Genomic DNA, 71,894 nt, shown 5'->3' with positions numbered 1-71,894 from the left:
ATGTCATTTCCACGTCAGCAAAGTCAATGGGTCAACATTTGAGGCCCATAGTGGCATTTTTGTAATTCTGCGGCTTATAATGGCAGTTTTGTAATTCTGAGTGGCATGGGTGATATGACCACGAATTAGGTCTGCATGAGAAGAAGGCAGCCGCTCATTCATCTTCAACCTCTCTTCAAAACCTCCATTTTCGTTCTCCAAGCTTCCATGGACGTCCCCCTTGCGGTTTTTCACGTTTTAGGCTCATTTTTACCGTTTTTATGCATATTTGACAGCACCCATTGAGGGTTTTACGTTTGGAATTCGTTTTGTTGGTTGGGTAGTTCGGTTTGTGGATTTTATTGACTTGGAACAATACCCATTCGTGGGGTTTTCGCATTTATATATGATAACACTGTTTTGCATTCCATTTAAGCTTTGAAATCTCAATTTTTGCTCTTAAATTGCGTTTTCAGATTTGAAAGGTTCTTGGTTCTTGGTTCTTGGTTCTGATTTTTGTGATTTCAGTTTTGAAGTGTTTAATTACTCATTTCCATGTCTAGCTAAATTCGTGTATTGACTCCTTGATGAAAAATGCAATGAAGCTTTGAGGTTGTGCTTGTTCTGTGAAATCTGCTATGTTTTTGTTCTGAATTCGTGGAATGCATGTGGTGAATCTGTCAATGCTTAATTTACAGAGTAATTGCATGTGTTTTGTTTAAGATACGTTCATGCTTAATGTATGTAGCTTGGCTGTCACGAATTTAAGGATGTGTGCATTGCTTAATTGCATAATGAAGCTAGATTGTAATTTTCGCTTAGTGAATTATTATCTAGTGGATTGAGACAAGGCAGGGTTGGTGTTAATTTGGTGGCCTATGATAAGTGAAATTGCGTTTGAATCAGGGATGTCAATACGGTTTTAGTCACTGTAGCATTTAAATTAATCTGTTGATTAGCATTCTGAATCTGTCTGCCAACCCCCCTCCCCCTGTGTTTTATTGTTGTGTTCATCTGGAAAATTGGCTTTGAATGAAAATATTGGTCGTTGGGAGACGACTTGGTTCACTTTCATGTACTGCATTTAATATGTTTTAATTTGGTGGGGTACGGCCTCTATCAAATTTGGCGCCGTTGCCGGGGACCAATCGTTTCGTTCAAAGTAAAATTTTCAGTGTGTTTGTGTTCTGTGTTTTGGTGTGTGTGTAGTTCAAGTGTGGTTGAGTTGGTATATGTTCATTGTGATGTTAATGTTGTGTTAAGTTCAGTGTCTGTTTCCATTCCTGTGTGTTTCTGTTTAGTGTAGTGAATAGTGTCGCGGCGCGCATGAATAGTGTCATTTGTAGTAGTGAATAGTGTTTGAATAGTGTCCGAATCTGGCATTTAACTTCTGGATTTTTGTTTTGGTAGCTACGGAGCTTGTTTTAACTTGAAATTTTTTTTCCCCACTTCTAAGACGTTGAACTTGATAGGCAAAATAGCTAGAGCAATTGGTATGTTCTGAGTTAAGGGATTCAAAAAAAATTTGGACTGATTTTAAGTGAAACTTCAAAGGACCATAACTTTTGCTCTGGTTATCAGGTTTTTATCTTCTCCCACGCGCATGAACTAACCCCTAAACGTAATCTCTGCCGGCACACTTTAGAGCAAACCACAGCCATTGACGGCCAAAAAAAGGGCCTGGAAAATCAAATTGCCGCTTGCGAAGCCGCCGTCCCGAACCAGATCGCCGCCATCGCGAGCCACCTACGCGAACACAACCAGATCGGTGTTGCGAGCCACCTCCGCTGCGACGAAACCAGAGCCAGCAGATGTCTCGCAAAACCAGGCTGCCACGACGAACCACCACACGTTGACGAAGCCACGCGTTGCAGAACCACTGCGAATCAGATCGACGACGAGGGCACTTTCTGACGCGAAATCCCCATCACTGCGGCGCCGGCCACCACGCAGCCACCTACGACGAAAAAAGCTGCCTGGAGAAGACGCGAAACCAGACGCGAACACACCTACATTGCGAGAATCCTCCACCTCCGTTCCCAACTGAACCGCAGGCCACCGTGACAGAAATCGATGTCGATTGCGCCAATGCGACAGCCACCACGGTACCTCCAAAAAACTAGACCAGACAGACCCCCGCGAAGCAACTTATGAGTCATTATTTTATTCTATTCCACTAGCCTTTGTGCACCCATTAGACAGTTGATTAGTGCTTAATTGTTCATCATTAGAGTGTTTTTCATCTGTTGGGCTTTATTGGGCCACTGTTCCGAATTTGGACTAATTTCACATTATTTGGCCTAATTTTTGTTTTTAATTATTTTTAGGTATTTGGGTGAAGCAATTTTGGAGCTTGGACATTAATATTTAGTTGAAGAAACTTTCCACATCATTGCCACATCATTTCCATGTCATTTCTACGTCAGCAAAGTCAATGGGTCAACATTTGAGGCCCATAGTGGCATTTTTGTAATTCTGCGGCTTATAATGGCAGTTTTGTAATTCTGAGTGGCATGGGTGATATGACCACGAATTAGGTCTGCATGAGAAGAAGGCAGCCGCTCATTCATCTTCAACCTCTCTTCAAAACCTCCATTTTCGTTCTCCAAGCTTCCATGGACGTCCCCCTTGCGGTTTTTCACGTTTTAGGCTCATTTTTACCGTTTTTATGCATATTTGACAGCACCCATTGAGGGTTTTACGTTTGGAATTCGTTTTCTTGGTTGGGCAGTTCGGTTTGTGGATTTTATTGACTTGGAACAATACCTATTCATGGGGTTTTCGCATTTATATATGATAACACTGTTTTGCATTCCATTTAAGCTTTGAAATCTCAATTTTTGCTCTTAAATTGCGTTTTCAGATTTGAAAGGTTCTTGGTTCTTGGTTTTTGGTTCTGATTTTTGTGATTTCAGTTTTGAAGTGTTTAATTACTCATTTCCATGTCTAGCTAAATTCGTGTATTGACTCCTTGATGAAAAATGCAATGAAGCTTTGAGGTTGTGCTTGTTCTGTGAAATCTGCTATGTTTTTGTTCTGAATTCGTGGAATGCATGTGGTGAATCTGTCAATGCTTAATTTACAGAGTAATTGCATGTGTTTTGTTTAAGATACGTTCATGCTTAATGTATGTAGGTTGGCTGTCACGAATTTAAGGATGTGTGCATTGCTTAATTGCATAATGAAGCTAGATTGTAATTTTCGCTTAGTGAATTATTATCTAGTGGATTGAGACAAGGCAGGGTTGGTGTTAATTTGGTGGCCTATGATAAGTGAAATTGCGTTTGAATCAGGGAAGTCAATACGGTTTTAGTCACTGTAGCATTTAAATTAATCTGTTGATTAGCATTCTGAATCTGTCTGCCAACCCCCCTCCCCCTGTGTTTTATTGTTGTGTTCATCTGGAAAATTGGCTTTGAATGAAAATATTGGTCGTTGGGAGACGACTTGGTTCACTTTCATGTACTGCATTTAATATGTTTTAATTTGGTGGGGTACGGCCTCTATCAAATTTGGCGCCGTTGCCGGGGACCAATCGTTTCGTTCAAAGTAAAATTTTCAGTGTGTTTGTGTTCTGTGTTTTGGTGTGTGTGTAGTTCAAGTGTGGTTGAGTTGGTATATGTTCATTGTGATGTTAATGTTGTGTTAAGTTCAGTGTCTGTTTCCATTCCTGTGTGTTTCTGTTTAGTGTAGTGAATAGTGTCGCGGCGCGCATCAATAGTGTCATTTGTAGTAGTGAATAGTGTTTGAATAGTGTCCGAATCTGGCATTTAACTTCTGGATTTTTGTTTTGGTAGCTACGGAGCTTGTTTTAACTTGAAATTTTTTTTCCCCACTTCTAAGACGTTGAACTTGATAGGCAAAATAGCTAGAGCAATTGGTATGTTCTGAGTTAAGGGATTCAAAAAAAATTTGGACTGATTTTAAGTGAAACTTCAAAGGACCATAACTTTTGCTCTGGTTATCAGGTTTTTATCTTCTCCCACGCGCATGAACTAACCCCTAAACGTAATCTCTGCCGGCACACTTTAGAGCAAACCACAGCCATTGACGGCCAAAAAAAGGGCCTGGAAAATCAAATTGCCGCTTGCGAAGCCGCCGTCCCGAACCAGATCGCCGCCATCGCGAGCCACCTACGCGAACACAACCAGATCGGTGTTGCGAGCCACCTCCGCTGCGACGAAACCAGAGCCAGCAGATGTCTCGCAAAACCAGGCTGCCACGACGAACCACCACACGTTGACGAAGCCACGCGTTGCAGAACCACTGCGAATCAGATCGACGACGAGGGCACTTTCTGACGCGAAATCCCCATCACTGCGGCGCCGGCCACCACGCAGCCACCTACGACGAAAAAAGCTGCCTGGAGAAGACGCGAAACCAGACGCGAACACACCTACATTGCGAGAATCCTCCACCTTCGTTCCCAACTGAACCGCAGGCCACCGTGACAGAAATCGATGTCGATTGCGCCAATGCGACAGCCACCACGGTACCTCCAAAAAACTAGACCAGACAGACCCCCGCGAAGCAACTTATGAGTCATTATTTTATTCTATTCCACTAGCCTTTGTGCACCCATTAGACAGTTGATTAGTGCTTAATTGTTCATCATTAGAGTGTTTTTCATCTGTTGGGCTTTATTGGGCCACTGTTCCGAATTTGGACTAATTTCACATTATTTGGCCTAATTTTTGTTTTTAATTATTTTTAGGTATTTGGGTGAAGCAATTTTGGAGCTTGGACATTAATATTTAGTTGAAGAAACTTTCCACATCATTGCCACATCATTTCCATGTCATTTCTACGTCAGCAAAGTCAATGGGTCAACATTTGAGGCCCATAGTGGCATTTTTGTAATTCTGCGGCTTATAATGGCAGTTTTGTAATTCTGAGTGGCATGGGTGATATGACCACGAATTAGGTCTGCATGAGAAGAAGGCAGCCGCTCATTCATCTTCAACCTCTCTTCAAAACCTCCATTTTCGTTCTCCAAGCTTCCATGGATGTCCCCCTTGCGGTTTTTCACGTTTTAGGCTCATTTTTACCGTTTTTATGCATATTTGACAGCACCCATTGAGGGTTTTACGTTTGGAATTCGTTTTCTTGGTTGGGCAGTTCGGTTTGTGGATTTTATTGACTTGGAACAATACCTATTCATGGGGTTTTCGCATTTATATATGATAACACTGTTTTGCATTCCATTTAAGCTTTGAAATCTCAATTTTTGCTCTTAAATTGCGTTTTCAGATTTGAAAGGTTCTTGGTTCTTGGTTCTTGGTTCTGATTTTTGTGATTTCAGTTTTGAAGTGTTTAATTACTCATTTCCATGTCTAGCTAAATTCGTGTATTGACTCCTTGATGAAAAATGCAATGAAGCTTTGAGGTTGTGCTTGTTCTGTGAAATCTGCTATGTTTTTGTTCTGAATTCGTGGAATGCATGTGGTGAATCTGTCAATGCTTAATTTACAGAGTAATTGCATGTGTTTTGTTTAAGATACGTTCATGCTTAATGTATGTAGGTTGGCTGTCACGAATTTAAGGATGTGTGCATTGCTTAATTGCATAATGAAGCTAGATTGTAATTTTCGCTTAGTGAATTATTATCTAGTGGATTGAGACAAGGCAGGGTTGGTGTTAATTTGGTGGCCTATGATAAGTGAAATTGCGTTTGAATCAGGGAAGTCAATACGGTTTTAGTCACTGTAGCATTTAAATTAATCTGTTGATTAGCATTCTGAATCTGTCTGCCAACCCCCCTCCCCCTGTGTTTTATTGTTGTGTTCATCTGGAAAATTGGCTTTGAATGAAAATATTGGTCGTTGGGAGACGACTTGGTTCACTTTCATGTACTGCATTTAATATGTTTTAATTTGGTGGGGTACGGCCTCTATCAAATTTGGCGCCGTTGCCGGGGACCAATCGTTTCGTTCAAAGTAAAATTTTCAGTGTGTTTGTGTTCTGTGTTTTGGTGTGTGTGTAGTTCAAGTGTGGTTGAGTTGGTATATGTTCATTGTGATGTTAATGTTGTGTTAAGTTCAGTGTCTGTTTCCATTCCTGTGTGTTTCTGTTTAGTGTAGTGAATAGTGTCGCGGCGCGCATCAATAGTGTCATTTGTAGTAGTGAATAGTGTTTGAATAGTGTCCGAATCTGGCATTTAACTTCTGGATTTTTGTTTTGGTAGCTACGGAGCTTGTTTTAACTTGAAATTTTTTTTCCCCACTTCTAAGACGTTGAACTTGATAGGCAAAATAGCTAGAGCAATTGGTATGTTCTGAGTTAAGGGATTCAAAAAAAATTTGGACTGATTTTAAGTGAAACTTCAAAGGACCATAACTTTTGCTCTGGTTATCAGGTTTTTATCTTCTCCCACGCGCATGAACTAACCCCTAAACGTAATCTCTGCCGGCACACTTTAGAGCAAACCACAGCCATTGACGGCCAAAAAAAGGGCCTGGAAAATCAAATTGCCGCTTGCGAAGCCGCCGTCCCGAACCAGATCGCCGCCATCGCGAGCCACCTACGCGAACACAACCAGATCGGTGTTGCGAGCCACCTCCGCTGCGACGAAACCAGAGCCAGCAGATGTCTCGCAAAACCAGGCTGCCACGACGAACCACCACACGTTGACGAAGCCACGCGTTGCAGAACCACTGCGAATCAGATCGACGACGAGGGCACTTTCTGACGCGAAATCCCCATCACTGCGGCGCCGGCCACCACGCAGCCACCTACGACGAAAAAAGCTGCCTGGAGAAGACGCGAAACCAGACGCGAACACACCTACATTGCGAGAATCCTCCACCTCCGTTCCCAACTGAACCGCAGGCCACCGTGACAGAAATCGATGTCGATTGCGCCAATGCGACAGCCACCACGGTACCTCCAAAAAACTAGACCAGACAGACCCCCGCGAAGCAACTTATGAGTCATTATTTTCTTCTATTCCACTAGCCTTTGTGCACCCATTAGACAGTTGATTAGTGCTTAATTGTTCATCATTAGAGTGTTTTTCATCTGTTGGGCTTTATTGGGCCACTGTTCCGAATTTGGACTAATTTCACATTATTTGGCCTAATTTTTGTTTTTAATTATTTTTAGGTATTTGGGTGAAGCAATTTTGGAGCTTGGACATTAATATTTAGTTGAAGAAACTTTCCACATCATTGCCACATCATTTCCATGTCATTTCCACGTCAGCAAAGTCAATGGGTCAACATTTGAGGCCCATAGTGGCATTTTTGTAATTCTGCGGCTTATAATGGCAGTTTTGTAATTCTGAGTGGCATGGGTGATATGACCACGAATTAGGTCTGCATGAGAAGAAGGCAGCCGCTCATTCATCTTCAACCTCTCTTCAAAACCTCCATTTTCGTTCTCCAAGCTTCCATGGACGTCCCCCTTGCGATTTTTCACGTTTTAGGCTCATTTTTACCGTTTTTATGCATATTTGACAGCACCCATTGAGGGTTTTACGTTTGGAATTCGTTTTCTTGGTTGGGCAGTTCGGTTTGTGGATTTTATTGACTTGGAACAATACCCATTCATGGGGTTTTCGCATTTATATATGATAACACTGTTTTGCATTCCATTTAAGCTTTGAAATCTCAATTTTTGCTCTTAAATTGCGTTTTCAGATTTGAAAGGTTCTTGGTTCTTGGTTTTTGGTTCTGATTTTTGTGATTTCAGTTTTGAAGTGTTTAATTACTCATTTCCATGTCTAGCTAAATTCGTGTATTGACTCCTTGATGAAAAATGCAATGAAGCTTTGAGGTTGTGCTTGTTTTGTGAAATCTGCCATGTTTTTGTTCTGAATTCGTGGAATGCATGTGGTGAATCTGTCAATGCTTAATTTACAGAGTAATTGCATGTGTTTTGTTTAAGATACGTTCACTCTTAATGTATGTCGCTTGGCTGTCACGAATTTAAGGATGTGTGCATTTGCTTAATTGCATAATGAAGCTAGATTGTAATTTTCGCTTAGTGAATTATTATCTAGTGGATTGAGACAAGGCAGGGTTGGTGTTAATTTGGTGGCCTATGATAAGTGAAATTGCGTTTGAATCAGGGATGTCAATACGGTTTTAGTCACTGTAGCATTTAAATTAATCTATTGATTAGCATTCTAAATCTGTCTGCCAACCCCCCTCCCCCCTGTGTTTTATTGTTGTGTTCATCTGGAAAATTGGCTTTGAATGAAAATATTGGTCGTTGGGAGACGACTTGGTTCACTTTCATGTACTGCATTTAATATGTTTTAATTTGGAGGGGTACGGCCTCTATCAAATTTGGCGCCGTTGCCGGGGACCAATCGTTTCGTTCAAAGTAAAATTTTCAGTGTGTTTGTGTTCTGTGTTTTGGTGTGTGTGTAGTTCAAGTGTGGTTGAGTTGGTATATGTTCATTGTGATGTTAATGTTGTGTTAAGTTCAGTGTCTGTTTCCATTCCTGTGTGTTTCTGTTTAGTGTAGTGAATAGTGTCGCGGCGCGCATGAATAGTGTCATTTGTAGTAGTGAATAGTGTTTGAATAGTGTCCGAATATGGCATTTAACTTCTGGATTTTTGTTTTGGTAGCTACGGAGCTTGTTTTAACTTGAAATTTTTTTTCCCCACTTCTAAGACGTTGAACTTGATAGGAAAAATAGCTAGAGCAATTGGTATGGTCTGAGTTAAGAGATTCAAAAAAATTTTGGACTGATTTTAAGTGAAACTTCAAAGGACCATAACTTTTGCTCTGGTTATCAGGTTTTTATCTTCTCCCACGCGCATGAACTAACCCATAAACGGAATCTCTGCCGGCACACTTTAGAGCAAACCACAGCCATTGACGGCCAAAAAAAGGGCCTGGAAAATCAAATTGTCGCTTGTGAAGCCGCCGTCCCGAACCAGATCGCCGCCGTCGCGAGCCACCTACGTGAACACAACCAGATCCGTGTTGCGAGCCACCTCCGCTGCGACGAAACTAGAGCCAGCAGATGTCTCGCGAAACCAGGCTTCCACGACGAACCACCACACGTTGACGAAGCCACGCGTTGCAGAACCACTGCGAATCAGATCGACGACGAGGGCACTTTCTGACGCGAAATCCCCATCACTGCGGCGCCGGCCACCACGCAGCCACCTGCGACGAAAAAAGCTGCCTGGAGAAGACGCGAAACCAGACGCGAACACACCTACATTGCAAGAATCCTCCACCTCCGTTCCAAACAGAACCGCAGGCCACCGTGACAGAAATCGATGTCGATTGCGCCAATGCGACAGCCACCACGGTACCTGCAAAAAAGCAGACCAGACAGACCCCCGCGAAGCAACAGATGAGTCATTATTTTCTTCTATTCCACTAGCCTTTGTGCACCCATTAGACAGTTGATTAGTGCTTAATTGTTCATCATTAGAGTGTTTTTCATCTGTTGGGCTTTATTGGGCCACTCTTCCGAATTTGGACTAATTTCACATTATTTGGCCTAATTTTTGTTTTTAATTATTTTTAGTTATTTGGGTGAAGCAATTTTGGAGCTTGGACATTAATATTTAGTTGAAGAAACTTTCCACATCATTGCCACATCATTTCCATGTCATTTCCACGTCAGCAAAGTCAATGGGTCAACATTTGAGGCCCATAGTGGCATTTTTGTAATTCTGCGGCTTATAATGGCAGTTTTGTAATTCTGAGTGGCATGGGTGATATGACCACGAATTAGGTCTGCATGAGAAGAAGGCAGCCGCTCATTCATCTTCAACCTCTCTTCAAAACCTCCATTTTCGTTCTCCAAGCTTCCATGGACGTCCCCCTTGCGGTTTTTCACGTTTTTGGCTCATTTTTACCGTTTTTATGCATATTTGACAACACCCATTGAGGGTTTTATGTTTGGAATTCGTTTTCTTGGTTGGGCAGTTCGGTTTGTGGATTTTATTGACTTGGAACAATACCCATTCATGGGGTTTTCGCATTTATATATGATAACACTGTTTTGCATTCCATTTAAGCTTTGAAATCTCAATTTTTGCTCTTAAATTGCGTTTTCAGATTTGAAGGGTTCTTGGTTCTTGGTTCTTGGTTCTGATTTTTGTGATTTCAGTTTTGAAGTGTTTAATTACTCATTTCCATGTCTAGCTAAGTTCGTGTATTGACTCCTTGATGAAAAATGCAATGAAGCTTTGAGGTTGTGCTTGTTTTGTGAAATCTGCCATGTTTTTGTTCTGAATTCGCGGAATGCATGTGGTGAATCTGTCAATGCTTAATTTACAGAGTAATTGCATGTGTTTTGTTTAAGATACGTTCACCCTTAATGTATGTCGCTTGGCTGTCACGAATTTAAGGATGTGTGCATTGCTTAATTGCATAATGAAGCTAGATTGTAATTTTCGCTTAGTGAATTATTATCTAGTGGATTGAGACAAGGCAGGGTTGGTGTTAATTTGGTGGCCTATGATAAGTGAAATTGCGTTTGAATCAGGGATGTCAATATGATTTTAGTCATTGTAGCATTTAAATTAATCTATTGATTAGCATTCTGAATCTGTCTGCCAACCCCCCTCCCCCCTGTGTTTTATTGTTGTGTTCATCTGGAAAATTGGCTTTGAATGAAAATATTGGTCGTTGGGAGACGACTTGGTTCACTTTCATGTACTGCATTTAATATGTTTTAATTTGGAGGGGTACGGCCTCTATCAAATTTGGCGCCGTTGCCGGGGACCAATCGTTTCGTTCAAAGTAAAATTTTCAGTGTGTTTGTGTTCTGTGTTTTGGTGTGTGTAGTTCAAGTGTGGTTGAGTTGGTATATCTTCATTGTGATGTTAATGTTATGTTATGTTCAGTGTCAGTTTCCATTCCTGTGTGTTTCTGTTTAGTGTAGTGAATAGTGTCGCAGCGCGCATGAATAATGTCATTTGTAGTAGTGAATAGTGTTTGAATAGTGTCCGAATCTGGCATTTAACTTCTGGATTTTTGTTTTGGTAGCTACGGAGCTTGTTTTAACTTGAAATTTTTTTTCTCCACTTCTAAGACGTTGAACTTGATAGGAAAAATAGCTAGAGCAATTGGTATGGTCTGAGTTAAGAGATTCAAAAAAATTTTGGACTGATTTTAGGTGAAACTTCAAAGGACCATAACTTGTGCTCTGGTTATCAGGTTTTTATCTTCTCCCACGCGCATGAACTAACCCCTAAACGGAATCTCTGCCGGCACACTTTAGAGCAAACCACAGCCATTGACGGCCAAAAAAAGGGCCTGGAAAATCAAATTGCCGCTTGCGAAGCCGCCGTCCCGAACCAGATCTCCGCCGTCGCGAGCCACCTACGCGAACACAACCAGATCGGTGTTGCGAGCCACCTCCGCTGCGACGAAACCTGAGCCAGTAGATGTCTCACGAAACCAGGCTGCCACGACGAACAACCACACGTTGACGAAGCCACGCGTTGCAGAACCACTGCGAATCAGATCGACGACGAGGGCACTTTCTGACGCGAAATCCCCATCACTGCGGCGCCGGCCACCACGCAGCCACCTGCGACGAAAATAGCTGCCTGGAGAAGATGCGAAACCAGACGCGAACACACCTACATTGCGAGAATCCTCCACCTCCGTTCCAAACAGAACCGCAGGCCACCGTGACAGAAATCGATGTCGATTGCGCCAATGCGACAGCCACCACGGTACCTGCAAAAAACCAGACCAGACAGACCCCCGCGAAGCAACTGATGAGTCATTATTTTCTTCTATTCCACTAGCCTTTGTGCACCCATTAGACAGTTGATTAGTGCTTAATTGTTCATCATTAGAGTGTTTTTCATTTGTTGGGCTTTATTGGGCCACTGTTCCGAATTTGGACTAATTTCACATTATTTGGCCTAATTTTTGTTTTTAATTATTTTTAGGTATTTGGGTGAAGCAATTTTGGAGCTTGGACATTAATATTTAGTTGAAGAAACTTTCCACATCATTGCCACATCATTTCCATGTCATTTCCACGTCAGCAAAGTCAATGAGTCAACATTTGAGGCCCATAGTGGCATTTTTGTAATTCTGCGGCTTATAATGGCAGTTTTGTAATTCTGAGTGGCATGGGTGATATGACCACGAATTAGGTCTGCATGAGAAGAAGGCAGCCGCTCATTCATCTTCAACCTCTCTTCAAAACCTCCATTTTCGTTCTCCAAGCTTCCATGGACGTCCCCCTTGCGGTTTTTCACGTTTTTGGCTCATTTTTATCGTTTTTATGCATATTTGACAGCACCCATTGAGGGTTTTACGTTTGGAATTCGTTTTCTTGGTTGGGCAGTTCGGTTTGTGGATTTTATTGACTTGGAACAATACCCATTCATGGGGTTTTCGCATTTATATATGATAACACTGTTTTGCATTCCATTTAAGCTTTGAAATCTCAATTTTTGCTCTTAAATTGCGTTTTCAGATTTGAAGGCTTCTTGGTTCTTGGTTCTTGGTTCTGATTTTTGTGATTGCAGTTTTGAAGTGTTTAATTACTCATTTCCATGTCTAGCTAAATTCGTGTATTGACTCCTTGATGAAAAATGCAATGAAGCTTTGAGGTTGTGCTTGTTTTGTGAAATCTGCCATGTTTTTGTTCTGAATTCGTGGAATGCATGTGGTGAATCTGTCAATGCTTAATTTACAGAGTAATTGCATGTGTTTTGTTTAAGATACGTTCATGCTTAATGTATGTAGCTTGGCTGTCACGAATTTAAGGATGTGTGCATTGCTTAATTGCATAATGAAGCTAGATTATAATTTTCGCTTAGTGAATTATTATCTAGTGGATTGAGACAAGGCAGGGTTGGTGTTAATTTGGTGGCCTATGATAAGTGAAATTGCGTTTGAATCAGGGATGTCAATACGGTTTTAGTCACTGTAGCATTTAAATTAATCTATTGATTAGCATTCTGAATCTGTCTGCCAACCCCCCTCCCCCTGTGTTTTATTGTTGTGTTCATCTGGAAAATTGGCTTTGAATGAAAATATTGGTCGTTGGGAGACGACTTGGTTCACTTTCATGTACTGCATTTAATATGTTTTAATTTGGTGGGGTACGGCCTCTATCAAATTTGGCGCCGTTGCCGGGGACCAATCGTTTCGTTCAAAGTAAAATTTTCAGTGTGTTTGTGTTCTGTGTTTTGGTGTGTGTAGTTCAAGTGTGGTTGAGTTGGTATATCTTCATTGTGATGTTAATGTTATGTTATGTTCAGTGTCAGTTTCCATTCCTGTGTGTTTCTGTTTAGTGTAGTGAATAGTGTCGCAGCGCGCATGAATAATGTCATTTGTAGTAGTGAATAGTGTTTGAATAGTGTCCGAATCTGGCATTTAACTTCTGGATTTTTGTTTTGGTAGCTACGGAGCTTGTTTTAACTTGAAATTTTTTTTCTCCACTTCTAAGACGTTGAACTTGATAGGAAAAATAGCTAGAGCAATTGGTATGGTCTGAGTTAAGAGATTCAAAAAAATTTTGGACTGATTTTAGGTGAAACTTCAAAGGACCATAACTTGTGCTCTGGTTATCAGGTTTTTATCTTCTCCCACGCGCATGAACTAACCCCTAAACGGAATCTCTGCCGGCACACTTTAGAGCAAACCACAGCCATTGACGGCCAAAAAAAGGGCCTGGAAAATCAAATTGCCGCTTGCGAAGCCGCCGTCCCGAACCAGATCTCCGCCGTCGCGAGCCACCTACGCGAACACAACCAGATCGGTGTTGCGAGCCACCTCCGCTGCGACGAAACCTGAGCCAGTAGATGTCTCACGAAACCAGGCTGCCACGACGAACAACCACACGTTGACGAAGCCACGCGTTGCAGAACCACTGCGAATCAGATCGACGACGAGGGCACTTTCTGACGCGAAATCCCCATCACTGCGGCGCCGGCCACCACGCAGCCACCTGCGACGAAAATAGCTGCCTGGAGAAGATGCGAAACCAGACGCGAACACACCTACATTGCGAGAATCCTCCACCTCCGTTCCCAACAGAACCGCAGGCCACCGTGACAGAAATCGATGTCGATTGCGCCAATGCGACAGCCACCACGGTACCTGCAAAAAACCAGACCAGACAGACCCCCGCGAAGCAACTGATGAGTCATTATTTTCTTCTATTCCACTAGCCTTTGTGCACCCATTAGACAGTTGATTAGTGCTTAATTGTTCATCATTAGAGTGTTTTTCATTTGTTGGGCTTTATTGGGCCACTGTTCCGAATTTGGACTAATTTCACATTATTTGGCCTAATTTTTGTTTTTAATTATTTTTAGGTATTTGGGTGAAGCAATTTTGGAGCTTGGACATTAATATTTAGTTGAAGAAACTTTCCACATCATTGCCACATCATTTCCATGTCATTTCCACGTCAGCAAAGTCAATGAGTCAACATTTGAGGCCCATAGTGGCATTTTTGTAATTCTGCGGCTTATAATGGCAGTTTTGTAATTCTGAGTGGCATGGGTGATATGACCACGAATTAGGTCTGCATGAGAAGAAGGCAGCCGCTCATTCATCTTCAACCTCTCTTCAAAACCTCCATTTTCGTTCTCCAAGCTTCCATGGACGTCCCCCTTGCGGTTTTTCACGTTTTTGGCTCATTTTTATCGTTTTTATGCATATTTGACAGCACCCATTGAGGGTTTTACGTTTGGAATTCGTTTTCTTGGTTGGGCAGTTCGGTTTGTGGATTTTATTGACTTGGAACAATACCCATTCATGGGGTTTTCGCATTTATATATGATAACACTGTTTTGCATTCCATTTAAGCTTTGAAATCTCAATTTTTGCTCTTAAATTGCGTTTTCAGATTTGAAGGCTTCTTGGTTCTTGGTTCTTGGTTCTGATTTTTGTGATTGCAGTTTTGAAGTGTTTAATTACTCATTTCCATGTCTAGCTAAATTCGTGTATTGACTCCTTGATGAAAAATGCAATGAAGCTTTGAGGTTGTGCTTGTTTTGTGAAATCTGCCATGTTTTTGTTCTGAATTCGTGGAATGCATGTGGTGAATCTGTCAATGCTTAATTTACAGAGTAATTGCATGTGTTTTGTTTAAGATACGTTCATGCTTAATGTATGTAGCTTGGCTGTCACGAATTTAAGGATGTGTGCATTGCTTAATTGCATAATGAAGCTAGATTATAATTTTCGCTTAGTGAATTATTATCTAGTGGATTGAGACAAGGCAGGGTTGGTGTTAATTTGGTGGCCTATGATAAGTGAAATTGCGTTTGAATCAGGGATGTCAATACGGTTTTAGTCACTGTAGCATTTAAATTAATCTATTGATTAGCATTCTGAATCTGTCTGCCAACCCCCCTCCCCCTGTGTTTTATTGTTGTGTTCATCTGGAAAATTGGCTTTGAATGAAAATATTGGTCGTTGGGAGACGACTTGGTTCACTTTCATGTACTGCATTTAATATGTTTTAATTTGGTGGGGTACGGCCTCTATCAAATTTGGCGCCGTTGCCGGGGACCAATCGTTTCGTTCAAAGTAAAATTTTCAGTGTGTTTGTGTTCTGTGTTTTGGTGTGTGTGTAGTTCAAGTGTGGTTGAGTTGGTATATGTTCATTGTGATGTTAATGTTGTGTTAAGTTCAGTGTCTGTTTCCATTCCTGTGTGTTTCTGTTTAGTGTAGTGAATAGTGTCGCGGCGCGCATGAATAGTGTCATTTGTAGTAGTGAATAGTGTTTGAATAGTGTCCGAATCTGGCATTTAACTTCTGGATTTTTGTTTTGGTAGCTACGGAGCTTGTTTTAACTTGAAATTTTTTTCCCCACTTCTAAGACGTTGAACTTGATAGGCAAAATAGCTAGAGCAATTGGTATGTTCTGAGTTAAGGGATTCAAAAAAAATTTGGACTGATTTTAAGTGAAACTTCAAAGGACCATAACTTTTGCTCTGGTTATCAGGTTTTTATCTTCTCCCACGCGCATGAACTAACCCCTAAACGGAATCTCTGCCGGCACACTTTAGAGCAAACCACAGCCATTGACGGCCAAAAAAAGGGCCTGGAAAATCAAATTGCCGCTTGCGAAGCCGCCGTCCCGAACCAGATCGTCGCCGTCGCGAGCCACCTACGCGAACACAACCAGATCGGTGTTGCGAGCCACCTCCGCTGCGACGAAACCAGAGCCAGCAGATGTCTCGCGAAACCAGGCTGCCACGACGAACCACCACACGTTGACGAAGCCACGCGTTGCAGAACCACTGCGAATCAGATCGACGACGAGGGCACTTTCTGACGCGAAATCCCCATCACTGCGGCGCCGGCCACCACGCAGCCACCTGCGACGAAAAAAGCTGCCTGGAGAAGACGCGAAACCAGACGCGAACACACCTACATTGCGAGAATCCTCCACCTCCGTTCCAAACAGAACCGTAGGCCACCGTGACAGAAATCGATGTCGATTGCGCCAATGCGACACCCACCACGGTACCTGCAAAAGACCAGACCAGACAGACCCCCGCGAAGCAACTGATGAGTCATTATTTTCTTCTATTCCACTAGCCTTTGTGCACCCATTAGACAGTTGATTAGTGCTTAATTGTTCATCATTAGAGTGTTTTTCATCTGTTGGGCTTTATTGGGCCACTGTTCCGAATTTGGACTAATTTCACATTATTTGGCCTAATTTTTGTTTTTAATTATTTTTAGGTATTTGGGTGAAGGAATTTTGGAGCTTGGACATTAATATTTAGTTGAAGAAACTTTCCACATCATTGCCACATCATTTCCATGTCATTTCCACGTCAGCAAAGTCAATGGGTCAACATTTGAGGCCCATAGTGGCATTTTTGTAATTCTGCGGCTTATAATGGCAGTTTTGTAATTCTGAGTGGCATGGGTGATATGACCACGAATTAGGTCTGCATGAGAAGAAGGCAGCCGCTCATTCATCTTCAACCTCTCTTCAAAACCTCCATTTTCGTTCTCCAAGCTTCCATGGACGTCCCCCTTGCGGTTTTTCACGTTTTTGGCTCATTTTTACCGTTTTTATGCATATTTGACAGCACCCATTGAGGGTTTTACGTTTGGAATTCGTTTTCTTGGTTGGGCAGTTCGGTTTGTGGATTTTATTGACTTGGAACAATACCCATTCATGGGGTTTTCGCATTTATATATGATAACACTGTTTTGCATTCCATTTAAGCTTTGAAATCTCAATTTTTGCTCTGAAATTGCGTTTTCAAATTTGAAGGGTTCTTGGTTCTTGGTTCTGATTTTTGTGATTTCAGTTTTGAAGTGTTTAATTACTCATTTCCATGTCTAGCTAAATTCGTGTATTGACTCCTTGATGAAAAATGCAATGAAGCTTTGAGGTTGTGCTTGTTTTGTGAAATCTGCCATGTTTTTTTTCTGAATTCGTGGAATCCATGTGGTGAATCTGTCAATGCTTAATTTACAGAGTAATTGCATGTGTTTTGTTTAAGATACGTTCATGCTTAATGTATGTAGCTTGGCTGTCACGAATTTAAGGATGTGTGCATTGCTTAATTGCATAATGAAGCTAGATTGTAATTTTCGCTTAGTGAATTATTATCTAGTGGATTGAGACAAGGCAGGGTTGGTGTTAATTTGGTGGCCTATGATAAGTGAAATTGCGTTTGAATCAGGGATGTCAATACGGTTTTAGTCACTGTAGCATTTAAATTAATCTATTGATTAGCATTCTGAATCTGTCTGCCAACCCCCCTCCCCCCTGTGTTTTATTGTTGTGTTCATCTGGAAAATTGGCTTTGAATGAAAATATTGGTCGTTGGGAGACGACTTGGTTCACTTTCATGTACTGCATTTAATATGTTTTAATTTTGTGGGGTACGGCCTCTATCAAATTTGGCGCCGTTGCCGGGGACCAATCGTTTCGTTCAAAGTAAAATTTTCAGTGTGTTTGTGTTCTGTGTTTTGGTGTGTGTGTAGTTCAAGTGTGGTTGAGTTGGTATATGTTCATTGTGATGTTAATGTTGTGTTAAGTTCAGTGTCTGTTTCCATTCCTATGTGTTTCTGTTTAGTGTAGTGAATAGTGTCGCGGCGCGCATGAATAATGTCATTTGTAGTAGTGAATAGTGTTTGAATAGGGTCCGAATCTGGCATTTAACTTCTGGATTTTTGTTTTGGTTGCTACGGAGCTTGTTTTAACTTGAAATTTTTTTTCCCCACTTCTAAGACGTTGAACTTGATAGGAAAAATAGCTAGAGCAATTTGTATGGTCTGAGTTAAGAGATTCAAAAAAATTTTGAACTGATTTTAAGTGAAACTTCAAAGGACCATAACTTTTGCTCTGGTTATCAGGTTTTTATCTTCTCCCACGCGCATGAACTAACCCCTAAACGGAATCTCTGCCGGCACACTTTAGAGCAAACCACAGCCATTGACGGCCAAAAAAAGGGCCTGGAAAATCAAATTGCCGCTTGCGAAGCCGCCGTCCCGAACCAGATCGCCGCCGTCGCGAGCCACCTACGCGAACACAACCAGATCGGTGTTGCGAGCCACCTCCGCTGCGACGAAACCAGAGCCAGCAGATGTCTCGCGAAACCAGGCTGCCACGACGAACCACCGCACGTTGACGAAGCCACGCGTTGCAGAACTATTGCGAATCAGATCGACGACGAGGGCACTTTCTGACGCGAAATCCCCATCACTGCGGCGCCGGCCACCACGCAGCCACCTACGACGAAAAAAGCTGCCTGGAGAAGACGCGAAACCAGACGCGAACACACCTACATTGCGAGAATCCTCCACCTCCATTCCAAATAGAACCGTAGGCCACCGTGACAGAAATCGATGTCGATTGCGCCAATGCGACAGCCACCACGGTACCTACAAAAGAACAGACCAGACAGACCCCCGCGAAGCAACTGATGAGTCATTATTTTCTTCTATTCCACTAGCCTTTGTGCACCCATTAGACAGTTGATTAGTGCTTAATTGTTCATCATTAGAGTGTTTTTCATCTGTTGGGCTTTATTGGGCCACTGTTCCGAATTTGGACTAATTTCACATTATTTGGCCTAATTTTTGTTTTTAATTATTTTTAGGTATTTGGGTGAAGCAATTTTGGAGCTTGGACATTAATATTTAGTTGAAGAAACTTTCCACATCATTGCCACATCATTTCCATGTCATTTCCACGTCAGCAAAGTCAATGGGTCAACATTTGAGGCCCATAGTGGCATTTTTGTAATTCTGCGGCTTATAATGGCAGTTTTGTAATTCTGAGTGGCATGGGTGATATGACCACGAATTAGGTCTGCATGAGAAGAAGGCAGCCGCTCATTCATCTTCAACCTCTCTTCAAAACCTCCATTTTCGTTCTCCAAGCTTCCATGGACGTCCCCCTTGCAGTTTTTCACGTTTTTGGCTCATTTTTACCGTTTTTATGCATATTTGACAGCACCCATTGAGGGTTTTACGTTTGGAATTCGTTTTCTTGGTTGGGCAGTTCGGTTTGTGGATTTTATTGACTTGGAACAATACCCATTCATGGGGTTTTCGCATTTATATATGATAACACTGTTTTGCATTCCATTTAAGCTTTGAAATCTCAATTTTTGCTCTTAAATTGCGTTTTCAGATTTGAAGGGTTCTTGGTTCTTGGTTCTTGGTTCTGATTTTTGTGATTTCAGTTTTGAAGTGTTTAATTACTCATTTCCATGTCTAGCTAAATTCGTGTATTGACTCCTTGATGAAAAATGCAATGAAGCTTTGAGGTTGTGCTTGTTTTGTGAAATCTGCCATGTTTTTGTTCTGAATTCGTGGAATGCATGTGGTGAATCTGTCAATGCTTAATTTACAGAGTAATTGCATGTGTTTTGTTTAAGATACGTTCATGCTTAATGTATGTAGCTTGGCTGTCACGAATTTAAGGATGTGTGCATTGCTTAATTGCATAATGAAGCTAGATTGTAATTTTCGCTTAGTGAATTATTATCTAGTGGATTGAGACAAGGCAGGGTTGGTGTTAATTTGGTGGCCTATGATAAGTGAAATTGCGTTTGAATCAGGGATGTCAGTACGGTTTTAGTCACTGTAGCATTTAAATTAATCTATTGATTAGCATTCTGAATCTGTCTGCCAACCCCCCTCCCCCCTGTGTTTTATTGTTGTGTTCATCTGGAAAATTGGCTTTGAATGAAAATATTGGTCGTTGGGAGACGACTTGGTTCACTTTCATGTACTGCATTTAATATGTTTTAATTTGGTGGGGTACGGCCTCTATCAAATTTGGCGCCGTTGCCGAGGACAATTCGTTTCGTTCAAAGTAAAATTTTCAGTGTGTTTGTGTTCTGTGTTTTGGTGTGTGTGTAGTTCAAGTGTGGTTGAGTTGGTATATGTTCATTGTGATGTTAATGTTGTGTTAAGTTCAGTGTCTGTTTCCATTCCTGTGTGTTTCTGTTTAGTGTAGTGAATAGTGTCGCAGCGCGCATGAATAGTATCATTTGTAGTAGTGAATAGTGTTTGAATAGTGTCCGAATCTGGCATTTAACTTCTGGATTTTTGTTTTGGTAGCTACGAAGCTTGTTTTAACTTGAAATTTTTTTTCCCCACTTCTAAGACGTTGAACTTGATAGGAAAAATAGCTAGAGCAATTGGTATGGTCTGAGTTAAGAGATTCAAAAAAATTTTGGACTGATTTTAAGTGAAACTTCAAAGGACCATAACTTTTGCTCTGGTTATCAGGTTTTTATCTTCTCCCACGCGCATGAACTAACCCCTAAACGGAATCTCTGCCGGCACACTTTAGAGCAAACCACAGCCATTGACGGCCAAAAAAAGGGCCTGGAAAATCAAATTGCCGCTTGCGAAGCCGCCGCCCCGAACCAGATCGCCGCCGTCGCGAGCCACCTACGCGAACACAACCAGATCGGTGTTGCGAGCCACCTCCGCTGCGACGAAACCAGAGCCAGCAGATGTCTCGCGAAACCAGGCTGCCACGACGAACCACCACACGTTGACGAAGCCACGCGTTGCAGAACCACTGCGAATCAGATCGACGACGAAGGCACTTTCTGACGCGAAATCCCCATCACTACGGCGCCGGCCACCACGCAGCCACCTGCGACGAAAAAAGCTGCCTGGAGAAGACGCGAAACCAGACGCGAACACACCTACATTGCGAGAATCCTCCACCTCCGTTCAAAACAGAACCGCAGGCCACCGTGACAGAAATCGATGTCGATTGCGCCAATGCGACAGCCACCACGGTACCTGCAAAAAACCAGACCAGACAGACCCCCGCGAAGCAACTGATGAGTCATTATTTTCTTCTATTCCACTAGCCTTTGTGCACCCATTAGACAGTTGATTAGTGCTTAATTGTTCATCATTAGAGTGTTTTTCATCTATTGGGCTTTATTGGGCCACTGTTCCGAATTTGGACTAATTTCACATTATTTGGCCTAATTTTTGTTTTTAATTATTTTTAGGTATTTGGGTGAAGCAATTTTGGAGCTTGGACATTAATATTTAGTTGAAGAAACTTTCCACATCATTGCCACATCATTTCCATGTCATTTCCACGTCAGCAAAGTCAATGGGTCAACATTTGAGGCCCACAGTGGCATTTTTGTAATTCTGCGGCTTATAATGGCAGTTTTGTAATTCTGAGTGGCATGGGTGATATGACCACGAATTAGGTCTGCATGAGAAGAAGGCAGCCGCTCATTCATCTTCAACCTCTCTTCAAAACCTCCATTTTCGTTCTCCAAGCTTCCATGGACGTCCTCCTTGCGGTTTTTCACGTTTTGGCTCATTTTTATGCATATTTGACAGCACCCATTGAGGGTTTTACGTTTGGAATTCGTTTTCTTGGTTGGGCAGTTCGGTTTGTGGATTTTATTGACTTGGAACAATACCCATTCATGGGGTTTTCGCATTTATATATGATAACACTGTTTTGGATTCCATTTAAGCTTTGAAATCTCAATTTTTGCTCTTAAATTGCGTTTTCAGATTTGAAGGGTTCTTGGTTCTTGGTTCTGATTTTTGTGATTTCAGTTTTGAAGTGTTTAATTACTCATTTCCATGTCTAGCTAAATTCGTGTATTGACTCCTTGATGAAAAATGCAATGAAGCTTTGAGGTTGTGCTTGTTTTGTGAAATCTGCCATGTTTTTGTTCTGAATTCGTGGAATGCATGTGGTGAATCTGTCAATGCTTAATTTACAGAGTAATTGCATGTGTTTTGTTTAAGATACGTTCATGCTTAATGTATGTAGCTTGGCTGTCACGAATTTAAGGATGTGTGCATTGCTTAATTGCATAATGAAGCTAGATTGTAATTTTCGCTTAGTGAATTATTATCTAGTGGATTGAGACAAGGCAGGGTTGGTGTTAATTTGGTGGCCTATGATAAGTGAAATTGCGTTTGAATCAGGGATGTCAATACGGTTTTATTCACTGTAGCATTTAAATTAATCTATTGATTAGCATTCTGAATCTGTCTGCCAACCCCCCTCCCCCTTGTGTTTTATTGTTGTGTTCATCTGGAAAATTGGCTTTGAATGAAAATATTGGTCGTTGGGAGACGACTTGGTTCACTTTCATGTAATGCATTTAATATGTTTTAATTTGGTGGGGTACGGCCTCTATCAAATTTGGCGCCGTTGCCGGGGACCAATTGTTTCGTTCAAAGTAAAATTTTCAGTGTGTTTGTGTTCTGTGTTTTGGTGTGTGTGTAGTTCAAGTGTGGTTGAGTTGGTATATATTCATTGTGATGTTAATGTTGTGTTAAGTTCAGTGGTTGTTTCCATTCCTGTGTGTTTCTGTTTAGTGTAGTGAATAGTGTCGCAGCGCGCATGAATAGTGTCATTTGTAGTAGTGAATAGTGTTTGAATAGTGTCCGAATCTGGCATTTAACTTCTGGATTTTTGTTTTGGTAGCTACGGAGCTTGTTTTAACTTGAAATTTTTTTTCCCCACTTCTAAGACGTTGAACTTGATAGGAAAAATAGCTAGAGCAATTGGTATGGTCTGAGTTAAGAGATTCAAAAAAATTTTGGACTGATTTTAAGTGAAACTTCAAAGGACCATAACTTTTGCTCTGGTTATCAGAATCACTATTATTTTATATGGATTTGGGGTAGAATTTGATTTCCTACCTTGTCGTAACCGGCTTTGCCGGTTTGCAAAATCAGATTCTCCATAAAATGCCATTTTCTACATTTCAGCAATGTTTTTTGTGATTTTTCTTCATTTTTCTTACTTTTGAAAAATTGTTAAAAATACTTGTGCTTTGAGTTTTGATCTGATTTTTTTTTGTGCTTCTGTTTGACCACTCAAAGGAATATCCTACCAATTTTCAAGTCATTTGAAGGTCGTTTGAGTATACTTGTAGTTATACCCTTTGTTATGCCAATATCACTACAATTAGTGCTTTTTAGTGCATGACTAGGGGAAACCCAAGTGAATTACAACCATTTGACCCTGAAATTGATAGGACATTCCACAGAGGAAGTAGGCATCTTAGGAATCCATCTTTGCATGCTGAATATTCAGTGACTTTTCCTGATTCTTCTGATTCTCATCACATTCCTGACACTCCTCATTCCTTGCATTCTGAGCATACTGTTTATTCTGAGCATTTTCATACTGATAACATGGCTCAACCTCCTCCACCTCCTCCACATCATGAGAGAACCATGAGTGAGCTCACTGCACCAGAGTTCACTTATGATAGTTTATGCATACAATACCCTGAGGAGGAGGTTCCATATGTGCTGAAAACTGGTTTAATACACTTGTTGCCAAAGTTTCATGGTCTTGCAGGTGAGGACCCGTGCAAACACTTGAAGCAGTTTCATGTCGTCTGTTCCACCATGAAGCCTGCAGATGTACAAGAGGACCATGTATACTTGAACGCTTTCCCTCATTCTTTGGAGGGTAATGCGAAAGACTGGCTGTACTACCTAGCACCCAGGTCCATCACAAGCTGGGATGACCTTAAGAGATTGTTCCTTGCCAAGTTCTTTCCTGCTTCAAGGACAACAGCCATACGGAAGGAGATTTCTGGCATCAAGCAGCAATCTGGGGAGACCCTTTATGAGTACTGGGAGAGGTTCAAGAATCTCTGTTCAAGCTGTCCACACCATCAGATTTCTGAACATCTCCTTCTGCAGTATTTTTATGAAGGCTTGCACCACATGGATCGAAATATGATTGATGCCGCAAGTGGTGGTGCCCTTGGTAACATAACCCCAGCTGCAGCCAGGCAACTGATAGAAAACATGGCTTCAAATTCTCAACAATTTGGCACAAGGAGTGATGCCATAGTTGTTAGAGGTGTACATGATGTAGGGGCAGCCGAGTACACAAAGAAGTTGGAAAGTAAGATTGATGCTCTTACCTCACTTGTCAATCAACTTGCTTCCAATCAGAGAGCTCCAGCTGCAAGAGTTTGTGGCCTTTGTACATCTGTTGATCACTTTACAGACTCTTGCCCAGCGTTGCAACAACAGGCTGCTGCTGCTGCTTCTTCTTCTACACCAGTGGATACGCCTCAGGCCTATGCAGCAAATATTTTCAACAATAGGCCCCAACATCAACAACAGAACCATGATTTGTCAACAAACAGATATAATCCAGGATGGAGGAATCACCCTAATTTAAGATGGGGAAACCAGGGTAACCAGCAGCCTCAACAATTTCAAAATGTGCAACCCCCTCCACAACAAAGAGTTGCACCTGCACCACAAGCTGCTCCTGTTCCACCTCTACCCACACCAGCTCCTGCTGTAGCACCTGCACCTTCTTCTTCTACTTCATTGGAGGAGTTAGTCAGGATGGTGACCCTTCAAAATATGCAATTTCAGCAGGAGACTAGGGCCTCAATCCAGAGTTTGACAAATCAAATGGGGCAGATGGCCACTCAGCTAAACCAGGCACAGGCTCAGAATTCTGACAAGCTTCCATCACAGACGGTGGAAAATCCGAGGAATGTGAGTGCCATTACATTAACATCTGGGAAGAACATTGAAGTTCCCACTCCTGAGCCTACACCTCCAAAGGAAGCCGACCCTGCCAAACTTCAGAGAAAGCGTGATGCTCATGCAGCTGGTCCTTCCACATTTGGTGCGACTTCTACACCTTCCACCTCTACTTCTGCACCTTCCATACCTCTTCCTTTCCCTCCAAGAGCCATTCCAAGCAAAAAGATGGAAGAGGTTGACAGGGAGATCTTGGAAACTTTTAGGAAGGTGGAGGTGAACATACCTCTGTTGGATGCCATAAAACAAATTCCCAGATATGCAAAGTTCTTGAAGGAGCTATGCATGCACAAAAGGAGGCTAAAAGGAAACGAAAAGATCAGCATGGGCAGAAACGTGTCAGCATTGATAGGTAAATCTGTTCCTCAGATTCCTGAGAAGTGCAAGGACCCAGGTACATTTTGTGTACCTTGCATCATAGGTAACAATAAATTTGAAAATGCAATGCTTGATCTTGGTGCTTCAATAAATGTAATGCCTCTATCTATTTTTAAATCTCTTTCACTTGGACCCCTGCAACCTACGGGTGTGGTGATTCAGTTGGCAAATATAAGTGTTGCCCACCCCGCAGGTTTGGTTGATGATGTTTTGGTTCGTGTTGGTGAATTGATTTTCCCTACTGATTTTTACATTCTTGATATGGAAGAGGGATTTTCACATGGTTCTGCACCCATCATTTTAGGCAGACCATTTTTGAAAACTGCACGAACCAAAATTGATGTCCATGCAGGTACTTTGTCCATGGAGTTTGATGATATTGTTGTGCGATTCAACATTCTGGATGCCATGAAACATCCTTCTGAGGATCATTCTGTTTTTCACGTGGATATTATTGATGATGTTGTTGATGGATTGATCTCTGATTTCCACTCTTTGCATGCATTTAAACATTCATTTGTGTCTGAGTTGTCTGAATTTGCATGCATTGATGATTTTGATTCTGATTCTAATTCTGATTCTAATGATGCTGAATATGATGTGGATAATGTTGAATCTACTGAGTTTCACTCTCTGGATGTTGTACCTATTGACTTTGATGTTATACAATCAGGTTGCACTAACCATGTTGCAGGAAGTACATACGCATCTGATTGTTATGCTCAGGTACAGGTTGTGGAACCCATTTCTCCCTCCCCTCTGGTTCCTGATATTCAGCCAGCATCCAGTACTCCAGAGTTGAAACCACTGCCAGACAACCTCAAGTATGTCTACTTAGAGGAGGAGGACAAACTACCTGTCATCATTTCCACCTCCCTCACTGCTGAACAAGAGCAGAGGTTGTTGCAAGTTCTTAAGAAGCATAAGAAGGCAATTGGATGGACATTGGCTGACATCCTTGGTATTAGCCCATCAACATGCATGCACAGGATATTGTTGGAAGATGGAGCAAAGCCAGTGAGACAGCCACAGAGGCGACTCAACCCTGTCATCTCGGATGTTGTAAAGAAGGAGGTGACCAAGCTTCTACAAGCTGGGATCATCTACCCCATTTTTGACAGTCAGTGGGTTAGCCCCATCCATGTTGTTCCAAAGAAGACTGGCCTCACTGTAGTCAAGAACGAAAAAGAGGAGCTAATTCCAACAAGAGTGCAAAACAGTTGGAGGGTTTGCATTGACTACAGAAGGCTAACTCAAGAAACCAGAAAAGACCACTTCCCCCTGCCTTTTATTGATCAGATGCTTGAGCGCTTGGCAGGTAAGTCCCATTATTGCTTTCTTGATGGGTTTTCTGGTTATTTTCAAATTTGCATTGCACCTGAGGACCCTGAAAAAACCACATTCACCTGCCCCTTTGGCACTTTTGCCTATAGGAGGATGCCGTTTGGCCTATGCAATGCCCCTGGCACATTCCAGCGGTGCATGCTTAGCATTTTTAGTGATTTTCTTGAAAAATGCATAGAGGTGTTTATGGACGACTTTACTGTATATGGGTCCTCATTTGATGCATGTTTGGATAGTTTGGATAGAGTTTTAAACAGGTGCATCCAATCTAACCTTGTTCTCAATTTTGAGAAATGTCATTTCATGGTAGAACAAGGCATAGTATTGGGGCACATAATTTCAAAAAAGGGCATTGAAGTTGACCCTGCCAAGATCTCAATTATTTCACAATTGCCTTACCCCTCTTCTGTGCGAGAGGTTCGTTCTTTTCTTGGCCATGCAGGGTTTTACAGGCGCTTCATTCAAGACTTCAGTAAGAAGGCCCTCCCACTGTCTAACCTACTGCAAAAAGATGTTGACTTCATCTTTGATGAAGGATGCAAAGAGGCTTTTGATTGCCTCAAGAAGGCCTTGACCACAACTCCAATCATTCAGGCGCCCGACTGGACAGCCCCATTTGAGCTTATGTGTGATGCATCCAACTATGCATTAGGGGCTGTTCTAGCTCAAAGGATTGATAAGCAGCCGAGGGTAATCTACTACGCCTCCAGGACATTAGATGCTGCCCAAGCAAACTATACCACAACAGAAAAAGAGCTCCTTGCGGTAGTTTTTGCACTTGAAAAGTTTCGATCTTATCTGCTTGGTTCTCCTATTGTTGTGTTTACTGACCATGCAGCTCTTAAGTACCTGTTGAAGAAGGCAGAATCAAAACCTCGGCTGATAAGATGGATGCTCTGGCTCCAAGAATTTGATTTGGAGATCCGTGATAGGAGCGGAGCACAAAACCTGGTTGCAGACCACCTAAGCAGGATTGAGAGGTCTACTGATGATGCTGCTACACCGATCCGGGATGACTTTCCCGATGAAAGTTTGTTGACACTCTCTACTTCTTCCTCACCTTGGTTTGCTAACATTGTTAATTATCTTGCTGCTTCTGTTTTTCCTCCCCTAGCATCCAGAGCTCAATGTGATAAACTCAAGAGCGATGCTAGGTATTACATTTGGTATGACCCCTATCTGTGGAAAATGTGCAGTGATCAGGTTACCAGGAGATGCATTCCGGACCATGAGATTGACTCGGTCCTCAAATTTTGTCATTCATCTGCACCTGGTGGTCACCTTGGCACACAAAGGACAGCTCGCAAGGTGCTAGATTGTGGATTTTATTGGCCCACCATCTTCAAGGATGCGTGGAGGATATGTAGCACGTGTGAGGAATGCCAACGAGCAGGAGGAGCCATTTCCTGGAGACAACAGATGCCTCAACAACCCATGCTATTTTGTGAGGTGTTTGACGTCTGGGGTATAGATTTCATGGGCCCTTTCCCTGTCTCTTTTGGTTTCACTTACATCTTGCTTGCTGTTGATTATGTTTCAAAATGGGTGGAAGCCAAACCCACTAGAACTAATGATGCTCGAGTTGTTGTGGACTTTGTTAGGTCTCACATATTTTGCAGGTTTGGAATTCCTCGAGCTATTGTTAGTGACCAAGGCACCCATTTTTGCAACAGATCCTTGGGGGTTTTGCTTCAAAAGTACGGGGTTGTGCAAAAACTTTCTACACCATATCACCCCCAAACTAATGGGCAAGCCGAGATCTCAAATAGAGAAATCAAGAGGATCTTGGAGAAGATTGTGCAGCCCAATAGGAAGGATTGGAGCAATAGACTTGAGGATGCTCTATGGGCTCACAGGACTGCTTACAAGGCACCTATAGGGATGTCTCCTTATCGGGTTGTCTTTGGTAAGCCATGCCACCTTCCAGTGGAGATAGAGCATCGAGCCTACTGGGCTGTCAAGTCATGCAACTTCTCTCTTGATCAAGTTGGGGAGGAAAGGAAGCTGCAGTTGAACGAGTTGGATGAGATCCGTTTGGAGGCATATCAGAACTCTATGTTCTACAAGGAGAAGACCAAGAGATTCCATGATAGCTCCATTGCTAGAAAGGAGTTTGTTGTTGGTCAGCAAGTTTTACTGTATAACTCCAGACTTGGACTCATGGGGGGTAAGTTGAGATCAAAGTGGATTGGTCCTTTTGTTGTCACTAATGTTTATCCTTATGGTGCAGTTGAAATCAAAAGCCAGTCCACAGATAAGAGCATCAAAGTGAATGGGCATCGTCTTAAGCCATTACTCAGCAATCCTGCCTTGGTGGATACTGTTGTGGAGGAAACTTCCCTGCTTGACCCCACTGCTATTTCACCATGATTCAGGGAGTTTTCTTTCCCTTTCTTTCTCCTTCTTCTTTACTTTTATTGCACTTGTCCAGGTCTGTCCGTCTGTTGTTGTTTCCGTTTGTTTGTTTCATTTTTGTTAATTAGTGTTAGTTAGTGTGTTATGTTTTTGCTTTCTGTTTGGAACACTCATTTCACTCTTGGAGGATGAGTTGTTGGTTATTCTGTGAACTGTTATCCTTGCTTTGTCTTTGCATGTCAACTTGCTTTTGGAATTAGTTTACCCTGTGTAAGAATTTGAGCCACTCTCTGTTCTTTGATTGTGTGATATATGCCTCTTGAATGCTTGCACAGTGGCCTTGGCTTGACTCTTTCTGAATGCCTTTCTGATTCACATGCATGTTGGGATATGATTTAGGCAATTTTGTTCTGTGAGCCTACAACCAGATGAGCCTACCTTGAACTGTTTCCGTTGATACCCCTTTTTGAGCCTGCATACCCTTTCATTGTTTTACAGCTCATTACAAGCCCTTAGCCTGAAAAACCATGATTATTCCTACCTTAGGAAATTTTGGAGCTTTGGAATTGTTTTGGGAATGGGTGCTCAATTAAGTGTGGTCGCGCACAACAAGTGTGGTTGTGCGCGCACTTGTTGTTGGTTCTTGGAATTGCTCATTTGTACACCAAAGTGGGATTTCAAAATTGTTGTTTCTCTGCATGTTCTCTGTATAGAAAAAAAAAGAAAGAAAAAGAAAAAAAAAAGAAAAGAAAAGAGAATAAAGAAAAGAAATAAAAAGGAGTTTGGATTTGAGCATTGTGTGAGAACCGAAGTTGGAAGTGTTGGTGTTTGGGATTACTTTCATGATTGATTGAGACTTATTACCCACTGCTCCTCTATTTCCTTGGTTGCTTAGCTACTTATCCATATGTTCCACACCTTGTCCTCAGCCCCATTACAACCTTGAAAAGTCCTTCTGATCTTGACCTGCATGTGTTTCTGGTTTGGTTGTTCGTTCTAGAGGCTTGCCAAGTCTGTTTGATGTTTGTTTTTCAAGGGTGCTTTGAGAGTAAACAGTAGCATAGAGATTTGAGTGATACAGTGCATATTTCGTGAGGTTATGTTGCTTTCAATTCTCTCCTTAAGCTGAACTGAGTACTTGACATGTTTTGAACTGCTTGGATGATGTTCACGGATACCTTGCAGCTTTGAATCCTTCTGTGTTAGATGTGTTTCCATTTGTCTGTGTCGAGTCCGTTTGTCATGTGTCTGTTTGTCTTGTGTCTTTTTGTCTCTCTTGTTATGTTTGTGATGTCCTTGCTTTGCTTTACTCTTTAATTTTGCCCAGGAGTGCAAAAGGGTAAGTATGGTCGATTTTGATGAGTCATTATTTTCTTCTATTCCACTAGCCTTTGTGCACCCATTAGACAGTTGATTAGTGCTTAATTGTTCATCATTAGAGTGTTTTTCATCTGTTGGGCTTTATTGGGCCATTGTTCCGAATTTGGACTAATTTCACATTATTTGGCCTAATTTTTGTTTTTAATTATTTTTAGGTATTTGGGTGAAGCAATTTTGGAGCTTGGACATTAATATTTAGTTGAAGAAACTTTCCACATCATTGCCACATCATTTCCATGTCATTTCCACGTCAGCAAAGTCAATGGGTCAACATTTGAGGCCCATAGTGGCATTTTTGTAATTCTGCGGCTTATAATGGCAGTTTTGTAATTCTGAGTGGCATGGGTGATATGACCACGAATTAGGTCTGCATGAGAAGAAGGCAGTCGCTCATTCATCTTCAACCTCTCTTCAAAACCTCCATTTTCGTTCTCCAAGCTTCCATGGACGTCCCCATTGCGGTTTTTCACGTTTTTGGCTCATTTTTACCATTTTTATGCATATTTGACAGCACCCATTGAGGGTTTTACGTTTGGAATTCGTTTTCTTGGTTGGGCAGTTCGGTTTGTGGATTTTATTGACTTGGAACAATACCCATTCATGGGGTTTTCGCATTTATATATGATAACACTGTTTTGCATTCCATTTAAGCTTTGAAATCTCAATTTTTGCTCTTAAATTGCGTTTTCAGATTTGAAGGGTTCTTGGTTCTTGGTTCTTGGTTCTGATTTTTGTGATTTCAGTTTTGAAGTGTTTAATTACTCATTTCCATGTCTAGCTAAATTTGTGTATTGACTCCTTGATGAAAAATGCAATGAAGCTTTGAGGTTGTGCTTGTTTTGTGAAATCTGCCATGTTTTTGTTCTGAATTCGTGGAATGCATGTGGTGAATCTGTCAATGCTTAATTTACAGAGTAATTGCATGTGTTTTGTTTAAGATACGTTCATGCTTAATGTATGTAGCTTGGCTGTCACGAATTTAAGGATGTGTGCATTGCTTAATTGCATCATGAAGCTAGATTGTAATTTTCGCTTAGTGAATTATTATCTAGTGGATTGAGATAAGGCAGGGTTGGTGTTAATTTGGTGGCCTATGATAAGTGAAATTGCGTTTGAATCAGGGATGTCAATACGGTTTTAGTCACTGTAGCATTTAAATTAATCTATTGATTAGCATTCTGAATCTGTCTGCCAACCCCCCTCCCCCCTGTGTTTTATTGTTGTGTTCATCTGGAAAATTGGCTTTGAATGAAAATATTGGTCGTTGGGAGACGACTTGGTTCACTTTCATGTACTGCATTTAATATGTTTTAATTTGGTGGGGTACGGCCTCTATCAGCAACCCACCATCGACGAGAACGCAACTTCAAGAAAGGGTTCAGTCTTCTTCATCGTGATTTGGCCGTGCTCAATGAAGAAGAAGGGTTTGAAATCCAAGCGAGAGACGAAAGGTTAAAGAAATTGGGGATTTAGGGTTCTTCGAAACCCTTGAGAATCAGATTTGGGGATTATCTTGATTAGGGCTGCCAACGTTTGGTGACTTCAAATTCGAAATAGACAACCTAAAAAATACGTTGTTTTTTGGTTGATTCTAAACAAAGCATTCATTCATCTACGATCACAGAACTAATGCAGTCTCTCGAGTCACATCATGCTGTTTCATCTTCTCTTTTCAATCAATTCTCTTATCAGTCTATGACATTCTTCCTCTCTTTCTCAACCAAAAGTCGTTGCCTACACTTCAACGAAACCACTTCAATAATTGATTACCTGAATTCCGACTTGCAGTTCTCCAGAACCCAATCCCTTTATGTCTCCAAACGTGTTTCAGGGTGCAGATTCCCTCAAAACCCAAAGCCAGATTCTCTCCCTGATTCGTCAAAGACCCCAGATACTGTTTACAAACGTTGAGAAAATCTTGAGACCCAAAATTCAGCTCTTTCAGATGTCTGGGTTCCAGGGTTACGAGTTATGCAGCTTCATTTCAAAGAATCCCTCCATTTTGACTCATAGCTTGAAGAAAACATTGGTCCCCTCAGTTGAAGCTATTAGGAAAATTGTCTACGACCAGAAAGATTTTATTCTTGTTTTGCACAGATGTGGCTGGATACTCCCAAAGTACAAAAGAATTATGGAGAATGTCGTCTTCTTGGAGAGTTGTGGCATTCTTGGGACTCATCTTTCATTGCTACTCAAACTTCATCCAAGGCTTTTCTTTGCACAGCGGTCTACTATTGAAAACAATGTTTCTCGAGCTGTAGACTTGGGTTTCCGTGAAAATTCAAGAATGCTTGTCCATGCAATTCATACATTAAGTTGTTTGAGCGATAAAACATTTGAGAGAAAGTTGAAACTAATTAATTGTTTTGGTTTTTCGAAGGATGAGGGCCTGCAAATGTTCAAGAGAATACCTACTTGGCGAGCAAGAAGAATGTGCTCCTTGGTTTGAGGCATTGGTCCATCAGGTGCAGATACAACAAGTATACCACCATCCATTTGCGTAGCTCCCGTAATCATATTCTGAAAAAAAAACAACAGACAATTATAAAGCATACAGTGAACAAGAATTAATTTGTTATTTAAACTAAATAAAACCATTAGATAAACCATCTAGTAAGTACATCAAGGCAAGCTGGAATGCTAAACCCACCAGCATTCATGGAAAATAGGAATCTGACAAATGCAGTTGTTGCCAATATACAGTGTAATCAATACCTATAAAATATATTTTGTTACAAACTAAACTACTTCCAAATTCCTAGCATAAATTTTCCATCTCATTTTGAAAAGAAGGTCAGGCTACACAAGCACCAAAATATGCTAAATTCCACAATTAACTATTATACAAGGTAAAATTGCTTAAATTTGTTCGCCACAACTTAACCACCCAGCTTCCGTTAGGCAATTGATAACTCCAATAAAAAAAAACATTCTTAGAGAAACTAAACCAAATTCGAAAGCTTACTTTAACATAATCCGCGTGTCCAGGGCAGTCCACATGCGCATAATGTCGTTTTGCAGTCTCATACTCCACATGAGCCTGAAAACCGAAATATAGAGCAAGCATACATATCAACAGAAAACAACACAATCGATTTCAAGACCAAAAGAGTGCGATTCCATACCGTTGCAATGGTGATTCCTCTCTTCTTCTCTTCAGGAGCCTTGTCAATTTCATCAAAGGCCACAGCCTTAGCCTTCCCTTCATCCGCAAGCACCTGATCAAACCTAATTGAGTAATAAACACCAAAACATCCACCTCAACACACATTTAAACAAAGAGTGAATCAAGACCTTGGTGATTGCCGCAGTTAGCGTGGTCTTCCCATGATCCACGTGTCCAATAGTTCTGACATTAACGTGAGGCTTCTTGCAAAGTCAAACAATAAGATGAACAAAACAAGTAAAAGACATACTAATAACGATTACTGTTACTTGTATATTTTAAATTTTGCGACAAAAAAGAGAAAGCGAGAGTGTTACGTTCTGGTGAAAGTTGCCATCGATCTCCACCATGGATTAGAATTGAAAGAATAGAAGGAGGTGGAGATGGAGTCACTGGGAGTAGAGAGAGGAGAACGAGATACGGAAGAGTGGATTTGAGAGGCTAAGGGGAAGAGGCGGCGAGAAGTGGAAGAGGAGTGTCTGAGAAGAAGAGTGGCCATTGAAGAAGTGATGAGGAGAATGAAAAGCCCTAACTATGGAGTGCAGAGGCGAGGGTTTTAGGAGAAGGAACACAAAAGCGAAGAGCAGTGAGTGCGAAGAGCGAGGGTTTTAGAATGGGCACCCGACACCGACCTGTCATATTCGTGCGGCCCAATTCGAGCACTCTCATAATGTTTCGGAGCACATACATACTTCTTTTTTTCTGTTACAAATGTTTTTTTCTTCTTGCTCCGACAGAAAATATTTGAAGTGATTTTTATCTTATTGACTTAATTTAAAGTTTTAGATAAATGAATTAATTCGTGTCTGGTTTAACTTATTTAGTTAAATGGTATCTTTTGGTAAATTTTAGGTATATTTTATGAGAAATAATTCTGTTCGAGGTAGAAAAAATTATATATTAGGACAGGGTTATTCTGGTTCAAAAATTGACCATTTTTCTCTTTATTTTATTTTTTTTATGAAAATGCATTAACTTGTGATAAGTATAAATAAAATGAATAAATAAATTAAAAGATAATTTATGTAATATAGGTTTTACTTGTTTGTTTAGTATAGATGCTTTATATTCAACTTTTTTCATTTTGAGTCAACTCTAATTTTCTTTTCTTATTTTTTAAACGAATGTATAGATAGGAGTTTTATACTTTTAGTCGGTATTTCCTCTTTTGAATTTTTAAACGAATGTATATAATTGTTTCTTTGCTTAAAATCATTTGCTTTTGTCGATGAAATCATATAAAAGAGTTACGTATTGTTGCTCTTTTGTAAGCAATAAAATATTTTCGATTTTAATGTTGTGATACTTTTCAATTAAATTTGTTTTTTAAGAAACTTTTAAAGGACAATGTTCTCTTTGCATCTTTTACTCCTTATCAATCTTTATTAGTATACTTTGACTTCAATTGAAGGGAGCCTAATGGTTGATTGGATGATTCAATTTCTATTTTAAACTCTCCATTGGTTGATGGAAATATCATGGTGAAAGAAAAAAGAAAAATTTAATGATGGGAAGTTGCTTGATGATGGACAATCTCTATCTTGTACTTCTAAGATTTAGTTTTAGACATGTTCCTACAAAACTTAAGTGCTCATATTTTTGCACTATTATTTTGGTAGACTTCAAGATTTAATAATTTATAATATTTTTGTTGATGTTAATTTTTATTGTATATTTTCTTATCATACATATTAATATGTATGATACAAAAAATATGTAATAAATATCAATATCAACAAAAATATTATAAGTTATTAAATTACAAATTAAAACTTGATATAATGTATCAACTTATATTGAACTATGGATTATTTATAATATTATATATTAGAAAAAATGGTTAAAATTGAATTCCGATATATATATATATATATATATATATATATATATATATATATATATATATATATATATATATATATATATATATATATATTAATAAATAAATAAAGGTTAAAGCTTCTAACTAGAACCTTGATCATGCAAAAAATTGTGTTAGGTGTACAAACAAATTTAATATTTATTTTATATAACTTAAATCTATATTTACCTGTATTTTTCTATTATATTTTCTTTTTTCCTTTTAATTTACAAAATTATTATCTCGTTGTAATATGATTTTTATTTTATATGATGGTGAAAATAACTATTCTTGTTTTTGTTTTTTGTGTATAGCTTTTTGTTCTCGATTCATTTGAACATATACTTTGCTGGTTGGATTTGTTATTTTGAGCCAATTCCTTCGAGAAATTGGCTTTCATACGAATCTTTGAAAACATGAAACAAATTAAAAGTAGAAAACAATTTATAAAATGTAATAGTTTTGCTTCGTATTGTTAATCACTTTGACTATACATTTAAATTTAGCACGATAGTGAATTGAAATTAATATTATCATTTTTAAAAACACTTTATGAACAATATTGATATAGTACAATTCGGTTAAAATAGTATAGTCCAAATTAAAATTAATATAGTTTGATTCAAAAATGTAATTAGAAAAAATGTTTGGTTCATAACAGTTGGTTCATATCGTTGTTCGGTTCACTAAATTCAGTTTAGTTTGTTAGAATAAAAGACAATTCAATTCAATTTGTTTGAATAAAATTAACGAAAATTTGTATGAATTAAATATAAAATATGTGACAATAATACTGACTTTGTATGTGGTAATGACACTTGCTTGACATATGACACTGCCATGTGTCATAATGTTGACTTGGATGTGAACAATTTTTTAAAATTTTTTAAAAAATTTAAAAAATAAAAAAAATAACGAAATGACACATGATTGTCGTTGTTCACTTTTGGTTAACAATTTAAATGTCGTCACAAAAAATAATCAAATTGATCATAATTTATATAAATATTTTAACACATAAAAAAAGTCACATCAGATTATAAGAGAAAATTGTCAAAATATCATTGTCCTTCATAAAAATATGACCAAATCGAAGAAAGAGAAACGAAACTTGGGACAAATGATGTCTTTAAGAATAAAAAAAATAATATTCTCTTCCCCCGACCTCTTCACCTTTTATCTACAACTTCCCTATTTTCTTCAGAATTTGCTCATTCCTCGTGCTCATTGGAAGGTGTTGCGCTTTCCTATCACACAAAGGTGTTGTCTTCTTCCGGTGAAGTGTGGGCTGGCTTACGTTTGTGTGATGTCCGAAATTACCCATATCCTCGATTAATCCGGTTGGGCTGAATCCAGCCAAACCCGAATGTTGCTTAGCTCTAGGTGCAGAGCTGAACTTAGGGTTTTGTTGTTTGTTCCTTGGTCTTCTATCAATCCAACACATTTGATCCTTGCATAAACTTGGAAAGCTTAATAATTTAGGAGACAAACATGCTAGTTTATGAAAGCATAAATACAATGTAGGCATACACAAACTTAAACATAAAACATAAACCACAAAAGTGACTAACTCCTAATAAAGCAAATATTATTAAAAAAGTAAAACACCCATGTCACATCATAAAAATAAATAATTATAAATATATTTAAATAATGGTTTAACACATCTCAAGACATCTAATGCATCATCAATATTCTTTGGACAACAATATAAATAATATTAACTACTAAGAATATTTTGTTGTAACGACTAAACATTGATAATGAAGTATGTCAAACAACAAACCCATCTTATTCATCTTTGGATTGATTTATCATCAACCAAAACAAAACCTACTATTTATCACATTTTACCATCACATGTATGTAATCTGGCCAAATATTAATTTTCTTTTGGAACAACCAATATTCGCATGATATACATAAACACTGATGTTTAACATTTTTCACTAACTATGATCATTAACTGCAAAAAGTATTAAACTTGAATATTTTGTTAACTTCTTGATTTAATTTACTCACAAAAAATATTAAACTACCAAAACATTGAATATTTTATTTATACTGAAACTAAATATTTATAGGTATTTATTTTAATACAAAAATTTTATCAGGTTTTTATCTTCTCCCACGCGCATGAACTAACCCCTAAACGGAATCTCTGCCGGCACACTTTAGAGCAAACCACAGCCATTGACGGCCAAAAAAAGGGCCTGGAAAATCAAATTGCCGCTTGCGAAGCCGCCGTCCCGAACCAGATCGCCGCCGTCGCGAGCCACCTACGCAAACACAACCAGATCGGTGTTGCGAGCCACCTCCGCTGCGACGAAACCAGAGCCAGCAGATGTCTCACGAAACCAGGCTGCCACAACGAACCACCACACGTTGACGAAGCCACGCGTTTCAGAACCACTGCGAATCAGATCGACGACGAGGGCACTTTCTGACGCGAAATCCCCATCACTGCGGCGCCGGCCACCACGCAGCCACCTGCGACGAAAAAAGCTGCCCGGAGAAGACGCGAAACCAGACGCGAACACACCTACATTGCGAGAATCCTCCACCTCCGTTCCAAACAGAACCGCAGGCCACCGTGACAGAAATCGATGTCGATTGCGCCAATGCGACAGCCACCACGGTACCTGCAAAAAACCAGACCAGACAGACCCCCGCGAAGCAACCCACCGTCGACGAGAACGCAACTTCAAGAAAGGGTTCAGTCTTCTTCATCGTGATTTGGCCGTGCTCAATGAAGAAGAAGGGTTTGAAATCCAAGCGAGAGACGAAAGGTTAAAGAAATTGGGGATTTAGGGTTCTTTGAAACCCTTGAGAATCAGATTTGGGGATTATCTTGATTAGGGCTGCCAACGTTTGGTGACTTCAAATTCGAAATAGACAACCTAAAAAATACGTTGTTTTTTGGTTGATTCTAAACAAAGCATTCATTCATCTACTATCTACGATCACAGAACTAATGCAGTCTCTCAAGTCACACCATGCTGTTTCATCTTCTCTTTTCAATCATGTCTCTTATCAGTCTATGACATTCTTCCTCTCTTTCTCAACCAAAAGTCGTTGCCTACACTTCAACGAAACCACTTCAATAATTGATTACCTGAATTCCGACTTGCAGTTCTCCAGAACCCAATCCCTTTATGTCTCCAAACGTGTTTCAGGGTTCAGATTCCCTCAAAACCCCTTATTAGTGCTCACTTTCTTCAAACAAATAGGCTTTTCCCAAAGCCAGATTCTCTCCCTGATTCGTCAAAGACCCCAGATACTGTTTACAAACGTTGAGAAAATCTTGAGACCCAAAATTCAGCTCTTTCAGATGTCTGGATTCCAGGGTTACGAGTTATGCAGCTTCATTTCAAAGAATCCCTCCATTTTGACTCATAGCTTGAAGAAAACATTGGTCCCCTCAGTTGAAGCTATTAGGAAAATTGTCTACGACCAGAAAGATTTTATTCTTGTTTTGCACAGATGTGGCTGGATACTCCCAAAGTACAAAAGAATTATGGAGAATGTCGTCTTCTTGGAGAGTTGTGGCATTCTTTGGACTCATCTTTCATTGCTACTCAAACTTCATCCAAGGCTTTTCGTTGCACAGCGGTCTACTATTGAAAACAATGTTTCTCGAGCTGTAGACTTGGGTTTCCGTGAAAATTCAAGAATGCTTGTCCATGCAATTCATACATTAAGTTGTTTGAGCGATAAAACATTTGAGAGAAAGTTGAAACTAATTAATTGTTTTGGTTTTTCGAAGGATGAGGGCCTGCAAATGTTCAAGAGAACCCCGACTTTGTTTAGAACATCAGAGAAGAAGTTGAAAGTTGGAATGAAATTCTTCTTGCATACAGTTATGCTGCCCAAGTCAGTCCTTATTCACCAGCCTAAGATTTTAATGTACAGCATGGAGGATCGCGTGCTTCCTCGATATAAAGTCTTCCAACTGTTGAAATCAAAAAATCTCTGCAAGAAAGTCCCCAGTTATATTCATGTGTTGTGCTTGTCTGAGGAGATGTTCTTGGACAAGTATATATCACAGTTCAGAGAAAATGCAGAGGAGTTATTAGTAGCATACAAGGGTCATTATCTGGAGGCATAACCATACCTTCAATTCTGTTTTTTCACTCTTCCGCAGGGTTCTAATACTGAAATTATTTAGATAGTGTTGTGCATAACCATGGAATGTCTCATTGTAGTAATGAAGATGGCTCGTTTATTGTATCTGTTTATTGATTATGCATCTTTCTTTCCCATGGTAATTTGGTGGTCATAAGAACCTTGGAAGATCCACACGAAAATAAGCAATCCACTTTGACTGCTCCTTTAAAGAGGTATGCAGAGTATACTTTTCTTGATCTTGTTGACTTGTTCCCCAACTGGGATATGCTCCAACGTTGAATTGTAAAATTAGCCTGTATTCATCTTCGAGCACCCTTGTTTAGCTTTTAAATCGTTGAGCATTAATTAGTCAAATTTGTATGTGCCTCAGTAGGATTGATATCGAGTTTCCTTTTACTCCCTTCCACCTTCTACTATTAAGAGAGAAAAAATCAAGAAGAACGTGGGTTGCATTAGTAAATCTTAGGTGGTACTTGAAAGTTGAAACCATTGAGACATTATTATGCTGCTTTATTGTCAACGTTTAAGACTGCTTTTTTTTAATGGCTTTTCAATGAGGGACTAAAGGTATGCATCACTGCTTTCACTTGTTTATCACTGGAATATATTTGGTAGTATTTGAACTAAGCTAAAAAATGCCAAAATATAATCCCTTCAACTGCAGCTGCAACAAATCTTCTTACAATCTCTTTCACTTACAAGATGGACCATTCTTTGCTGTGACAGTTTCATCTTGTCACCTTGCAGTGGCCCTCCAGCCCCGTCTTATGATGTCCTGACTCAATAGCTAAACCTGAAAACAATCAAAGAAGAGTTCATATTTTGTATATTAATTCTGATGCATTATCTTTGAAGGTCCGTCTCATGATATTTTGTATCACTCTTCTGCAGGGTTGTTATATTATAATAGATAAATATTACAATAGACAACATATGTGTATAAGGACACACATTAAAAGAAATAATTATCTATTTATTTTAAAAATCAAATAATTTTAAAAATAATCTTTAGAAATACATACCGTGGGTTAAATCGATTCAATATAGAATTCGAGCATTTTAGAGATTTGTATGAAGATTTTAAATTTAAAAAACTAATAATACTATTTAAGAACTAAAATAATAATTTATTAGATATTAAAGGTTAGAGTTGAAATATATTTTTATTTTTACGGTAAATCAGTCTAATAATAAATCAAATGAATAAAATAATTATTCAGAGAAGTAATACTTTAAACATAATATATTCTTTAATAATTTATTAAATGACCAACTAATTATAAATTCTAAAATTATAAATTTAATATAATAATAAAACAAATAAAAAAATATTACTTCTCTAAATATAGGGAGCCCATTAACTATAATACAGTAACATTCGCAAGAAATTTTTTTTCTTCTAGTCTCTAAAATACGCCATTTCAAAGTATAGTTTATTGTTAACTCTACTTGGTTACATAGTGAACTAATTTTCAAGTCTTTTATTAATGGTGGTAAATTCAAAACCCCATTACCATTATGAAAAAGCAGATAAGTTCTTGCATGTGATTGTTAGGTTTAATAAAGTAGTTTCGAACCTTAGTGTAGTCAAAGTTCTCTCTAATAACAACCGTCCCACCTTAAAAAAACACTTACGGGAATCAGAAAAGCTGGTACAGTATTTTGAATTTGAGTCAAAATAACTGGTTCTAGAAGTGTCAAGTTTGGTACATAATGGTTTGTTTTCTAAAAGATGGTGGTAGTGACATAAATCAGCGGTGGAACCGGGAAGAGTAAATGGTATAAGAAAGAAGAAATCTTTGGCGTGAGTTGAAAATTAGAACTTTGTTTCTTTCGAGCTGCATGACTTGGACTCGCTTTCCCCCCCTCTCTTTCTGTCTTTTGTGAAAGAACATGACAACGTTAAACTATCTATTAACTGAGATAAATGTGGAAGCAATACTCAACCAGCAACGTTAGATTGAGATAAATTTAACTACGGTTGATACACTACACCATGAACATGCAAAAATAAAATTCCAGAAACATATTCGTTTTAATGTTTGGTATGGTAGGAGCCACTTACATTCTGGCTCTCTGATTGTAATTTAAAATTCAACAAGTGCGATGAGTTGTTTAATTTCCACATAAAGACACACGAATAATAATTACCCATAACCACATAAGCATCTTATATATATGGGAATGACGTGATTCTTGCAAGCTGCAACTGAAACTTTTGTTTATTTCGCCAATTCTGAAGAAGGGTCCTCTTGGAATCTGATACCATCTAGCTGCTCCATGGAAAACTCTCATGTTTGTGAGGGTGGGAGAGGAAGATACTGATTTTTGATGAAAGAGATAAATGTTAATGTTTATTTTTTTTGCTTTTTATTATGATAATAACAGATAATTAAAACAGCAGTATACAATACTAACCATAGAATTATCAAGTACTTAAAGAAAATCTCTTCCTTTTATTTTATTTCCTTGAGAAGATTAGGACTAAGCCGTCAACTTTGGCCATGGTTCAATGTTACTGTATATACATCAGTACTTGGTTGTTTTGGAGTTTGACACCATTATATTCCGTGGAAAATTAGAAAAAGCTCTTCTTAATCGCTGTTCAGAATCTTAACTGGATAGCTCCTACGAAAAACAATTAGTCCTCATACACATACCTATTCAAAACATGTCACTATTTCTTTCTTATTTTAGTTCATAATCTTCCATTTACACCCTCATAACACACTATAAAACAAGTTACACTAACTCAACTTATAATCATTTGAGCTTAACCAAGTTTGTCGAGAAACCATATACCTTGCATCGAACACTTTTCAAACCAACCTGCATCATGGAACAGGAACTCATCATGTTCAAAGGTTCATGGAAAGGCAACAAGAGTTGCTTCAAGTGAAGCTGGATATGATCCGAGGATGAGGTGGCGTGCTGCTAATCCAGCAGTAGAGACCACACGCGCTTGGAAGGGACAACATGGTCGTGCGGCGAACTCAGATAACACCTCACTTGATAACGATGAAACTTTCAACAGTTTCATTCGACGTGCCAAGGGTAAACTTAGAACCGTGTCCCACATCGGTCGGGAGCAGAGCAACGTTACACCTGTACCACTACGAGATGATGACGAGGCTAATGCTAGGGATAACCTAAACGACCAGTTTTCGAATTTTATCAAGAGTTCGAAGAAGAAGTTGAGAAGTACATCAAGCATGAGGAAGCATGGTTCCTTCAACAGACGGTGACCATTGATAAACCAGGGAACCTCAAAGAGAGTGATTTGACATGTGGGTCCATCCAATATTCTGTTATATATACTGCATGAAAATAAGATCCTAAGCCATGCAAGCATTATTATACTTTACATTTTTTTCTATTTCAAGCACAGTAAATGTGAAATGTTTATTTGGGGGGAATAATTTCGACTGGTTTATTGTTTGTTTGTAAGAAATTAATATACATTGATGTTTTGTCTTTAATGAAAGGTTTCTGATTAATCTGTAGTGTTTTTATTGAAAGAATAATTAATATCAGTTTATTAACAGGAAGGATCAGAGGGCAGCTATATATAGGAAATGACTCAATGAACATACATACCTGCATTAGACCCAACACCTCTACTTCTTCACCGACTTTAATGACGCCTTGTTCAACACGGCCAGTGGCAACTGTTCCACGTCCCTTCATCACAAATGAAAAATATAAAGCAGCTGAAATGATGGAAACCATTGCCCCCATATTTATTTATGTCCATACAATCCAATATATGTAATGAAACAAATGCAGATTTTGAGAGAACTAAGTGTTGAAAATAGAAATTTTGATATTCTCTTTAAGGGAATAAAAACAATTATATGAGACAACAGTTTTTAAAGCACTATGTTAAGATTTAAATTACCACTGCGTCATATCATTACAAAGAGCAAGGCCGTAACAAATGCTACCTCCTTTCCTTTTTTATTCTTCAAAAACCCTAGACCGAATTAAGAATTTGAAATTTAAGATTTTGAAATTTTATCCTTCACCTAACTAGAGATTTAGAAGAACAAGAAAGAATTTGTTAAAGTGACCATAGTTACAAAGATGACCGGTATTATAAACATCTATTCCACATATGCTCCAGTGTTCATAATCCCATCTGCTTATGATGTTAAGCACATCAATAATTGCTGTAGTTTGAGTGAACTGAAGGAGCATATAAGGAATTTAAAGCAATTTTAACGTAAACAGAATAATAATAAATAGTACTTCTTAAACAGTGTCGTTACCTAAACGGTGTTTATACTGGAGCAGATGGAAAGTGATAGAACATGATAAAAACACAAGACTTACATTACAAATTGTAACAATTTTATAACTGAGGCCATCTTTACTTCAATGAATCTGCTTTCTTCAAAAATTAACCCAAAAAATAAAGTTCAGGTCCTTTTACCTGAATTGAGAACACATCTTCAATTGGCATTAGGAAGGGCTTGTCAAGTTGGTGAACAGGGTCAGGAATGTATGCATCTACAACATCCATTAATTTTAGAATGGCCTGTCTTCCAATCTCGTCATTTGTACCCTGTAAAGCAGACAACGCTGAACCTCTAATGATCAGGATTTCATCCCCAGGGAACTTGTGGAAGCTCAGTAGCTCTGCAAAAAACATTATCATAAAAACATATTTTAGCAAACACAAAGATTACAGAAACTTAAGCAGGTTTATTCATTTTCTGAGCATGGACAAGAGAAGAGAAGCCTTAGAGAAACACCCTACCACGTAACTCCATTTCTACAAGCTCTAACAACTCTGGATCATCAACAGCATCAACTTTATTTAGAAAGCAAACAAGAGATGGCACACCAACCTGCATAATACATTTAACGATAAAATATGTCAATCTAGAAGTAAGGAGAAAGGTGTAGACGTTCTAGGTATATATATACAAACCACATCAGTAGAATACCTACTTGGCGAGCAAGAAGAATGTGCTCCTTGGTTTGAGGCATTGGTCCATCAGGTGCAGATACAACAAGTATACCACCATCTATCTGGGCAGCTCCCGTAATTATATTCTGAAAAAAAAACAGACAATTATAAAGCATACAGTGAACAAGAATTAATTTGTTATTTAAACTAAATAAAACCATTAGATAAACCATCTAGTAAGTACATCAAGGCAAGCTGGAATGCTAAACCCACCAGCATTCATGGAAAATAGGAATCTGACAAATGCAGTTGTTGCCAATATACAGTGTAATCAATACCTATAAAATATATTTTGTTACAAACTAATCTACTTCCAAATTCCTAGCATAAATTTTCCATCTCATTTTGAAAAGAAGGTCAGGCTACACAAGCACTAAAATATGCTAAATTCCACAATTAACTATTATACAAGGTAAAATTGCTTAAATTTGTTCGCCACAACTTAGCCACCCAGCTTCCGTTAGGCAATTGATAACTCCAATAAAAAAAAAACATTCTTAGAGAAACTAAACCAAATTTGAAAGCTTACTTTAACATAATCCGCGTGTCCAGGGCAGTCCACATGCGCATAATGTCGTTTTGCAGTCTCATACTCCACATGAGCCTGAAAACCGAAATATAGAGCAAGCATACATATCAACAGAAAACAACACAATCGATTGCAAGACCAAAAGAGTGCGATTCCATACCGTTGCAATGGTGATTCCTCTCTTCTTCTCTTCAGGAGCCTTGTCAATTTCATCAAAGGCCACAGCCTTAGCCTTCCCTTCATCCGCAAGCACCTGATCAAACCTAATTGAGTAATAAACACCAAAACATCCACCTCAACACACATTTAAACAAAGAGTGAATCAAGACCTTGGTGATTGCCGCAGTTAGCGTGGTCTTCCCATGATCCACGTGTCCAATAGTTCCGACATTAACGTGAGGCTTCCTGCAAAGTCAAACAATACGATGAACAAAACAAGTAAAAGACATACTAATAACGATTACTGTTACTTGTATATTTTAAATTTTGCGACGAAAAAGAGAAAGCGAGAGTGTTACGTTCTGGTGAAAGTTGCCATGGATCTCCACCATGGATTGGAATTGAAAGAATAGAAGGAGGTGGAGGTGGAGTCATTGGGAGTAGAGAGAGGAGAACGAGATACGGAAGAGTGGATTTGAGAGGCTAAGGGGAAGAGGCGGCGAGAAGTGGAAGAGGAGTGTCTGAGAAGAAGAGTGGCCATTGAAGAAGTGATGAGGAGAATGAAAATCCCTAACTATGGAGTACAGAGGCGAGGGTTTTAGGAGAAGGAAGACAAAAGCGAAGAGCAGTGAGTGCGAAGAGCGAGGGTTTTAGAATGGGCGCCCGACACCGACCCGTCATATTCGTGCGGCCCAATTCGAGCACTCTCATAATGTTTCGGAGCACATACATACTTCTTTTTTTCTGTTACAAATGTTTTTTTCTTCTTGCTCCGACAGAAAATATTTGAAGTGATTTTTATCTTATTGACTTAATTTAAAGTTTTAGATAAATGAATTAATTCGTGTCTGGTTTAACTTATTTAGTTAAATGGTATCTTTTGGTAAATTTTAGGTATATTTTATGAGAAATAATTCTGTTCGAGGTAGAAAAAATTATATATTAGGACAGGGTTATTCTGGTTCAAAAACTGACCATTTTTCTCTTTATTTTATTTTTTTTATGAAAATGCATTAACTTGTGATAAGTATAAATAAAATGAATAAATAAATTAAAAGATAATTTATGTAATATAGGTTTTACTTGTTTGTTTAGTATAGATGCTTTATATTCAACTTTTTTCATTTTGAGTCAACTCTAATTTTCTTTTCTTATTTTTTAAACGAATGTATAGATAGGAGTTTTATACTTTTAGTCGGTATTTCCTCTTTTGAATTTTTAAACGAATGTATATAATTGTTTCTTTGCTTAAAATCATTTGCTTTTGTCGATGAAATCATATAAAATAGTTACGTATTGTTGCTCTTTTGTAAGAAATAAAATATTTTCGATTTTAATGTTGTGATACTTTTCAATTAAATTTGTTTTTTAAGAAACTTTTAAAGGACAATGTTCTCTTTGCATCTTTTACTCCTTATCAATCTTTATTAGTATACTTTGACTTCAATTGAAGGGAGCCTAATGGTTGATTGGATGATTCAATTTCTATTTTAAACTCTCCATTGGTTGATGGAAATATCATGGTGAAAGAAAAAAGAAAAATTTAATGATGGGAAGTTGCTTGATGATGGACAATCTCTATCTTGTACTTCTAAGATTTAGTTTTAGACATGTTCCTACAAAACTTAAGTGCTCATATTTTTGCACTATTATTTTGGTAGACTTCAAGATTTAATAATTTATAATATTTTTGTTGATGTTAATTTTTATTGTATATTTTCTTATCATACATATTAATATGTATGATACAAAAAATATGTAATAAATATCAATATCAACAAAAATATTATAAGTTATTAAATTACAAATTAAAACTTGATATAATGTATCAACTTATATTGAACTATGGATTATTTATAATATTATATATTAGAAAAAATGGTTAAAATTGAATTCGGATATATATATATATATATATATATATATATATATATATATATATATATATATATATATATATATATATATTAATAAATAAATAAAGGTTAAAGATTCTAACTAGAACCTTGATCATGCAAAAAATTGTGTTAGGTGTACAAACATATTTAATATTTATTTTATATAACTTAAATCTATATTTACCTGTATTTTTCTATTATATTTTCTTTTTTCCTTTTAATTTACAAAATTATTATCTCGTTTTAATATGATTTTTATTTTATATGATGGTGAAAATAACTATTCTTGTTTTTGTTTTTTGTGTATAGCTTTTTGTTCTCGATTCATTTGAACATATACTTTGCTGGTTGGATTTGTTATTTTGAGCCAATTCCTTCGAGAAATTGACTTTCATACGAATCTTTGAAAACATGAAACAAATTAAAAGTAGAAAACAATTTATAAAATGTAATAGTTTTGCTTCGTATTGTCAATCATTTAAATTTAGCACGACAGTGAATTGAAATTAATATTATCATTTTTAAAAACACTTTATGAACAATATTGATATAGTACAATTCGGTTAAAATAGTATAGTCCAAATTAAAATTAATATAGTTTGATTCAAAAGTGTAATTAGAAAAAATGTTTGGTTCATAACAGTTGGTTCATATCGTTGTTCGGTTCACTAAATTCAGTTTAGTTTGTTAGAATAAAAGACAATTCAATTCAATTTGTTTGAATAAAATTAACGAAAATTTGTATGAATTAAACATAAAATATGTGACAATAATACTGACTTTGTATGTGGTAATGACACTTGCTTGACATATGACACTGCCATGTGTCATAATGTTGACTTGGATGTGAACAATTTTTTAAAATTTTTTAAAAAATTTAAAAAATAAAAAAAAAATCACGAAATGACACATGATTGTCGTTGTTCACTTTTGGTTAACAATTTAAATGTCGTCACAAAAAATAATCAAATTGATCATAATTTATACAAATTAATATTTTTTTAACCTAAAAAAATAAAATGATATTTTAACACATAAAAAAAGTCACATCAGATTATAAGAGAAAATTGTCAAAATATCATTGTCCTTCATAAAAATATGACCAAATCGAAGAAAGAGAAACGAAACTTGGGACAAATGATGTCTTTAAAAATAAAAAAAATAATATTCTTTTCCCCCGACCTCTTCACCTTTTATCTACAACTTCCCTCTTTTCTTCAGAATTTGCTCATTCCTCGTGCTCGTTGGAAGGTGTTGCGCTTTCCTATCACACAAAGGTGTTGTCTTCTTCCGGTGAAGTGTGGGCTGGCTTACGTTTGTGTGATGTCCTAAATTACCCATATCCTCGATTAATCCGGTTGGGCTGAATCCAGCCAAACCCGAATGTTGCTTAGCTCTAGGTGCAGAGCTGAACTTAGGGTTTTGTTGTTTGTTCCTTGGTCTTCTATCAATCCAACACATTTGATCCTTGCATAAACTTGGAAAGCTTAATAATTTAGGAGACAAACATGCTAGTTTATGAAAGCATAAATACAATGTAGGCATACACAAACTTAAACATAAAACATAAACCACAAAAGTGACTAACTCCTAATAAAGCAAATATTATTAAAAAAGTAAAACACCCATGTCACATCATAAAAATAAATAATTATAAATATATTTAAATAATGGTTTAACACATCTCAAGACATCTAATGCATCATCAATATTCTTTGGACAACAATATAAATAATATTAACTACTAAGAATATTTTGTTGTAACGACTAAACATTGATAATGAAGTATGTCAAACAACAAACCCATCTTATTCATCTTTGGATTGATTTATCATCAACCAAAACAAAACCTTCTAATTATCACATTTTACCATCACATGTATGTAATCTGGCCAAATATTAATTTTCTTTTGGAACAACCAATATTCGCATGATATACATAAACACTGATGTTTAACATTTTTCACTAACTATGATCATTAACTGCAAAAAGTATTAAACTTGAATATTTTGTTAACTTCTTGATTTAATTTACTCACAAAACATATTAAACTACCAAAACATTGAATATTTTATTTATACTGAAACTAAATATTTATAGGTATTTATTTTAATACAAAAATTTTATCAGGTTTTTATCTTCTCCCACGCGCATGAACTAACCCCTAAACGGAATCTCTGCCGGCACACTTTAGAGCAAACCACAGCCATTGACGGCCAAAAAAAGGGCCTGGAAAATCAAATTGTCGCTTTCGAAGCCGCCGTCCCGAACCAGATCGCCGCCGTCGCGAGCCACCTACGCGAACACAACTAGATTGGTGTTGCGAGCCACCTCCGCTGCGACGAAACCAGAGCCAGCAGATGTCTCGCGAAACCAGGCTGCCACGACGAACCACCACACGTTGACGAAGCCACGCGTTGCAGAACCACTGCGAATCAGATCGATGACGAGGGCACTTTCTGACGCGAAATCCCCATCATTGCGGCGCCGGCCACCACGCAGCCACCTGCAATGAAAAAAGCTGCCCGGAGAAGACGCGAAACCAGACGCGAACACACCTACTTTGCGAGAATCCTCCACCTCCGTTCCAAACAGATCCGCAGGCCACCGTGACAGAAATCGATGTCGATTGCACCAATGCGACAGCCACCACGGTACCTGCAAAAAACCAGACCAGAAAGACCCCCGTGAAGCAACCCACCGTCGACGAGAACGCAACTTCAAGAAAGGGTTCAGTCTTCTTCATCGTGATTTGGCCGTGCTCAATGAAGAAGAAGGGTTTGAAATCCAATCGAGAGACGAAAGGTTAAAGAAATTGGGGATTTAGGGTTCTTCGAAACCCTTGAGAATCAGATTTGGGGATTATCTTGATTAGGGCTGCCAACGTTTGGTGACTTCAAATTTGAAATAGACAACCTAAAAAATACGTTGTTTTTTGGTTGATTCTAAACAAAGCATTCATTCATCTACGATCTACGATCATAGAACTAATGCAGTCTCTCAAGTCACACCATGCTGTTTCATCTTCTCTTTTCAATCAATTCTCTTATCAGTCTATGACATTCTTCCTCTCTTTCTCAACCAAAAGTCGTTGCCTACACTTCAACGAAACCACTTCAATAATTGATTACCTGAATTCCGACTTGCAGTTCTCCAGAACCCAATCCCTTTATGTCTCCAAACGTGTTTCAGGGTGCAGATTCCCTCAAAACCCCTTATCAGTGCTCACTTTCTTCAAACAAATAGGCTTTTCCCAAAGCCAGATTCTCTCCCTGATTCGTCAAAGACCCCAGATACTGTTTACAAACGTTGAGAAAATCTTGAGACCCAAAATTCAGCTCTTTCAGATGTCTGGATTCCAGGGTTACGAGTTATGCAGCTTCATTTCAAAGAATCCCTCCATTTTGACTCATAGCTTGAAGAAAACATTGGTCCCCTCAGTTGAAGCTATTAGGAAAATTGTCTACGACCAGAAAGATTTTATTCTTGTTTTGCACAGATGTGGCTGGATACTCCCAAAGTACAAAAGAATTATGGAGAATGTCGTCTTCTTGGAGAGTTGTGGCATTCTTGGGACTCATCTTTCATTGCTACTCAAACTTCATCCAAGGCTTTTCGTTGCACAGCGGTCTACTATTGAAAACAATGTTTCTCGAGCTGTAGACTTGGGTTTCCGTGAAAATTCAAGAATGCTTGTCCATGCAATTCATACATTAAGTTGTTTGAGCGATCAAACATTTGAGAGAAAGTTGAAACTAATTAATTGTTTTGGTTTTTCGAAGGATGAGGGCCTGCAAATGTTCAAGAGAACCCCGACTTTGTTTAGAACATCAGAGAAGAAGTTGAAAGTTGGAATGAAATTCTTCTTGCATACAGTTATGCTGCCCAAGTCAGTCCTTATTCACCAGCCTAAGATTTTAATGTACAGCATGGAGGATCGCGTGCTTCCTCGATATAAAGTCTTCCAACTGTTGAAATCAAAAAATCTCTGCAAGAAAGTCCCCAGTTATATTCATGTGCTGTGCTTGTCTGAGGAGATGTTCTTGGACAAGTATATATCACAGTTCAGAGAAAATGCAGAGGAGTTATTAGTAGCATACAAGGGTCATTATCTGGAGGCATAACCATACCTTCAATTCTGTTTTTTCACTCTTCCACAGGGTTCTAATACTGAAATTATTTAGATAGTGTTGTGCATAACCATGGAATGTCTCATTGTAGTAATGAAGATGGCTCGTTTATTGTATCTGTTTATTGATTATGCATCTTTCTTTCCCATGGTAATTTGGTGGTCATAAGAACCTTGGAAGATCCACACGAAAATAAGCAGTCCACTTTGACTGCTCCTTTAAAGAGGTATGCAGGGTATACTTTTCTTGATCTTGTTGACTTGTTCCCCAACTGGGATATGCTCCAACGTTGAATTGTAAAATTAGCCTGTATTCATCTTCCAGCACCCTTGTTTAGCTTTTAAATCGCTGAGCATTAATTAGACTGTTTCTATGTTGTGAATTATGTAAGTTAATTTGATTAGTCAAATTTGTATGTGCCTAAGTAGGATTGATATCGAGTTTCCTTTTACTCCCTTCCACCTTCTACTATTAAGAGAGAAAAAATCAAGAAGAACGTGGGTTGCATTAGTAAATCTTAGGTGGTACTTGAAAGTTGAAACCATTGAGACATTATTATGCTGCTTTATTGTCAACGTTTAAGACTGCTTTTTTTTAATGGCTTTTCAATGAGGGACTAAAGGTATGCATCACTGCTTTCACTTGTTTATCACTGGAATATATTTGGTAGTATTTGAACTAAGCTAAAAAATGCCAAAATATAATCCCTTCAACTGCAGCTGCAACAAATCTTCTTACAATCTCTTTCCCTTACAAGATGGACCATTCTTTGCTGTGACAGTTTCATCTTGTCACCTTGCTGTGGCCCTCCAGCCCCGTCTTATGATTTCCTGACTCAACAGCTGAACCTGAAAACAGTCAAAGAAGAGTTCATATTTTGTATATTATGTCTGATGCATTATCTTTGAAGGTCCGTCTCATGATATTTTGTATCACTCTTCTGCAGGGTTGTTATATTATAATAGATAAATATTACAATAGACAACATATGTGTATAAGGACACACATTAAAAGAAATAATTATGTATTTATTTTAAAAATCAAATAATTTTAAAAATAATCTTTAGAAATACATACCGTGGGTTAAATCGATTCAATATAGAATTCGAGCATTTTAGAGATTTGTATGAAGATTTTAAATTTAAAAAACTAATAATACTATTTAAGAACTAAAATAATAATTTATTAGATATTAAAGGTTATAGTTGAAATATATTTTTATTTTTACGGTAAATCAGTTTAATAATAAATCAAATGAATAAAATAATTATTCAGAGAAGTAATACTTTAAACATAATATATTCTTTAATAATTTATTAAATGACCAACTAATTATAAATTCTAAAATTATAAATTTAATATAATAATAAAACAAAAAAAAATATTACTTCTCTAAATATAGGGAGCCCATTAACTATAATACAGTAACATTCGCAAGAAATTTTTTTTCTTCTAGTCTCTAAAATACGCCATTTCAAAGTATAGTTTATTGTTAACTCTACTTGGTTACATAGTGAACTAATTTTCAAGTCTTTTATTAATGGTGGTAAATTCAAAACCCCATTACCATTATGAAAAAGCAGATAAGTTCTTGCATGTGATTGTTAGGTGTAATAAAGTAGTTTCGAACCTTAGTGTAGTCAAAGTTCTCTCTAATAACAACCGTCCCACCTTAAAAAAACACTTACGGGAATCATAAAAGCTGGTCCAGTATTTTGAATTTGAGTCAAAATAACTGGTTCTAGAAGTGTCAAGTTTGGTACATAATGGTTTGTTTTCTAAAAGATGGTGGTAGTGACATAAATCAGCGGTGGAACCGGGAAGAGTAAATGGTATAAGAAAGAAGAAATCTTTGGCGTGAGTTGAAAATTAGAACTTTGTTTCTTTCGAGCTGCATGACTTGGACTCGCTTTCCCCCCCTCTCTTTCTGTCTTTTGTAAAAGAACATGACAACGTTAAACTATCTATTAACTGAGATAAATGTGGAAGCAATACTCAACCAACAACGTTAGATTGAGATAAATTTAACTACGGTTGATACACTACACCATGAACATGCAAAAATAAAATTCCAGAAACATATTCGTTTTAATGTTTGGTATGGTAGGAGCCACTTACATTCTGGCTCTCTGATCGTAATTTAAAATTCAACAAGTGCGATGAGTTGTTTAATTTCCACATAAAGACACACGAATAATAATTACCCATAACCACATAAGCATCTTATATATATGGGAATGACGTGATTCTTGCAAGCTGCAACTGAAACTTTTGTTTATTTCGCCAATTCTGAAGAAGGGTCCTCTTGGAATCTGATACCATCTAGCTGCTCCATGGAAAACTATCATGTTTGTGAGGGTGGGAGAGGAAGATACTGATTTTTGATGAAAGAGATAAATGTTTATGTTTATTTTTTTTGCTTTTTATTATGATAATAACAGATAATTAAAACAGCAGTATACAATACTAACCATAGAATTATCAAGTACTTAAAGAAAATCTCTTCCTTTTATTTGATTTCCTTGAGAAGATTAGGACTAAGCCGTCAACTTTGGCCATGGTTCAATGTTACTGTATATACATCAGTACTTGGTTATTTTGGAGTTTGACACCATTATATTCTGTGGAAAATTAGAAAAAGCTCTTCTTAATCGCTGTTCAGAATCTTAACTGGATAGCTCCTACGAAAAATAATTAGTCCTCATACACATACCTATTCAAAACATGTCACTATTTCTTTCTTATTTTAGTTCATAATCTTCCATTTACACCCTCATAACACACTATAAAACAAGTTACACCAACTCAACTTATAATCATTTGAGCTTAACCAAGTTTGTCGAGAAACCATATACCTTGCATCGAACACTTTTCAAACCAACCTGCATCATGGAACAAGAACTCATCATGTTCAAAGGTTCATGGAAAGGCAATAAGAGTTGCTTCAAGTGAAGCTGGATATGATCCAAGGATGAGGTGGCGTGCTGCTAATCCAGCAGTAGAGACCACACGCGCTTGGAAGGGACAACATGGTCGTGCGGCGAACTCAGATAACACCTCACTTGATAACGATGAAACTTTCAACAGTTTCATTCGACGTGCCAAGGGTAAACTTAGAACCGTGTCCCACATCTGTCGGGAGCAAAGCAACGTTACACCTGTACCACTACGAGATGATGACGAGGCTAATGCTAGGGATAACCTAAACGACTAGTTTTCGAATTTTATCAAGAGTTCGAAGAAGAAGTTGAGAAGTACATCAAGCATGAGGAAGCATGGTTCCTTCAACAGACGGTGACCATTGATAAACCAGGGAACCTCAAAGAGAGTGATTTGACATGTGGGTCCATCCAATATTCTGTTATATATACTGCATGAAAATAAGATCCTAAGCCATGCAAGCATTATTATACTTTACATTTTTTTCTATTTCAAGCACAGTAAATGTGAAATGTTTATTTGGGGGGAATAATTTCGACTGGTTTATTGTTTGTTTGTAAGAAATTAATATACATTGATGTTTTGTCTTTAATGAAAGGTTTCTGATTAATCTGTAGTGTTTTTATTGAAAGAATAATTAATATCATTTTATTAACAGGAAGGATCAGAGGGCAGCTATATATAGGAAATGACTCAATGAACATACATACCTGCATTAGACCCAACACCTCTACTTCTTCACCGACTTTAATGACGCCTTGTTCAACACGGCCAGTGGCAACTGTTCCACATCCCTTCATCACAAATGAAAAATATAAAGTAGCTGAAATGATGGAAACCATTGCCCCCATATTTATTTATGTCCATACAATCCAATATATGTAATGAAACAAATGCAGATTTTGAGAGAACTAAGTGTTGAAAATAGAAATTTTGATATTCTCTTTAAGGGAAAAAAAACAATTATATGAGACAACAGTTTTTAAAGCACTATGTTAAGATTTAAATTACCACTGCGTCATATCATTACAAAGAGCAAGGCCGTAACAAATGCTACCTCTTTTCCTTTTTTATTCTTCAAAAACCCTAGACCGAATTAAGAATTTGAAATTTAAGATTTTGAAATTTTATCCTTCACCTAACTAGAGATTTAGAAGAACAAGAAAGAATTTGTTAAAGTGACCACAGTTACAAAGATGACCGGTATTATAAACATCTATTCCACATATGCTCCAGTGTTCATAATCCCATCTACTTATGATGTTAAGCACATCAATAATTGCTGTAGTTTGAGTGAACTGAAAGAGCATATAAGGAATTTAAAGCAATTTTAACGTAAACAGAATAGTAATAAATAGTACTTCTTAAACAGTGTCGTTACCTAAACGGTGTTTATACTGGAGCAGATAGAAAGTGATAGAACATGATAAAAACACAAGACTTACATTACAAATTGTAACAATTTTATAACTGAGGCCATCTTTACTTCAATGAATCTGCTTTCTTCAAAAATTAACCCAAAAAATAAAGTTCAGGTCCTTTTACCTGAATTGAGAACACATCTTCAATTGGCATTAGGAAGGGCTTGTCAAGTTGGCGAACAGGGTCAGGAATGTATGCATCTACAACATCCATTAATTTTAGAATGGCCTGTCTTCCAATCTCGTCATTTGTACCCTGTAAAGCAGACAACGCTGAACCTCTAATGATCGGGATTTCATCCCCAGGGAACTTGTAGAAGCTCACTAGCTCTGCAAAAAACATTATCATAAAAACACATTTTAGCAAACACAAAGATTACAGAAACTTAAGCAGGTTTATTCATTTTCTGAGCATGGACAAGAGAAGAGAAGCCTTAGAGAAACACCCTACCACGTAACTCCATTTCTACAAGCTCTAACAACTCTGGATCATCAACAACATCAACTTTATTTAGAAAGCAAACAAGAGATGGCACACCAACCTGCATAATACATTTAAAGATAAAATATGTCAATCTAGAAGTAAGGAGAAAGGTGTAGACGTTCTAGGTATATATATACAAACCACATCAGTAGAATACCTACTTGGCGAGCAAGAAGAATGTGCTCCTTGGTTTGAGGCATTGGTCCATCAGGTGCAGATACAACAAGTATACCACCATCCATCTGGGCAGCTCCCGTAATCATATTCTGAAAAAAAAAAACAGACAATTATAAATCATACAGTGAACAAAATAGGAATCTAACAAATGCAGCTGTTGCCAATATACAGTGTAATCAATACCTATAAAATATATTTTGTTACAAACTAATCTACTTCCAAATTCCTAGCATAAATTTTCCATCTCATTTTGAAAAGAAGGTCAGGCTACACAAGCACCAAAATATGCTAAATTCCACAATTAACTATTATACAAGGTAAAATTGCTTAAATTTGTTCGCCACAACTTAGCCACCCAGCTTCCATTAGGCAATTGATAACTCCAATAAAAAAAAACATTCTTAGAGAAACTAAACCAAATTCGAAAGCTTACTTTAACATAATCCGTGTGTTCAGGGCAGTCCACATGCGCATAATGTCGTTTTGCAGTCTCATACTCCACATGAGCCTGAAAACCGAAATATAGAGCAAGCATACATATCAACAGAAAACAACACAATCGATTGCAAGACCAAAAGAGTGCGATTCCATATCGTTGCAATGGTGATTCCTCTCTTCTTCTCTTCAATAGCCTTGTCAATTTCATCAAAGGCCACAGCCTTAGCCTTCCCTTCATCCGCAAGCACCTGATCAAACCTAATTGAGTAATAAACACCAAAACATCCACCTCAACACACATTTAAACAAAGAGTGAATCAAGACCTTGGTGATTACCGCAGTTAGCGTGGTCTTCCAATGTCCACGTGTCCAATAGTTCCGATATTAACGTGAGGCTTCCTGCAAAGTCAAACAATAAGATGAACAAAACAAGTAAAAGACATACTAATAACGATTACTGTTACTTGTATATTTTAAATTTTGCGACGAAAAAGAGAAAGCGAGAGTGTTACGTTCTGGTGAAAGTTGCCATGGATCTCCACCATGGATTGGAATTGAAAGAATAGAAGGAGGTGGAGGTGGAGTCACTGGGAGTAGAGAGAGGAGAACGAGATACGGAAGAGTGGATTTGAGAGGCTAAGGGGAAGAGGCGGCGAGAAGTGGAAGAGGAGTGTCTGAGAAGAAGAGTGGCCATTGAAGAAGTGATGAGGAGAATGAAAAGCCCTAACTATGGAGTGGAGAGGTGAGGGTTTTAGGAGAAGGAAGACAAAAGCGAAGAGCAGTGTGTGCGAAGAGCGAGGGTTTTAGAATGGGCGCCCGACACCGACCCGTCATATTCGTGCGGCCCAATTCGAGCACTCTCATAATGTTTCGGAGCACATACATACTTCTTTTTTTCTGTTACAAATGTTTTTTTCTTCTTGCTCCGACAGAAAATATTTGAAGTGATTTTTATCTTATTGACTTAATTTAAAGTTTTAGATAAATGAATTAATTCGTGTCTGGTTTAACTTATTTAGTTAAATGGTATCTTTTGGTAAATTTTAGGTATATTTTATGAGAAATAATTATGTTCGAGGTAGAAAAAATTATATATTAGGACAGGGTTATTCTGGTTCAAAAACTGACCATTTTTCTCTTTATTTTATTTTTTTTATGAAAATGCATTAACTTGTGATAAGTATAAATAAAATGAATAAATAAATTAAAAGATAATTTATGTAATATAGGTTTTACTTGTTTGTTTAGTATAGATGCTTTATATTCAACTTTTTTCATTTTGAGTCAACTCTAATTTTCTTTTCTTATTTTTTAAACGAATGTATAGATAGGAGTTTTATACTTTTAGTCGGTATTTCCTCTTTTGAATTTTTAAACGAATGTATATAATTGTTTCTTTGCTTAAAATCATTTGCTTTTGTCGATGAAATCATATAAAAGAGTTACGTATTGTTGCTCTTTTGTAAGCAATAAAATATTTTCGATTTTAATGTTGTGATACTTTTCAATTAAATTTGTTTTTTAAGAAACTTTTAAAGGACAATGTTCTCTTTGCATCTTTTACTCCTTATCAATCTTTATTAGTATACTTTGACTTCAATTGAAGGGAGCCTAATGGTTGATTGGATGATTCAATTTCTATTTTAAACTCTCCATTGGTTGATGGAAATATCATGGTGAAAGAAAAAAGAAAAATTTAATGATGGGAAGTTGCTTGATGATGGACAATCTCTATCTTGTACTTCTAAGATTTAGTTTTAGACATGTTCCTACAAAACTTAAGTGCTCATATTTTTGCACTATTATTTTGGTAGACTTCAAGATTTAATAATTTATAATATTTTTGTTGATGTTAATTTTTATTGTATATTTTCTTATCATACATATTAATATGTATGATACAAAAAATATGTAATAAATATCAATATCAACAAAAATATTATAAGTTATTAAATTACAAATTAAAACTTGATATAATGTATCAACTTATATTGAACTATGGATTATTTATAATATTATATATTAGAAAAAATGGTTAAAATTGAATTTGGATATATATATATATATATATATATATATATATATTAATAAATAAATAAAGGTTAAAGCTTCTAACTAGAACCATGATCATGCAAAAAATTGTGTTAGGTGTACAAACATATTTAATATTTATTTTATATAACTTAAATCTATATTTACCTGTATTTTTCTATTATATTTTCTTTTTTCCTTTTAATTTACAAAATTATTATCTCGTTTTAATATGATTTTTATTTTATATGATGGTGAAAATAACTATTCTTGTTTTTGTTTTTTGTGTATAGCTTTTTGTTCTCGATTCATTTGAACATATACTTTGCTGGTTGGATTTGTTATTTTGAGCCAATTCCTTCGAGAAATTGACTTTCATACGAATCTTTGAAAACATGAAACAAATTAAAAGTAGAAAACAATTTATAAAATGTAATAGTTTTGCTTCGTATTGTTAATCACTTTGACTATACACTTAAATTTAGCACGATAGTGAATTGAAATTAATATTATCATTTTTAAAAACACTTTACGAACAATATTGATAAAGTACAATTCGGTTAAAATAGTATAGTCCAAATTAAAATTAATATAGTTTGGTTCAAAAGTGTAATTAGAAAAAATGTTTGGTTCATAACAGTTGGTTCATATCGTTGTTCGGTTCACTAAATTCAGTTTAGTTTGTTAGAATAAAAGACAATTCAATTCAATTTGTTTGAATAAAATTAACGAAAATTTGTATGAATTAAATATAAAATATGTGACAATAATACTGACTTTGTATGTGGTAATGACACTTGCTTGACATATGACACTGCCATGTGTCATAATGTTGACTTGGATGTGAACAATTTTTTAAAATTTTTTAAAAAATTTAAAAAATAAAAAAAAAAATCACGAAATGACACATGATTGTCGTTGTTCACTTTTGGTTAACAATTTAAATGTCGTCACAAAAAATAATCAAATTGATCATAATTTATACAAATTAATATTTTTTTAACCTAAAAAAATAAAATGATATTTTAACACATAAAAAAAGTCACATCAGATTATAAGAGAAAATTGTCAAAATATCATTGTCCTTCATAAAAATATGACCAAATCGAAGAAAGAGAAACGAAACTTGGGACAAATGATGTCTTTAAGAATAAAAAAAATAATATTCTTTTCCCCCGACCTCTTCACCTTTTATCTACAACTTCCCTCTTTTCTTCAGAATTTGCTCATTCCTCGTGCTCGTTGGAAGGTGTTGCGCTTTCCTATCACACAAAGGTGTTGTCTTCTTCCGGTGAAGTGTGGGCTGGCTTACGTTTGTGTGATGTCCTAAATTACCCATATCCTCGATTAATCCGGTTGGGCTGAATCCAGCCAAACCCGAATGTTGCTTAGCTCTAGGTGCAGAGCTGAACTTAGGGTTTTGTTGTTTGTTCCTTGGTCTTCTATCAATCCAACACATTTGATCCTTGCATAAACTTGGAAAGCTTAATAATTTAGGAGACAAACATGCTAGTTTATGAAAGCATAAATACAATGTAGGCATACACAAACTTAAACATAAAACATAAACCACAAAAGTGACTAACTCCTAATAAAGCAAATATTATTAAAAAAGTAAAACACCCATGTCACATCATAAAAATAAATAATTATAAATATATTTAAATAATGGTTTAACACATCTCAAGACATCTAATGCATCATCAATATTCTTTGGACAACAATATAAATAATATTAACTACTAAGAATATTTTGTTGTAACGACTAAACATTGATAATGAAGTATGTCAAACAACAAACCCATCTTATTCATCTTTGGATTGATTTATCATCAACCAAAACAAAACCTTCTAATTATCACATTTTACCATCACATGTATGTAATCTGGCCAAATATTAATTTTCTTTTGGAACAACCAATATTCGCATGATATACATAAACACTGATGTTTAACATTTTTCACTAACTATGATCATTAACTGCAAAAAGTATTAAACTTGAATATTTTGTTAACTTCTTGATTTAATTTACTCACAAAAAATATTAAACTACCAAAACATTGAATATTTTATTTATACTGAAACTAAATATTTATAGGTATTTATTTTAATACAAAAATTTTATCAGGTTTTTATCTTCTCCCACGCGCATGAACTAACCCCTAAACGGAATCTCTGTCGGCACACTTCAGAGAAAACCACAGCCATTGATGGCTAAAAAAAGGGCCTGGAAAATCAAATTGCCGCTTGCGAAGCCGCCGTCCCGAACCAGATTGCCGCCGTCGCGAGCCACCTACGCGAACACAACCAGATCGGTGTTGCGAGACACCTCCGCTGCGACGAAACCAGAGCCAGCAGATGTCTCGCGAAACCAGGCTGCCACGATGAACCACCACACGATGACGAAGCCACGCGTTGCAGAACCACTGCAAATCAGATCGACGACGAGGGCACTTTCTGACGCGAAATCCCCATCACTGCGGCGCCGGCCACCACGCAGCCACCTGCGACGAAAAAAGCTGCCCGGAGAAGACACGAACACACCTACATTGTGAGAATCCTCCACCTCCGTTCCAAGCAGAACCGCGGGCCACCGTGACAGAAATCGATGTCGATTGCGCCAATGCGACAGCCACCACGGTACCTGCAAAAAACCAGACCAGATAGACCCCCGCGAAGCAACCCACCGTCGACGAGAACGCAACTTCAAGAAAGGGTTCAGTCTTCTTCATCGTGATTTGGCCGTGCTCAATGAAGAAGAAGGGTTTGAAATCCAAGCGAGAGACGAAAGGTTAAAGAAATTGGGGATTTAGGGTTCTTCGAAACCCTTGAGAATCAGATTTGGGGATTATCTTGATTAGGGCTGCCAACGTTTGGTTACTTCAAATTCGAAATAGACAACCTAAAAAATACGTTGTTTTTTGGTTGATTCTAAACAAAGCATTCATTCATCTACGATCACAGAACTAATGCAGTCTCTCAAGTCACACCATGCTGTTTCATCTTCTCTTTTCAATCAATTCTCTTATCAGTCTATAACATTCTTCCTATCTTTCTCAACCAAAAGCCGTTGCCTACACTTCAACGAAACCACTTCAATAATTGATTACCTGAATTCCGACTTGCAGTTCTCCAGAACCCAATCCCTTTATGTCTCCAAACGTGTTTCAGGGTGCAGATTCCCTCAAAACCCCTTATTAGTGCTCACTTTCTTCAAACAAATAGGCTTTTCCCAAAGCCAGATTCTCTCCCTGATTCGTCAAAGACCCCAGATACTGTTTACAAACGTTGAGAAAATCTTGAGACCCAAAATTCAGCTCTTTCAGATGTCTGGATTCCAGGGTTACGAGTTATGCAGCTTCATTTCAAAGAATCCCTCCATTTTGACTCATAGCTTGAAGAAAACATTGGTCCCCTCAGTTGAAGCTATTAGGAAAATTGTCTACGACCAGAAAGATTTTATTTTTGTTTTGCACAGATGTGGCTGGATACTCCCAAAGTACAAAAGAATTATGGAGAATGTCGTCTTTTTGGAGAGTTGTGGCATTCTTGGAACTCATCTTTCATTGCTACTCAAACTTCATCCAAGGCTTTTCGTTGCACAGCGGTCTACTATTGAAAACAATGTTTCTCGAGCTGTAAACTTGGGTTTCCGTGAAAATTCAAGAATGCTTGTCCATGCAATTCATACATTAAGTTGTTTGAGCGATAAAACATTTGAGAGAAAGTTGAAACTAATTAATTGTTTTGGTTTTTTGAAGGATGAGGGCCTGCAAATGTTCAAGAGAACCCCGACTTTGTTTAGAACATCAGAGAAGAAGTTGAAAGTTGGAATGAAATTCTTCTTGCATACAGTTATGCTGCCCAAGTCAGTCCTTATTCACCAGCCTAAGATTTTAATGTACAGCATGGAGGATCGCGTGCTTCCTCAATATAAAGTCTTCCAACTGTTGAAATCAAAAAATCTCTGCAAGAAAGTCCCCAGTTATATTCATGTGTTGTGCTTGTCTGAGGAGATGTTCTTGGACAAGTATATATCACAGTTCAGAGAAAATGCAGAGGAGTTATTAGTAGCATACAAGGGTCATTATCTGGAGGCATAACCATACCTTCAATTCTGTTTTTTCACTCTTCCACAGGGTTCTAATACTGAAATTATTTAGATAGTGTTGTGCATAACCATGGAATGTCTCATTGTAGTAATGAAGATGGCTCGTTTATTGTATCTGTTTATTGATTATGCATCTTTCTTTCCCATGGTAATTTGGTGGTCATAAGAACCTTGGAAGATCCACACGAAAATAAGCAATCCACTTTGACTGCTCCTTTAAAGAGGTATGCAGAGTATACTTTTCTTGATCTTGTTGACTTGTTCCCCAACTGGGATATGCTCCAATGTTGAATTGTAAAATTAGCCTGTATTCATCTTCCAGCACCCTTGTTTAGCTTTTAAATCGCTGAGCATTAATTAGACTGTTTCTATGTTGTGAATTATGTAAGTTAATTTGATTAGTCAAATTTGTATGTGCGTAAGTAGGATTGATATCGAGTTTCCTTTTACTCCCTTCCACCTTCTACTATTAAGAGAGAAAAAATCAAGAAGAACGTGGGTTGCATTAGTAAATCTTAGGTGGTACTTGAAAGTTGAAACCATTGAGACATTATTATGCTGCTTTATTGTCAACGTTTAAGACTGCTTTTTTTTAATGGCTTTTCAATGAGGGACTAAAGGTATGCATCACTGCTTTCACTTGTTTATCACTGGAATATATTTGGTAGTATTTGAACTAAGCTAAAAAATGCCAAAATATAATCCCTTCAACTGCAGCTGCAACAAATCTTCTTACAATCTCTTTCCCTTACAAGATGGACCATTCTTTGCTGTGACAGTTTCATCTTTTCACCTTGCAGTGGCCCTCCAGCCCCGTCTTATGATTTCCTGACTCAACAGCTAAACCTGAAAACAATCAAAGAAGAGTTCATATTTTGTATATTAATTCTGATGCATTATCTTTGAAGGTCCGTCTCATGATATTTTGTATCACTCTTCTACAGGGTTGTTATATTATAATAGATAAATATTACAAGAGACAACATATGTGTATAAGGACACACATTAAAAGAAATAATTATCTATTTATTTTAAAAATCAAATAATTTTAAAAATAATCTTTAGAAATACATACCGTGGGTTAAATCGATTCAATATAGAATTCGAGCATTTTAGAGATTTGTATGAAGATTTTAAATTTAAAAAACTAATAATACTATTTAAGAACTAAAATAATAATTTATTAGATATTAAAGGTTAGAGTTGAAATATATTTTTATTTTTACGGTAAATCAGTTTAATAATAAATCAAATGAATAAAATAATTATTCAGAGAAGTAATACTTTAAACATAATATATTCTTTAATAATTTATTAAATGACCAACTAATTATAAATTCTAAAATTATAAATTTAATATAATAATAAAACAAAAAAAAATATTACTTCTCTAAATATAGGGAGCCCATTAACTATAATACAGTAACATTCGCAAGAAATTTTTTTTCTTCTAGTCTCTAAAATACGCCATTTCAAAGTATAGTTTATTGTTAACTCTACTTGGTTACATAGTGAACTAATTTTCAAGTCTTTTATTAATGGTGGTAAATTCAAAACCCCATTACCATTATGAAAAAGCAGATAAGTTCTTGCATGTGATTGTTAGGTGTAATAAAGTAGTTTCGAACCTTAGTGTAGTCAAAGTTCTCTCTAATAACAACCGTCCCACCTTAAAAAAACACTTATGGGAATCATAAAAGCTGGTCCAGTATTTTGAATTTGAGTCAAAATAACTGGTTCTAGAAGTGTCAAGTTTGGTACATAATGGTTTGTTTTCTAAAAGATGGTGGTAGTGACATAAATCAGCGGTGGAACCGGGAAGAGTAAATGGTATAAGAAAGAAGAAATCTTTGGCGTGAGTTGAAAATTAGAACTTTGTTTCTTTCGAGCTGCATGACTTGGACTCGCTTTCCCCCCCTCTCTTTCTGTCTTTTGTGAAAGAACATGACAACGTTAAACTATCTATTAACTGAGATAAATGTGGAAGCAATACTCAACCAGCAACGTTAGATTGAGATAAATTTAACTACGGTTGATACACTACACCATGAACATGCAAAAATAAAATTCCAGAAACATATTCGTTTTAATGTTTGGTATGGTAGGAACCACTTACATTCTGGCTCTCTGATCGTAATTTAAAATTCAACAAGTGCGATGAGTTGTTTAATTTCCACATAAAGACACACGAATAATAATTACCCATAACCACATAAGCATCTTATATATATGGGAATGACGTGATTCTTGCAAGCTGCAACTGAAACTTTTGTTTATTTCGCCAATTCTGAAGAAGGGTCCTCTTGGAATCTGATACCATCTAGCTGCTCCATGGAAAACTCTCATGTTTGTGAGGGTGGGAGAGGAAGATACTGATTTTTGATGAAAGAGATAAATGTTTATGTTTATTTTTTTTGCTTTTTATTATGATAATAACAGATAATTAAAACAGCAGTATACAATACTAACCATAGAATTATCAAGTACTTAAAGAAAATCTCTTCCTTTTATTTGATTTCCTTGAGAAGATTAGGACTAAGCCGTCAACTTTGGCCATGGTTCAATGTTACTGTATATACATCAGTACTTGGTTGTTTTGGAGTTTGACACCATTATATTCCGTGGAAAATTAGAAAAAGCTCTTCTTAATCGCTGTTCAGAATCTTAACTGGATAGCTCCTACGAAAAACAATTAGTCCTCATACACATACCTATTCAAAACATGTCACTATTTCTTTCTTATTTTAGTTCATAATCTTCCATTTACACCCTCATAACACACTATAAAACAAGTTACACCAACTCAACTTATAATCATTTGAGCTTAACCAAGTTTGTCGAGAAACCATATACCTTGCATCGAACACTTTTCAAACCAACCTGCATCATGGAACAGGAACTCATCATGTTCAAAGGTTCATGGAAAGGCAACAAGAGTTGCTTCAAGTGAAGCTGGATATGATCCAAGGATGAGGTGGCGTGCTGCTAATCCAGCAGTAGAGACCACACGCGCTTGGAAGGGACAACATGGTCGTGCGGCGAACTCAGATAACACCTCACTTGATAACGATGAAACTTTCAACAGTTTCATTCGACGTGCCAAGGGTAAACTTAGAACCGTGTCCCACATCGGTCGGGAGCAGAGCAACGTTACACCTGTACCACTACGAGATGATGACGAGGCTAATGCTAGGGATAACCTAAACGACCAGTTTTCGAATTTTATCAAGAGTTCGAAGAAGAAGTTGAGAAGTACATCAAGCATGAGGAAGCATGGTTCCTTCAACAGACGGTGACCATTGATAAACCAGGGAACCTCAAAGAGAGTGATTTGACATGTGGGTCCATCCAATATTCTGTTATATATACTGCATGAAAATAAGATCCTAAGCCATGCAAGCATTATTATACTTTACATTTTTTTCTATTTCAAGCACAGTAAATGTGAAATGTTTATTTGGGGGGAATAATTTCGACTGGTTTATTGTTTGTTTGTAAGAAATTAATATACATTGATGTTTTGTCTTTAATGAAAGGTTTCTGATTAATCTGTAGTGTTTTTATTGAAAGAGTAATTAATATCAGTTTATTAACAGGAAGGATCAGAGGGCAGCTATATATAGGAAATGACTCAATGAACATACATACCTGCATTAGACCCAACACCTCTACTTCTTCACCGACTTTAATGACGCCTTGTTCAACACGGCCAGTGGCAACTGTTCCACGTCCCTTCATCACAAATGAAAAATATAAAGCAGCTGAAATGATGGAAACCATTGCCCCCATATTTATTTATGTCCATACAATCCAATATATGTAATGAAACAAATGCAGATTTTGAGAGAACTAAGTGTTGAAAATAGAAATTTTGATATTCTCTTTAAGGAAAAAAAAAACAATTATATGAGACAACAGTTTTTAAAGCACTATGTTAAGATTTAAATTACCACTGCGTCATATCATTACAAAGAGCAAGGCCGTAACAAATGCTACCTCCTTTCCTTTTTTATTCTTCAAAAACCCTAGACCGAATTAAGAATTTGAAATTTAAGATTTTGAAATTTTATCCTTCACCTAACTAGAGATTTAGAAGAACAAGAAAGAATTTGTTAAAGTGACCACAGTTACAAAGATGACCGGTATTATAAACATCTATTCCACATATGCTCCAGTGTTCATAATCCCATCTGCTTATGATGTTAAGCACATCAATAATTGCTGTAGTTTGAGTGAACTGAAGGAGCATATAAGGAATTTAAAGCAATTTTAACGTAAACAGAATAGTAATAAATAGTACTTCTTAAACAGTGTCGTTACCTAAACGGTGTTTATACTGGAGCAGATGGAAAGTGATAGAACATGATAAAAACACAAGACTTACATTACAAATTGTAACAATTTTATAACTGAGGCCATCTTTACTTCAATGAATCTGCTTTCTTCAAAAATTAACCCAAAAAATAAAGTTCAGGTCCTTTTACCTGAATTGAGAACACATCTTCAATTGGCATTAGGAAGGGCTTGTCAAGTTGGCGAACAGGGTCAGGAATGTATGCATCTACAGCATCCATTAATTTTAGAATGGCCTGTCTTCCAATCTCGTCATTTGTACCCTGTAAAGCAGACAACGCTGAACCTCTAATGATCGGGATTTCATCCCCAGGGAACTTGTAGAAGCTCAGTAGCTCTGCAAAAAACATTATCATAAAAACACCTTTTAGCAAACACATTTTAGCAAACACAAAGATTACAGAAACTTAAGCAGGTTTATTCATTTTCTGAGCATGGACAAGAGAAGAGAAGCCTTAGAGAAACACCCTACCACGTAACTCCATTTCTACAAGCTCTAACAACTCTGGATCATCAACAACATCAACTTTATTTAGAAAGCAAACAAGAGATGGCACACCAACCTGCATAATACATTTAAAGATAAAATATGTCAATCTAGAAGTAAGGAGAAAGGTGTAGACGTTCTAGGTATATATATACAAACCACATCAGTAGAATACCTACTTGGCGAGCAAGAAGAATGTGCTCCTTGGTTTGAGGCATTGGTCCATCAGGTGCAGATACAACAAGTATACCACCATCCATCTGGGCAGCTCCCGTAATCATATTCTGAAAAAAAAAAACAGACAATTATAAATCATACAGTGAACAAAATAGGAATCTAACAAATGCAGCTGTTGCCAATATACAGTGTAATCAATACCTATAAAATATATTTTGTTACAAACTAATCTACTTCCAAATTCCTAGCATAAATTTTCCATCTCATTTTGAAAAGAAGGTCAGGCTACACAAGCACCAAAATATGCTAAATTCCACAATTAACTATTATACAAGGTAAAATTGCTTAAATTTGTTCGCCACAACTTAGCCACCCAGCTTCCATTAGGCAATTGATAACTCCAATAAAAAAAAAACATTCTTAGAGAAACTAAACCAAATTCGAAAGCTTACTTTAACATAATCCGTGTGTCCAGGGCAGTCCACATGCGCATAATGTCGTTTTGCAGTCTCATACTCCACATGAGCCTGAAAACCGAAATATAGAGCAAGCATACATATCAACAGAAAACAACACAATCGATTGCAAGACCAAAAGAGTGCGATTCCATATCGTTGCAATGGTGATTCCTCTCTTCTTCTCTTCAATAGCCTTGTCAATTTCATCAAAGGCCACAGCCTTAGCCTTCCCTTCATCCGCAAGCACCTGATCAAACCTAATTGAGTAATAAACACCAAAACATCCACCTCAACACACATTTAAACAAAGAGTGAATCAAGACCTTGGTGATTACCGCAGTTAGCGTGGTCTTCCAATGTCCACGTGTCCAATAGTTCCGACATTAACGTGAGGCTTCCTGCAAAGTCAAACAATAAGATGAACAAAACAAGTAAAAGACATACTAATAACGATTACTGTTACTTGTATATTTTAAATTTTGCGACGAAAAAGAGAAAGCGAGAGTGTTACGTTCTGGTGAAAGTTGCCATGGATCTCCACCATGGATTGGAATTGAAAGAATAGAAGGAGGTGGAGGTGGAGTCACTGGGAGTAGAGAGAGGAGAACGAGATACGGAAGAGTGGATTTGAGAGGCTAAGGGGAAGAGGCGGCGAGAAGTGGAAGAGGAGTGTCTGAGAAGAAGAGTGGCCATTGAAGAAGTGATGAGGAGAATGAAAAGCCCTAACTATGGAGTGGAGAGGTGAGGGTTTTAGGAGAAGGAAGACAAAAGCGAAGAGCAGTGTGTGCGAAGAGCGAGGGTTTTAGAATGGGCGCCCGACACCGACCCGTCATATTCGTGCGGCCCAATTCGAGCACTCTCATAATGTTTCGGAGCACATACATACTTCTTTTTTTCTGTTACAAATGTTTTTTTCTTCTTGCTCCGACAGAAAATATTTGAAGTGATTTTTATCTTATTGACTTAATTTAAAGTTTTAGATAAATGAATTAATTCGTGTCTGGTTTAACTTATTTAGTTAAATGGTATCTTTTGGTAAATTTTAGGTATATTTTATGAGAAATAATTATGTTCGAGGTAGAAAAAATTATATATTAGGACAGGGTTATTCTGGTTCAAAAACTGACCATTTTTCTCTTTATTTTATTTTTTTTATGAAAATGCATTAACTTGTGATAAGTATAAATAAAATGAATAAATAAATTAAAAGATAATTTATGTAATATAGGTTTTACTTGTTTGTTTAGTATAGATGCTTTATATTCAACTTTTTTCATTTTGAGTCAACTCTAATTTTCTTTTCTTATTTTTTAAACGAATGTATAGATAGGAGTTTTATACTTTTAGTCGGTATTTCCTCTTTTGAATTTTTAAACGAATGTATATAATTGTTTCTTTGCTTAAAATCATTTGCTTTTGTCGATGAAATCATATAAAAGAGTTACGTATTGTTGCTCTTTTGTAAGCAATAAAATATTTTCGATTTTAATGTTGTGATACTTTTCAATTAAATTTGTTTTTTAAGAAACTTTTAAAGGACAATGTTCTCTTTGCATCTTTTACTCCTTATCAATCTTTATTAGTATACTTTGACTTCAATTGAAGGGAGCCTAATGGTTGATTGGATGATTCAATTTCTATTTTAAACTCTCCATTGGTTGATGGAAATATCATGGTGAAAGAAAAAAGAAAAATTTAATGATGGGAAGTTGCTTGATGATGGACAATCTCTATCTTGTACTTCTAAGATTTAGTTTTAGACATGTTCCTACAAAACTTAAGTGCTCATATTTTTGCACTATTATTTTGGTAGACTTCAAGATTTAATAATTTATAATATTTTTGTTGATGTTAATTTTTATTGTATATTTTCTTATCATACATATTAATATGTATGATACAAAAAATATGTAATAAATATCAATATCAACAAAAATATTATAAGTTATTAAATTACAAATTAAAACTTGATATAATGTATCAACTTATATTGAACTATGGATTATTTATAATATTATATATTAGAAAAAATGGTTAAAATTGAATTTGGATATATATATATATATATATATATATATATATTAATAAATAAATAAAGGTTAAAGCTTCTAACTAGAACCATGATCATGCAAAAAATTGTGTTAGGTGTACAAACATATTTAATATTTATTTTATATAACTTAAATCTATATTTACCTGTATTTTTCTATTATATTTTCTTTTTTCCTTTTAATTTACAAAATTATTATCTCGTTTTAATATGATTTTTATTTTATATGATGGTGAAAATAACTATTCTTGTTTTTGTTTTTTGTGTATAGCTTTTTGTTCTCGATTCATTTGAACATATACTTTGCTGGTTGGATTTGTTATTTTGAGCCAATTCCTTCGAGAAATTGACTTTCATACGAATCTTTGAAAACATGAAACAAATTAAAAGTAGAAAACAATTTATAAAATGTAATAGTTTTGCTTCGTATTGTTAATCACTTTGACTATACACTTAAATTTAGCACGATAGTGAATTGAAATTAATATTATCATTTTTAAAAACACTTTACGAACAATATTGATAAAGTACAATTCGGTTAAAATAGTATAGTCCAAATTAAAATTAATATAGTTTGGTTCAAAAGTGTAATTAGAAAAAATGTTTGGTTCATAACAGTTGGTTCATATCGTTGTTCGGTTCACTAAATTCAGTTTAGTTTGTTAGAATAAAAGACAATTCAATTCAATTTGTTTGAATAAAATTAACGAAAATTTGTATGAATTAAATATAAAATATGTGACAATAATACTGACTTTGTATGTGGTAATGACACTTGCTTGACATATGACACTGCCATGTGTCATAATGTTGACTTGGATGTGAACAATTTTTTTAAAATTTTTTAAAAAATTTAAGAAATAAAAAAAATCACGAAATGACACATGATTGTCGTTGTTCACTTTTGGTTAACAATTTAAATGTCGTCACAAAATATAATCAAATTGATCATAATTTATACAAATTAATATTTTTTTAACTTAAAAAAATAAAATGATATTTTAACACATAAAAAAAGTCACATCAGATTATAAGAGAAAATTGTCAAAATATCATTGTCCTTCATAAAAATATGACCAAATCGAAGAAAGAGAAACGAAACTTGGGACAAATGATGTCTTTAAGAATAAAAAAAATAATATTCTCTTCCCCCGACCTCTTCACCTTTTATCTACAACTTCCCTCTTTTCTTCAGAATTTGCTCATTCCTCGTGCTCATTGGAAGGTGTTGCGCTTTCCTATCACACAAAGGTGTTGTCTTCTTCCGGTGAAGTGTGGGCTGGCTTACGTTTGTGTGATGTCCGAAATTACACAAATCCTCGATTAATCCGGTTGGGCTGAATCCAGCCAAACCCGAATGTTGCTTAGCTCTAGGTGCAGAGCTGAACTTAGGGTTTTGTTGTTTGTTCCTTGGTCTTCTATCAATCCAACACATTTGATCCTTGCATAAACTTGGAAAGCTTAATAATTTAGGAGACAAACATGCTAGTTTATGAAAGCATAAATACAATGTA

At 37.2% G+C, this 71,894-nt stretch overlaps 6 protein-coding genes and 1 non-coding gene across 7 annotated transcripts; 4 read left to right on the top strand and 3 right to left on the bottom strand.

The window, feature by feature from the left end:
- The first annotated feature begins 23,352 nt into the window (after positions 1–23,352).
- LOC146888928 (uncharacterized) lies at positions 23,353–29,043 on the top strand. The gene is made up of 2 exons (XM_085666759.1): positions 23,353–27,904; positions 28,412–29,043. The coding sequence occupies exons 1-2, from the start codon at positions 23,353–23,355 to the stop codon at positions 29,041–29,043; spliced, it is 5,184 nt and encodes a 1,727-aa protein (XP_085522885.1).
- On the bottom strand, positions 23,955–24,063 carry LOC146888929 (small nucleolar RNA R71). Its single transcript, XR_014984860.1, has one exon. It is a non-coding gene; the product is annotated as a small nucleolar RNA R71 (small nucleolar RNA).
- Positions 29,044–38,409: 9,366 nt separating the features above from the next.
- LOC114172013 (uncharacterized) lies at positions 38,410–39,543 on the top strand. The gene has a single exon (XM_028056753.1). The coding sequence runs from the start codon at positions 38,410–38,412 to the stop codon at positions 39,541–39,543; it is 1,134 nt and encodes a 377-aa protein (XP_027912554.1).
- A 2,783-nt stretch (positions 39,544–42,326) lies between these two features.
- Positions 42,327–45,764, bottom strand: LOC114172014 (elongation factor Tu, mitochondrial-like). Its single transcript, XM_085666754.1, has 10 exons — positions 45,583–45,764; positions 45,394–45,469; positions 45,225–45,317; positions 45,065–45,139; positions 44,517–44,621; positions 44,323–44,413; positions 43,996–44,201; positions 43,161–43,244; positions 42,445–42,792; positions 42,327–42,392 (listed from the first exon to the last, which is right to left on the bottom strand). Exons 1-10 carry the CDS (start codon positions 45,762–45,764, stop codon positions 42,327–42,329), a joined length of 1,326 nt encoding a protein of 441 aa, XP_085522880.1.
- A 4,348-nt stretch (positions 45,765–50,112) lies between these two features.
- On the top strand, positions 50,113–51,246 carry LOC146888927 (uncharacterized). The gene has a single exon (XM_085670769.1). It carries the CDS (start codon positions 50,113–50,115, stop codon positions 51,244–51,246), a length of 1,134 nt encoding a protein of 377 aa, XP_085526895.1.
- A 2,925-nt stretch (positions 51,247–54,171) lies between these two features.
- Positions 54,172–57,406, bottom strand: LOC146888926 (elongation factor Tu, mitochondrial-like). The gene is made up of 9 exons (XM_085666749.1): positions 57,225–57,406; positions 56,847–56,970; positions 56,708–56,782; positions 56,259–56,363; positions 56,065–56,155; positions 55,738–55,943; positions 55,407–55,490; positions 54,903–54,986; positions 54,172–54,384 (listed from the first exon to the last, which is right to left on the bottom strand). The coding sequence occupies exons 1-9, from the start codon at positions 57,404–57,406 to the stop codon at positions 54,172–54,174; spliced, it is 1,164 nt and encodes a 387-aa protein (XP_085522875.1).
- A 4,307-nt stretch (positions 57,407–61,713) lies between these two features.
- Positions 61,714–62,847, top strand: LOC114171509 (uncharacterized). Its single transcript, XM_028056477.2, has one exon. It carries the CDS (start codon positions 61,714–61,716, stop codon positions 62,845–62,847), a length of 1,134 nt encoding a protein of 377 aa, XP_027912278.2.
- Positions 62,848–71,894: the final 9,047 nt, after the last annotated feature.

Source organism: Vigna unguiculata, chromosome 1 (genome assembly GCF_037176805.1).
Source record: "Vigna unguiculata cultivar grain cowpea cultivar isolate G323 ecotype 2 chromosome 1, ASM3717680v1, whole genome shotgun sequence".
Lineage (NCBI taxonomy): Eukaryota > Viridiplantae > Streptophyta > Magnoliopsida > Fabales > Fabaceae > Vigna > Vigna unguiculata.
This window is presented reverse-complemented; position numbering and strand designations above follow the sequence as displayed.

What these genes read in the sequence shown, in the direction of transcription:
- LOC146888928 (XM_085666759.1), top strand. Translation starts at nt 23,353, where the DNA reads ATGACTAGGGGAAACCCAAGTGAATTACAACCATTTGACCCTGAAATT. An exon ending in GAGATGCATTCCGGACCATG is followed by an intron (nt 27,905 to 28,411) that starts AGATTGACTCGG and finishes CATATCACCCCC; the next exon opens with AAACTAATGGGCAAGCCGAG.
- LOC114172013 (XM_028056753.1), top strand. Translation starts at nt 38,410, where the DNA reads ATGCAGTCTCTCAAGTCACACCATGCTGTTTCATCTTCTCTTTTCAAT.
- LOC114172014 (XM_085666754.1), bottom strand. Translation starts at nt 45,764, where the DNA reads ATGGCCACTCTTCTTCTCAGACACTCCTCTTCCACTTCTCGCCGCCTC. An exon ending in ACATTCTTCTTGCTCGCCAA is followed by an intron (nt 44,414 to 44,516) that starts GTAGGTATTCTA and finishes TGTATTATGCAG; the next exon opens with GTTGGTGTGCCATCTCTTGT. An exon ending in AGGTGTTGGGTCTAATGCAG is followed by an intron (nt 42,793 to 43,160) that starts GTATGTATGTTC and finishes CGTCTGTTGAAG; the next exon opens with GAACCATGCTTCCTCATGCT.
- LOC146888927 (XM_085670769.1), top strand. Translation starts at nt 50,113, where the DNA reads ATGCAGTCTCTCAAGTCACACCATGCTGTTTCATCTTCTCTTTTCAAT.
- LOC146888926 (XM_085666749.1), bottom strand. Translation starts at nt 57,406, where the DNA reads ATGGCCACTCTTCTTCTCAGACACTCCTCTTCCACTTCTCGCCGCCTC. An exon ending in ACATTCTTCTTGCTCGCCAA is followed by an intron (nt 56,156 to 56,258) that starts GTAGGTATTCTA and finishes TGTATTATGCAG; the next exon opens with GTTGGTGTGCCATCTCTTGT. An exon ending in TGTAGAAATGGAGTTACGTG is followed by an intron (nt 55,944 to 56,064) that starts GTAGGGTGTTTC and finishes TGTTTTTTGCAG; the next exon opens with AGCTAGTGAGCTTCTACAAG.
- LOC114171509 (XM_028056477.2), top strand. Translation starts at nt 61,714, where the DNA reads ATGCAGTCTCTCAAGTCACACCATGCTGTTTCATCTTCTCTTTTCAAT.